This window comes from Schistocerca gregaria, chromosome 1, assembly GCF_023897955.1.
Source record: "Schistocerca gregaria isolate iqSchGreg1 chromosome 1, iqSchGreg1.2, whole genome shotgun sequence".
NCBI lineage: Eukaryota > Metazoa > Arthropoda > Insecta > Orthoptera > Acrididae > Schistocerca > Schistocerca gregaria.
The window spans coordinates 112,527,666-112,599,754 of NC_064920.1; the positions used below are offsets into that span (position 1 = coordinate 112,527,666).

At 43.6% G+C, this 72,089-nt stretch overlaps 1 protein-coding gene and 1 non-coding gene across 2 annotated transcripts; one reads left to right on the forward strand and one right to left on the reverse strand.

Annotated features, from left to right (window-relative positions):
- Positions 1-4,984: 4,984 nt before the first annotated feature.
- Positions 4,985-56,258, forward strand: LOC126281580 (prostate-specific antigen-like). The gene is made up of 5 exons (XM_049981058.1): positions 4,985-5,070; positions 33,498-33,702; positions 40,318-40,613; positions 48,745-48,937; positions 56,208-56,258. Exons 1-5 carry the CDS (start codon positions 4,985-4,987, stop codon positions 56,256-56,258), a joined length of 831 nt encoding a protein of 276 aa, XP_049837015.1.
- Positions 38,187-38,260, reverse strand: Trnat-ugu (transfer RNA threonine (anticodon UGU)). Its single transcript has one exon. It is a non-coding gene; the product is annotated as a tRNA-Thr (tRNA).
- Positions 56,259-72,089: the final 15,831 nt, after the last annotated feature.

A 72,089-nucleotide genomic window follows, 5' to 3' on the forward strand; every position in this document is an offset into this window, starting at 1 on the left:
GCTGCCGAGGTATGGTGAAGGCGATGAGAGTTGGAAAAATGACGAGAGGAGACAGTGTAAGAGAGAGAGGAGATAAGGTGGCAGTGAGGTATACAGTAAATCTATGGGAGGGAAGGAGGTAGTGAAAGAGAGGGTGTTTCCGTAAGAGCGTGCAAAAATATGACAGGACGTAGAGAATGCTCCACTGAACAATTTGTGGCAGGGAACCTGGGATCGGAGGGGCCAGCTTAAGGGGATATGGAAGTAAGCTTGTTTTCCACTTTGTCTAGCATTACTCAAAAATGGTGCAAATGGCTCTGAGCACTATGGGACTTAACATCTTAGGTCATCAGTCCCCTAGAACTTAGAACTACTTAAAACCTAACTAACCTAAGGACATCACACACATCCATGCCCGAGGCAGGACTCGAACCTGCGACCGTAGCAGTCGCGCGGTTCCGGACTGAACGTCTAGAACCGCGAGACCACCGCGGCCGGCTCTAGCATTACTGGTTTCCAGCTTATTTACAACTAACATGCATACAAGTTTACACGCACTATGCTGTTCATTTACGTGTACATTCTCTATTTCCTGCACGGAAGCAAAGAGAACGAGCCACATAACCAGGAAGTCATGATGCAGGTTTTGTTAACTCTACTTGTCCATACGGTGGCTCTGTTGTATCGTATTTACATTGTCCCATGACAGAAAATGCTATGAATTAACGACAAAACCATTTATTACACAGTGCTATTCAGAGACAATTATACGATGGAGCAGTACCCGTACGGTATTTCTCGGCCTCTGGATTTAAAGGGGATATCTAAAATCACTTGTGTATGAGACCCCAGTGGATACGGAGATGGAATTAGTTGCCAGAATCGTAGCTGCCTGTGATGTGATTCGAAATACACCAGGGATATTTGTCAGGGTGCATCAGGATCTTGTTCGCCGATGGTTCAAATGGCTCTGAGCACTATGGGAGTTAACTTCTTAGGTCACCAGTCTCCTACCTTAAAAATACATAAACCTAACTATCCTAAGGACATCACACACACCCACATAAGAGGCAGGATTCGAACCTGCGACCGTAGCGGTTGCGTGGTTCCAGACTTTAGCGCCTAGAACCGCTCGGCCACCCCGGCCGGCATTGTTCGCCGATGTCATGCTTGCATTGAGGCCGATGGTCGTCAGTTTCAGCACATTTTGTAAGATACAGAACATATGGTACGTTCATTGTATCAATGATCGTATTTGCAGTGAACTGCAGCTGACGCAAATAAATGAGTACGCAGTAATGTGAATTTATTCCTATTATCTCCTCAAGCTGGCTTCTCCGACCCCAGGTTCCCTACAAGGTGTTCAGAGGAACATCTATGTCCTATTAAATTTTTGCACGCTCTTACGGAAACATCCTGTATAGACAGTGGCAATGAGAGGGAGATACTGAGTATAAAGGGTTAACTACGAAGAGAGATTGGATAAAAGGATTTACAGTGTTCTGTTTTAAAGGAGCGGGAATAAGTTCGTATGAAAAAATCCTTTATGAGAACGGTTGAATGTCAGGAACGTATTCGCCTGTTTTGTGCACAGACAGGAGCATTTTTCCGCTGATAGGATATTACGTTTGGCTCTGTAGAACTGAAAGAAAATGATCTGTTACATGTCTAATCAGTTTCTTCGTTATTATTTAAATGAAGGTCCATTTTTTATATTTCAGCAAATTCTGCATATTTTTGGTGGGGAAACGCTAGTTGTGGTTGGTGCAAGCGGTGAGATTTTCTTGCGTTCTGGGTCGCAGAGTAGCTCTTGGAAATAAGGAGGAATTCAGGGGGAAGTTGTGTTTGAATACACTTTGCGTCGAGCCGGCAAAGGGTTCGGCAATCACGCTTGATGAAAATCACTCCTCAGGTAACGCATCGTGGACTTGATAGCGCGGTGAAATGTTTGCTTTTGGGCAGCCAGTGGAAGCGCGAATACTTCTAACATTCGTTTGTACTTAGTAAAAATATCTGCGCCATCTAGAAGTTAGACTCTGAGAGCTGAATACAAGATCAACATTTTTGTGAACACTGGATGATGTGCAAAGCTGAACTTAAATTTATTTCGGTTGCACGTTTAGAATTTACGCTGTATAGAGTACGAGAATCATCTCGTGAATTCGCGTGTCTCATTATGTTCACTAGCATAATCGGGATTTAAATATTTTGAGCTGGTGACAAGACGTGTTTCCTTAATGGAATTGAAGTCTGGTTATCGCATATCGGTGTTGTTAATATAGCATTTGAGAACTCTGGTGTCATTATAATTACGATTAGAAGCAAGCTTAACTAAATTTGTGATTATTATTATTATTATTATTATTATTATTATTTCATCTTTTAATGGTTTATTGTAGGAACACTTTTCTTAACAATTTCTATGTCTGACTGACTGAATAATTCAATTTAAACCTTTTGGTGTCGTCTACTTCAGTTATTCATTAGAATAAGAATCTTTTTATCATTTAATATTATTATTCAGTTACAACTGCTTTGAAATAATAATTCGAATTTCAAGCTAATGGTTTGATAATTAGGCTGGAACATCGCAGGTACAACTATTTTGCAACGTGTATAGCTGCTGGACGTGAAAGCAGACGTTTACGTCTTGACTCTATGGCAATACCGAGTTTTCAGTTCTAAAGAGAGCCGCGCCTTGCCCAAGTGCTGCACATAGAGGAACTCCGCAAATATCTGTGGATCATATCTTTAATCACTTAACTTTACAATTATCTGAGTGTATCAGTTTGTGGGAATACGTAACGGAATGATCACATAGTCTCAGTAATAGATAAAACAGGTGTCAGACTTCGGTTCAATGGCAGCATACTGGATAGATGCGATCTGTTGACAAATTAAAGTACTTACACATTTCAGAATATTGTAACCCATACAAAATACGAATAACAAGGAATATTTGACAAATACAAAGAATGACAGCACGAGTAGTGTCAGGTTTCTTTGCATCACTGGAGAGCCTGACGAATGTGCTGAAATACCTGAAATGGCAGCCGTTCGAAGAAAGATTTCAATTACCCATCGAAAGTCAACTTCAAAATTTCGAGAACCAGTACTAAATAGGAACACACCGAGGTGATAAAAGTCATGGCATACCTCCTTATACCGTGTCAGACCTCCTTTGGCTCGGCATAGTGCAGCAACTCGACGGTACATGGACTCAGCAAGTCGATGGAAGTCCCCTGCAACAGTATTGATCAATTCTGAGTCTACAGCCATACGTAATTAACGGTAGTTTTTCCGATATACGATCTAGTGTACGGACTGACTTCTCGATTATGTCCCATAAATATTCGATGGGATTCATTTGGGGCGACGTGAGTGTCCAAATCATTCGGTCGAATTGTGCAGGACGTTCTGATATGGCGCAATGCCATCCATAAAAATTCCATCATTGTCTTGCAACATGTGGTCCATGAATGACTGAAAACTGTCTCCAAGCTGCCGTACTTAAGCTTTCCCAGTAAATTATCGGAGCCATCACCAGTTTTCACAGTGTCTTGTTGGCAACTTGGGCCCATGGCTTAGTGGGGTCTGCGCGACACTCGAATCCTATCACCAGCTCTTACAAACTGAAATACGGACTCATGTGAGTAGACCACGATTCTCCGGTCCTCTATGGCCCGAGCGACGTGGTTACGAGCCCAGGAGAGGCGTTGCAGGTGATGTGCTGTGAGCAGGAGCATTAGAGACGGTCGTCTGCTGACATAACCCCATTAACGGTAAATTTTACGGTTCTGTTCTAACGTATACGTTCGTCGTACGACCCCAGTTGATTTCTGCGGTTATTTCACGCAGTGTTGCTTGTCCGTTATTACTGACAACTCTGCGCAAACGCCGCCGCTCTCGATCGTTAAGTGTAAACCATCGGCCATTGCGTTGCCCGTAGTGAGAAGTAACGCCTGAAATTTGGTATTGTTGGCACATCCTAGATAATGTTGATCTTGGGATATATTCAGTTACCTAAAGATTTCCGAAATGGAATGTCCCATGCGTCGAACTTCAACTAGCATTCCGCGTTCAAACTATATTAATTCCCGTCGTGCCACCACAATCATGTCGGAAAACTTTTCACACGAATCACCTGAGTACAAACGAGAGCTCCGACAATGCACTGCTCCATTATACCTTACGTAGGCGATACTGCCGCCATGTGTATACGAGCATATCGCTATCCCGTGAGCGTTGGCATCTCAGTGAATAGTAATATGCTACAGCCCCGAACACATGACTCCCACAGTAACCACACAGAGATTAATCATAGCATTCACAAAGGCATTTAAGCAGTAATTTTTCTCTGACTGCACTACTTGAACGGAATGAGCAGCAACGCTAGTGTCCTATTCACCTCTCAGCTTTAAGTGTAATCAGACACTAGAATTTATCGAACGCAGAAGCGCTAATATGTAGGGAAATATTAGTAAGTATTCTCTGCCACGCACATCACAGTGGTTTTCAGAGTATGGGTGAAGATTATAATTTAAATTTATAGCTATCAACCCAGTTGTGTTACTTCTTTCATACACGCACGCTTGCGCGCTCGCGCGCTCACACACACACACACACACACACACACACACACACACACATTTGTAAACGTCGACTTAAAAAGTAAAATTCAAGTGTTTTACATTGAAAGATCACCCGTACTTCAACTAAAAATGAATATAAGTTTGCATACTCGAAAGAAAGTACGGGCCTATGGGAAACAAACGAAGTTCGAGAGAAGCTGTTTGTTTATACAAGCCGTGGATGTTTCCGTGGTAACCGAGGGGAAGAAACAAATGCAGCCGTAGCTCCCTGACGTACTCGCCTCACCGATCTGTCTGCTTGAGTTTTATATTACGGTTAGTTCATCTCTTCTTCTGAAATGGAAAGTCACACTTGAAAGGAAGGATGCTGATTATCTGTTCGGAATTCATTTCGCAGCTGCTGCGAAGGCGAGATGTCGTCGTTGTGTGTGGTGCTTATCTTAATGGCTTTCGCAGAGAAACTGAATGTGTACGGCGTGGAGCCACCTTATGCTATAAGGTAAGTGCTTCCTCTGGTCAGCTCCAGAGATAAATGACAATTCTCTGTTTACTGATTTCAGTGCGCTGACGTAACACCCGTGCCTGTATGTACGTATAGTGTGTCTAAATGTCAAAGCAGCGAATAATTCAAACGTGTCCCCAATTTAAAGATATCGAAAGGCAGTTTCTTGCTAATAGTAGTACGCAGACGGCCAAGTAATTTTGTTGTATGATTATAATATCAACTGTTGTATCAACAGAGAGCAAGCATTTTAAAAGGGGGTTGTATACGTGTTCTAACGTGATTTTAAATTTTATAAAGTGGTGCGTCTAGTAATTCGAAAAGAGTGTTTATATTTAAACCCTAACTTGGTAAATTACTATGAAGCACATGGCAGGGAGTACACCCATTTGAGTTGTTTAACTGAGTTTCATTTAGTTCCATTCACTTGTCGAACTCGGGAAGAATGGTTACTTAAACACTTCCGTGGGTTCTGTAATTAAGTCTGTCTTGTCTACACAGTTCGTACGGTTCTGATGCTTGGAGACGGCAGTACATTTGGGGATTTGTCACTTCATACTTAGACTCGAAACCTAGCACGTAAACTTTTGTGGGGTACCCCTCAAGCCATTGTGCCAGTTATGGTTTTAGAGCATATAGGAGCGAATGAAGAAACCTGTGACCATTCGTGTTGCCCCCTCTGTACAAGTTCAATGTTTCCTGTTAGTGCTATCTGATATTAGTTACACACACTTCTGCAATTTTCTAACAAGGGGAGGCCACGACGTCTGGATGACAGATTTACATCAAACTTTGTGTAGCTTTAGTAGGCCGTTAAAACCAAATAACGATCAAGTAGTAAACTGCACTATCGGGCAATTCCGGGAAAATCGCAAGAGAAGTTTTGCGTGTCTATTATGTAACTGATGTATCTGTGCGTAGAGGGTTGTCGTAAAAAGTCTTTCTGGTCAAGCGGTTACGGTTACCGTTTTGCTAGAAGGTCGCGGACGAGTCGATGGTTCGAATACCGCCAATATTTATTATTTAATCCATATTTTTTTCATTACTGGTCACATTATTTAATTTATATGATATTTGAGAGACAATATAATGAAAAAAACACGTGCTTTTCCATGAAGTGTTATATGACTCTTTACTATTTGTAATTAAATTTTCAAGGACGAGGGACAGGCTTGGGAAGCCCTAGTCAAACCTAGATAAATAATAATGCGGACGACATTATTCACAGTAGGTAATATAGCAAGTTACAAAGTGCCAGATCACAAGGGTGATGTACAAATACTCGTTGAGTGTGTTCTCGACATCAAACGTTGCAGGATCGTATTTGTCACACAGACACGGGGAACATAAATTGAAACTTCATGCAAATACGCATGTTTTTTTTCATTATGTTACCTCTAAAGTGTCATATGATTGAAACAATATGACCAGTGATGAAAAATTAAATTACTACGTTTCATCGGGAGTCAAACCGTCGCTTCTAACGCCTTTGTCTTACAAAGCTCGAATGTTAACCAGTCGACCGACCACCGTGGATTCTGCTGTAACGCACCTACGCACAGAATCTGATACAGAGAGCATATAATAGACGTGCTAGACGTCTGTCGCGATTTTCTCTTAATTGTCAGAATGGTTCACCTTACTATTCTCACATTATGTTGTTTTAATGGCCTTCTAAATGTGTACAAAGTTTGAAGTAAATCTGTGATCCCAATGTCGTCGCTTCCACTTGCAACGTAAATCGCATGGGCAATCTCCATTCGAGACTGACGCATTTCCGCAACACTCTACCAAGGAACGAAAGTGTGTCAACAACTTTACCAACGAGTGAGCTTGTGTAATCATTGCATACAATACCCTCACAAATTGTTACATCCAGGTGTGTGTATGAGTTGGCTGATTCCAATTGTGACTCACTGATACTGTAGTCATAGCAAATTGATTTTATACGTTTTGTGCAAGACATAGTTTTACATTTCTGACCTTTTAGAACAAATTACTATCAAGACCCCCGTGAATATTTCTGCCAATTTTGATGTAGTATTTACTTTTGGATAACTACATCATCTACAAAAAGGCTGATGTTATTACCAGTATTGTCCAGTAGGTTATTAATATACGATACAAACAGTAAGGGCCCAAATGCACTTCGCTGTGCTAGGCTGCTCCTACATCTGTCGACGTCTTTCAGTCCAAGTAAACACGCTACGTCCTCAGACTAGTTCCAGTTTTGTTAGAGAGCCAGTACGGTCTCAGTTTCCTCAATAAGCGTTGATGTGATACTTAGTCAAATGCTCTTCGGAAGTCAAGGTATATATACTATGTAAACTGAAAGTGGAGGAGTGAGAAAGGAAAGGGAAGGGAAGGAACTAAAGATATCAGCTGTATCGGGATTTCGTGCGGAATCAACGGTAACGAGTGAAAATGTGTGCTGCGCCGGGACTCGAACCCGGGATTTCTCAAATGCAAGGAGCATCTCGGCAGATTCCCCCGTCAACACACATCAAAAATGGTTCAAATGGCTCTGAGCACTATTGGACTTAACATCTGAGGTCATCAGTCCCCTAGAACTTAGAACTACTTAAACCTAACTAACCTAAGGACATCACACACATCCATGCCCGAGTCAGGATTCGAACCTGCGACCGTAGCGGTCACGCGGTTCCAGACTGAAGCGCCTAGAACCGCACCGCCACACCGGCCGGCTCAACACATATCCCCATCCAGTGCCACCTGTCCGCAGTATCCATTCATGTCTTCCATGCTCGCTAATTTTAGATTCCCGCTGGACATCCGACGGTATTATGCTTCCGCAGTAGAGGTAGTTGATTCATGGCCCAGAGAAGCGAATCAGTTATATGAATGCATTCACATACCATGACATACATCATTTACATGATCACGTTGACTCATGCATTTCAGAACATTGCTGTTCGAAAAAGAATCCTAAAAGTGTGCTGAAATTGAGATTAATCAGCAGCAGGCTGCGACGTCATTTTAAACCTTTCGGCTGTTTACTTGTGTACCCTGACGTCTAGCAGGAGATGTGTTATGTGTCGTTTGACTTCTGTCATGCGAAAACTCACTTCCACACGTTTCTTGGGCGCAGACATGTGTACCAGTGAGGATATGTTAGATACGCTTCTTTTACGGGAGAATTTTAGGAAAACGTTGTATCAACGATAGGAGTGATGTATTCTGTCCTCGCATGGCCGACGTGCCACGCTCTTGCGTGTGAATAGTTGAAATGGACCTCCAGGTGAGGCCTGAGAAGAAGACTGCAAACGAAGAAACCGGTCTCATCGCTTCTAACGGTGGCACGAGATTATCGCTAGTAAAATTTTAGTCATCTTGTACTGGACTGACATAAATTTCACATCTTTCACATGTTGTTACGTCAGACACTCCAAGTTCACGATTCGGAAAGTTGTGAGATTTTTTTTCGGTTTTTTCTTCGACACTTACGACACGAAGACAGATTTTCGGCATCAAGAGAAATTTGCTATACTACTCGTTGACTTGACTCCTGACGTATTGGTAATTTTCTTGCTGGATATTTCTAACTGAGCTTCTATTGTGCGTCATTTGTATCAGCATTTTCGCAGATTTCGAAACTATTTGCTATTTAATCTGTGATGTGTATCGGAAAAAGTATTCGATTTTTGTGTTTCGGCGGTAATTATCAGAATTAGTTACCAATCCTTTTTTCTGCAAAGTTCTGAATTGTTTTCCGGTTAGAGTATTACGATCGATTCTGATGGTATTATTGAAGATAGTGCAACCATGGATCGCTAAGTGCCTTTTCACTGCTGAGAAACTAGTATTCGTCTTTTCACATACTTCTACTTAGCGCACTACGGGCCCGCCTTGTGTTTTCAAACGCCTTGTGTTTTATACACGGAAGAGCGATGCCTTCGGGATTTGGTGATGAAGAGACAACAGTTAGAAACCTTTTGAAATTTTGAGCGCTGTCAGGGCTCCTCTCCAAATTCATTGGGAGGAGAGTATTAATTTATTTCAGAGTGGCCGGTTCATTCTAGTAGCTGCACGAACAGTTAGTCATATTTACATCCCAATATACACTCCTGGAAATGGAAAAAAGAACACATAGACACCGGTGTGTCAGACCCACCATACTTGCTACGGACACTGCGAGAGGGCTGTACAAGCAGTGATCACACGCACGGCACAGCGGACACACCAGGAACCGCGGTGTTGGCCGTCGAATGGCGCTAGCTGCGCAGCATTTGTGCACCGCCGCCGTCAGTGTCAGCCAGTTTGCCGTGGCATACGGAGCTCCATCGCAGTCTTTAACACTGGTAGCATGCCGCGACAGCGTGGACGTGAACCGTATGTGCAGTTGACGGCCTTTGAGCGAGGGCGTATAGTGGGCATGCGTGAGGTCGGGTGGACGTACCGCCGAATTGCTCAACACGTGGGGCGTGAGGTCTCCACAGTACGTCGATGTTGTCGCCAGTGGTCGGCGGAAGGTGCACGTGCCCGTCGACCTGGGACCGGACCGCAGCGACGCACGGATGCACGCCAAGACCGTAGGATCCTACGCAGTGCCGTAGGGGACCGCACCGCCACTTCCCAGCAAATTACGGACACTTTTGCTCCTGGGGTATCGGCGAGGACCATTCGCAACCGTCTCCATGAAGCTGGGCTACGGTTCCGCACACCGTTAGGCCGTCTTCCGCTCACGCCCCAATATCGTGCAGCCCGCCTCCAGTGGTGTCGCGACAGGCGTTAATGGATGGACGAATGGAGACGTGTCGTCTTCAGCGATGAGAGTCGCTTCTGCCTTGGTGCCAATGATGGTCGTATGCGTGTTTGGCGCCGTGCAGGTGAGCGCCACAATCAGGACTGCATACGACCGAGGCACACAGGGCCAACACCCGGCATCATGGTGTGGGGAGCGATCTCCTACACTGGTCGTACACCTCTGGTGATCGTCGAGGGGACACTGAATAGTGCACGGTACATCCAAACCGTCATCGAAAACATCGTTCTACCATTCCTAGACCGGCAAGGGAACTTGCTGTTCCAACAGGACAATGCACGTCCGCATGCATCCCATGCCACCCAACGTGCTCTAGACGGTGTAAGTCAACTACCCTGGCCAGCAAGATCTCCGGATCTGTCCCCCATTGAGCATGTTTGGGACTGGATGAAGCGTCGTCTCACGCGGTCTACACGTCCAGCACGAACGCTGGTCCAACTGAGGCGCCAGGTGGAAATGGCATGGCAAGCCGTTCCATAGGACTACATCCAGCATCTCTACGATCGTCTCCATGGGAGAATAGCAGCCTGCATTGCTGGGAAAGGTGGATATACACTGTACTAGTGCCGACATTGTGCATGCTCTGTTGCCTGTGTCTATGTGCCTGTGGTTCTGTCAGTGTGATAATGTGATGTATCTGACCCCAGGAATGTGTCAATAAAATTTCCCCTTCCTGGGACAATGAATTCACGGTGTTCTTATTTCAATTTCCAGGAGTGTATTTTATGAGGTCAATATTTTTTATACATTTTAAATAAGGACCACAGATATAAAGGATGTCACATAACAAAAAGAGTAAATGTGTACAGTTGAAAGTATACGACAGTGGAACCAAAAAGGCTCAATAAACATGGGCTATAAAAAGGCATTTTCTATAGCCACTTCTTTATGTTCGATACCGTGAAACAAATCTCTTCTACTGAAAGCTCACTGCTTTCCATATTTTGAGAGGTGTCCAGGAACGAGGCTCCAAAGGGAATAGGTGGTCGTAGGTCGTAAGGTATGCCTTTTAGAGTCCAATTTTGCACACTCACACACAGGATACACACACACACACACACACACAATATATATATATTCCTTAAATGCATGTCAGCAGTACGATAGTGTCAAATGTACTTGACACATTTTTTTGATTTGGTTTGTAAATATATAATCTCCATTTTTAATTTTATCAATTGTAGCTGTCTTGAGAGTGGTTACTGATGACGTCGCTGTCTGGCTCCCAACAATACACATGTCCAACCGTCCACATGCACCTAGCGCCGCGTCTACCACCAAAATGGCGAGACCCCCTCAGTGCCTGATCGTTTTTATCTGGTTCTTGTGTTTTTACGTCTTCGACTTCCCCGCCCTTCGAAACAGTGCTCATATCGCGTCGAGGCTACGCCATTCGTTCGTAGCGTAGTTCCAGTCTCTGCACACCAACTCAGATTAGATGCAATGAGCCGTTTGTTAGATTCGTTATCACTGAACATGGGTTTCGTTTATGTATCATAAGATATGAAAGAACGAGTCACTGACACAGCATAGTTCTCTGTCAATGGGTTTAATACTGCACTACAAAAAACCTTTCACGTTAGCAAAATTATACACCCTGATTTAACAGCGGAACGAAGACAAGTGAACAAACATCAGCGAGCGAGGAACTCACCGTGGGGTAAGCGGTGGGCGAGCGAACTGCTGTAGATCGTATTCGGTTCGCATTTGCGGCGCTAACAGAACGAAAAGTATTTGTCTGATTCGGTGTCTACTTCTGTTTTCTTGCCATCAGTTGGGTGAGCGATGGAGTGGTAGGAAGAGAATGTAAAGTTTCTCATGGATGGGATAACATGGATATGATAAGTGCTTCTCAGAGCCAAGAGATCCATACCACAAATGCTGAAGGTAAAGAAATATTTTTGAATTAAAGTGCCTTCATTCGAACGTAGAGATTCTACACAGAACGAAACTCGTCTAGCTTGAACGGGGAAACCAGATGGCGCTATGGTTGGCCCGCTGGATGGCGCTGCCATAGGTCAAACGGATATCGACTGCGTTTTTTTTTTTTTTTTTTAAATAGCAACCCCCATTTTTTATTACATACTCGTGTAGTACGTAAAGAAATATGAATGTTTTAGTTGGACCACTATTTTCGCTTTGTGATAGATGAAGCTGTAATAGTCACAAACGTATTACGTTCTTGGTATCACGGAACATTCCGTCAGTGCGGACGGTATTTGCTTCGTGATACATTACCCGTGTTGAAATGGACCGTTTACCAATAGCGGAAAAGGTCGATATCGTGTTGATGTATGGCTATTGTGATCAAAATGCCCAATGGGCGTATGCTACTCGGTATCCTGGACGAAATCATCCAAGTGTCCGGACCGTTCGCCGGCTAGTTACGTTATTTAAGGAAACAGGAAGTGTTCAGCCACATGAGAAACGTCAACCACGACCTGGAACAAATTATGATGCCCAAGTAGGTGTTTTAGCTGCTGTCGCGGCTAATCCACACTTCAGTAGCAGACAAACTGCGCGAGAACCGGGAATCTTAAAATCGTTGGTGTTGAGAATGCTACATCAACATAGATTGCACCCGTACCATATTTCTATGCATCAGGAATTGCATGACGCCGACTTTGAACGTCGTGTACATTTCTGCCACTGGGAACAAGAGAAATTACGGGTCGATGACAGATTTTTTGACCGCGTTCTGTTTAGCGACTAAGCGTCATTCAGCAACAGTGGTAACGTAAACCGGCATAATATGCACTATTGGGCAACGGAAAATCCACAATGGCTGCGACAAGTGGAACATCAGCGATCTTGGCGGGTTAATGTATGGTGCGGCATTATGGGAGGAAGGATAATTGGCCCTCATTTTATCGTGACAATCTAAATGGTGCAATGTGTGCTGATTTCCTACATAATGTTCTACCGATGTTACTACAAGATGTTTCACTGCATGACAGAATGGAGATGTACTTCCAGCTTGTTGGATGTCCAGCACATAGCTCGCGTGCGGTTGAAGTGGTATAGAATAGCATATCTGATGACGGGTGGGTTGGTCGTCTAAGCATGGCCAGCAGGTTCACCGGATCTGACGTCCACGGATTTCTTTCTGTTGGGAAAGTTGAAGAATATTTGCTATCGTTATCCACCGACAACGCCTGACAACATGCGTCAGCGTATTGTCAATGCATGTGTGAACATTACGGAAGGCGAACTACTCGCTGTTACACGTATTGCCAAATGTATTGAGGTTGACGGACATAATTTTGAGCATTTATTGCATTAATGTGGTATTTACAGGTAATCACGCTGTAACAGCATGTGTCGTCAGAAATGATAAGTTCACAAAGGCACATGTATCATCACATTGGAACAACGGAAATAAAATGTTCAAACGTACCTACGCTCTGTATTTTAATTTAAAAAAGTACCTGTTACCAACAGTTCGTCTGAAATTGTGAGCCATATGTTTGTGACTATTACAGCGCCATCTATCACAAAGTGAAAAAGTGGTCCAGCTGAAACATTCATATTTCTTTACCTACTACACGAATATGTAATAAAAATGGGGGTTCATATTTTTAAAAACGCAGTTGATATCCGTTTGACCCATGGCAGCACCATCTAGCGGCCAACCATAGCACTATATGGTTTTCCCCTTCAAGCTACACAAGTTTCATTCTTTGTCGTTTTTTCGTTTGACGCTTATTTCGTGAGATATTTGGCGCGGTGACGATCAATGGACCACGCTGTGTAATGTAGGTGGTTCATAAATGAGAACATATTCACAAAGTGTCTGTCAGAAACAGAATAAACATGTCCCACACAAATTTAGTAACTGTACCGTAAAATTACCATTAAAAAGAAACATTACATGCGCAGGCACCATTATCTAAAGTCAAATAGATTGTGCTTAATATTTTGGGACTTGAAAATGACCAAAGGCCACAGTCCTGATTGTAAAATAGAATAAACGATCTATACGGGCAAATGGCGCAACTTTGATTTAAACAGTGTTTTATGACTGTGGCCCCAAGCTATGGAAGGGTTATGAAGAGAAGTATGATCCGAAGCGGTTTGCCGAAACACGGTAAGGTTTAAATGAGGACGCAAGAGAGATGACTAATTGATTAGATACTTGTACCAGGCAGGAACGATGAGAATAGGCCCAAGATTTGCATTTACTTACTTTCGCTAGAAACGAAAACGCAATAAGTACCCCTCAAAGATAACAAGTGCGAATGTGTACATATTAGGCTGATTAAAATAAAAATTATGCAAAACACCTGGTGATGCCAGTTGCTTACACTCTTACAAAGCTGATTTATCACTGTTATTTTAGTAGTTTTCGTTGGTAAAAAGAGATTTGACCAGAATTACACTATCTGTCCTCGAACAAAGTATGTAGCAGATTTTATTAAGTAGCCTATATGACAATCCAGGTGGATATTTCACACGTAATAAATCATATTTTATTGGTATTATTTCCTTATACGTACTTCAAAAAAATTCTTGAAGTGCTTCCCCTATATTACTGCAGATATCAGAAGCTAACTGCAATATAGTTGCTACTGGAAATGCAAAACAGCCACTAATGAAAATGTCTCTAATTCGTAGTAACCAGAGTGTAAATGGCAGCCCTTCTTTAGGTTTTGTAGGTTGTCTCTTAATCAATGTTCCGCTTTTAAATTTCCTCCTCGGTTGCAGTGAAAACCTAGCGCATAGCATCAACCGCTATACGTGCAAAGTTTCGGAATAACGCTAAGAGAAATCGGTGCTGTGTTTACTGCATGACTTCAACGCATTTCAAGTATGCGTATAAATTCAGGCCCGTAAACTCTTCTTTTCCTATGAAATTTTGCTTACTCCGTCATAAACAGTGTGCTCATTATGCACAACATTTCTTTCTGAATATCAAAGATTAGTATCTTGACTATAACTATATAGTATTCTGTGTGCCAATTGTTAGCGCCAAATATAAAGAAAAAAACAGTGGTCATAGGCTGCGCTTGTTAACTCAACGTATTCTCTTCAATTTCCTCTAGTGCAAACGCTTGTGTTCTCTATGGAATAAACCAGGTTTAACAGATCACTCTACTTGTTTTGCGTGTGGCACAGATAAACGCATACGATCATTAACAGATGCACATACTAACAATAGCTTAAAAATAATACAGGTGTGAGAGATCACGTAAGAAATAAATGCACAGGGGTCACAAAACGACCGTCAGGCTTTTACACATTTCATTGTCCCTTCGGCCACAGTGTGGAAGTAAGATCGCTGATGAGAGTAAGACGATAAAGACCATTCTGCTGTAATATGGTAGATGGCTTGTGAGTTGATACTACAGTGACATTCAACGGAAACTGCCTTTTCCCATTGGTGTAGCAAATCTGCGCATCTACGGTGGTTTCGTTCTTATTCTGTTAGAATTCGTCCAGATTTTTCAGTAGCAGAACGCTGTTTTTTTCCTGTGATACAGGAAATGTCGTAGGCGTCTACTAGCGAGATTATAGCGGGTCACAATACCTCCCAAACCGATGAGCCACTAAGTATCTGCAGCTGAGCTTAACTGCCTTTAAGGTTGGGTACGTGGCTTTGTGTACCGATCGTCAGCTAGATGGCACCATTATCTTAGCGTGTAGGAGGCTGCAGCTTTATCAAATGAGCCCGCTTTGCCCTGTTGTGGCGAGAAGGAGACTGCGCCACTCGCCGTTTGCGCCATAGGAAAACAGCGTTCCGTAATCCGGTTTTTGCGGTCTGAAGCTGTACTGGGAGCAGCAGTCGACTTAAGACTTTCAGCGCAGTATGGGGACAATGTTTTGTCACAGCGAAGTTTTTATAGTCGATTGAATAGCACCAAAGTGGTCGAACGCTCGCGATGGATGAGGGCAGAGCAGGGCGTCCAGTTACAGCGACAACTGATTTCAATGCTGAACAAGTCAGTGCCTTAATCCTGAATAGCAGACGAGTGTTTGTTGATGATGTGGCAAACCACGTGCAGATTAGTCACATGCAGATGTGAAATCGTGCAGAACAGGATCAACTCTCACAAAGTCTGTGCAAGATGGGTCCCAATATAATTCGAGGAGGAGCACGAGTGTAACCGTGCCAAAATCTGCCAGCACCTGCCGGACCATCATGCTGACGAAGGAGAGGCTGTTCCGAAACGAATCGTCACTGGAGACAGCAAACTCAAAGGTGATTTGAGAGGCCCTCGATTCAGCTCCGATCAACAGGTGAAGGAAGTGGTGCACCTGTAGCTTGCTGCACAAGCAAAAGACCTTTTTTTTCAGAGCTATCTGGAAAACGTGTGCAGTGGTGAGCCAAGTGCATTGGAGATCATTTTGGCTAGGTTGAAAAATTATTTAAATGAAAATTCAATCAAAATTCTGTACTGTTGCAACAAATTATAAAAATTTATTTGCAAATAAAACCATGTAAAAAAATAAATGGTTACTTACTGACTTACCCTTATATATGTGATTAACTGTTACCTCAGGTGTAACGATCATTACATGTCGTTATTGCCCATACTAAAGAGTAACATAGAGGGTCAGGGAACTTAAATGGAATCCTTGACAGAAACAGGAGATATTGTTCATGGGGAATTCGGCTGTGCAAATTTAAAAGATCGGAGCAAGATTGTGTTACAATTCCGCTGTATCCAACGTACACTGGCAAGCCACAAAATCACGACCGGTTCTTTAATAGCATGTTGGTTCACCTATGAAACGCAATGACATGCTATTCTGCGTGGTATAGATATGAAAAATCCTCGGTAGGTTTCCGGAGGTACGTGGCAGCATATATTTATATACAGGTCACGCAATTCCCTTCAATTGTGGGCCGCTTATTTGTAGTCGCTGAGCTGCCGGTCGATAGCGTTTTAGAGGTGTTCCATCGGGTTTAGAATGGCGTATTTGGTGGCCAAGACATGAACGTGAGTGTATTATTATCCTCCTCAAAATACTATAGAGAAATTGTGGTCTTGTGGAATATGTTATAAGATGCCGCTCACTGATCGAGAACACATGAGACACGGAAAGACACAGGTGATCCGCAGTATGGTTGACACAGCACACAGCTGTCACACTGCCTTAGATTACTTCCACATGTCCCTTGGATATCCGGATAAATATCCCTCCCCCCGACCTGCATCCGTGACGCGGTACATGTATCGAGTAGTCGTTCGCCTGGAAGATGAGGTACCCAGACACAGCTGTGGGGTTGAACAAGAAACGTGAATCACTAGACCAGTTTATGCGTTCCCATTGATCCGTTGTCCAATCTCGATGATTCGGTACTCTGTGCAGTCGTAATTAACGATGTCACTGAGTCAACGTGATAACTCGCAGGATTCGTTTGCTGACAAGCCTCATGTTCAACAGTGTGCTCTGAACGGTGTGCTCCCACACACTTCCAAACTGCACCAACGTTGTATGCAGTCGTCAGATCTGCCACAGATTGCCGTCTACCTTCCACACCAACATCTACATGTATACTCTGCAAATCACACTTGCGTGCAATCAGGAAGTTTCATCGAACCACCTTCACAGTAATTCTCTATTATTTCAATCTCAAACAGGACGCAGAAAAAAAATCGAACACCTATATCTTTCAGTGCAAGGACTCATTTCCCTTATTGTACTATGATGACCGTTTCTCCCTATGTCGGTCAGCATCAACAAAATATTTTCGCATTTGGAGGAGAAAGATTCTGAAATTTCGTGATAAGATCCCGCCGCAACGGAAAACACCTTTGTTTCAATGATTTTCACTTCAACTCCTGAATCATGCCAGTAGCACTCACTCCCCTATTTTTCGATAGCACAAAAAGTGCTGCTCTTCCTATGTGGTAAGTATCTCACACTGCACAGGAGTACTCCAAAATAGAACGGAAAAACGTATGGTAGGTAGTCTCTTTAGTAGGTCTGTTGCATTTTCTAAGCGTTCTGCTAATAAAATGCAGTCTTTTGTCCGCCCTCTCCACTATTTAGTCGAATCTCCGGCCTTTAGTTTTGACTAATTGTTCGTATAACCGAAGTTTAACGGATTCCTTTTAGCACTCATGTGCGTGACCCTTCACTTTTCGTTACTTGCGATCAATTGCCAATTTTTGCACCATACATTAATGTTTTCTAAATGGTTTTAACATTTGTTTTCACTTTCTGATGACTTTACTAGACGATCAACGACAGCCTCATCCGCACACAACCTAACACGGCTGTTCAGGTTGTCTCCTAAATCGTTTGTATAGAAAAGGAACAGCAAAAGCCTGTAACACCACATTGAGAAACGCCAAAAATCATTTTTGTTTTATTAGACAACTTTCCGCCAATTACTAAGAATGTGTGCTCTCTATAAGGAACTCACGAATCCAGTCACGTAACTGAGACGATAATCTATAAGCACACAATCTGGTTACAAGCAGATTGTTAGGTACAGTATTAAAAGCCTTCTGGAAATCTACTAATACGGAGTCAATTTGAAATCCCTTGTCGATAGTACTGTGCATTTCTTGTGAGAAGGTGCTAATTGTGTTTCACAAGAATGATGTTTTCTAAGTCCGTGTTGACTGCGTGTCAATACAACGTTCTTTGGCGGTAATTCATAACGTTTTGGCATAATATACGTTCCAAACTTATCTTGCATGTCGACGTTAACGATATGGACCTGCAATTTAGGGGATTACTCCTAGTGGTTCAAATGGCTCTGAGCAGTATGGGACTTAACATCGGAGGTCATCAGTCCCCTAGAACTTAGAACTCCTTAAACCTAACTAACCTAAGGACATCACACACATCCATGCCCGAGGCAGGATTCGAACCTGCGACCGTAGCAGTCACGCGGTTCCGGACTGAGCGCCTAGAACCGCTAGACCACCGCTGCCAGCTACTTCTAGTGCCATTATTGAATATTGGCGTGACTTATGCAACTTTCCAGTCTTTGGGTATGGACCCGTCGTCGAGCGAGTGGTTGTATATGATTGTTAAGTATAGGGCTGTTGCGTCAGCATACTCTGAAGGGAACGTAATTGGTATACAGTGTGAGCCGGAAGACTCGCTTTTATTAAGTGATTTAAGTTGTTTCGCTACTGTACGTTACTCGTGTTGGCAGTTGTTGAGGGTGGGCAAGCCTCAGACCTAGACGTTCTTTCATGAGGCGTGACCCTCCAACATCTTGTCGGCCACTCGTACTTCCATCGTACTGCAACCACTTTCGGCTGATGTAACCCCGCGAACAGCAGACCGTCATTGACGTTTCCGAGACGCTCATTCGCAAGCGGTAGCTCATACCAGACTGCTCTTTGTCTAAGTCGCTAACGTCAGGGTATTTTGCTACTTGTCGCACCTGTAATCGCGGGACTGTTTCCCCATTTATCTCTGCTCCGCTTACGTGCTTTCCTTGTCGCATCACATGCTAAGCGGCACTCAGTATCGCTCTGTTAACGTATAATAACAGGAAACGGTATCTTAGCGTATAATAGCAGGAAACTGGTATCACTGCTGAAGTTACAAATTTTGTAATAAGGAAAGGCAAAGGCCTTACTGCAGTGGTAACAAAACGGACAAATGTGTGTGTAATCTTATGGAACTGAACTGCTAAGGTCATCAGTCCTGAAGCTTACACACTACTTAACCTAAATTATCCAAAGGACAAACACACACACCCGTGCCCCAGGGAGGACGCGAACCTCCGCCGGGACCAGCCGCACAGTCCATGACTGCAGCGCCTTCGACCGCTCGGCTAGCAGTGGCAACACCGGTTCCCGTCACATGACCAAAGTTAAGTGCTGTCGACTTGTCTAGTTCCTGGATGGGTCACCGTCAGAGTCTGCCGAGTGTAGCTGGCAAGTGGGGTGAACTCAGCCCTTGTGACGCCAATTGAGCAGCTACTTAACTTAGAAGTAGCGGCACCATCACGAAAACTGATAACAGCCGGGAGAGCGGTGTGCTGACCATATGCCCCTCCGTGTCTGAATCCGGTGACGCCTAAGGGCTGAGGCTGGCACTGAGGCCGGTCGGTACTGCTGGGCCTTCAAGGCCGGTTACGACGGTGTTTGTTACAGGAATCAAGCACCGGTGGGTATCTCTTTCGTCAGTCTGGTACTGCAACGCTCCGTCCTAATGGAACTAGAGGCTGTCTCAGCGAGGGGGGATCAAACTTTATATGTGCTGTTCACACCAAGAATATGCTCCTAGATGTCTGTCTTGAACTGGGCTCGTCTCGAGGGACTAGCCGATCGGTTTAGGGCGCTGCAGTCATGGGCTGTGTGGCTGGCCCCGGCGGAGGTTCGAGTCCTCCCTCAGGCATGGGTGTGTGTGTGTGTGTGTGTGTGTGTGTGTCAAAAATGGTTCAAATGGCTCTGAGCACTATGGGACTCAATTGCTGTGGTCATTAGTCCCCTAGAACTTAGAACTACTTAAACCTAACTAACCTAAGGACATCACACACATCCATGCCCGAGGCAGGATTCGAACCTGCGACCGTAACAGTCGCACGGTTCCGGACTGCGCGCCTAGAACCGCGAGACCACCGCGGCCGGCATGTGTGTGTCCTTAGGATAATTTAGGTTAAGTAGTGTTTAAGGTTAGGGACTGATGACCTTAGCAGTTAAGCCCCATAAGATTTCACACCAATTTTTGAACGTGGCTCAAAATTCACATTATACGATGTGAAGTATTACGTGCCACGCTGGATTCGTATTGGAATGGCGCAAAAAAGTTTTTGTAGCTAATTTTGGTTAACGTTGATGTCCATAAATTACTTTATGTGCATGCCATTACAGCTGTTGGACAGGGTAGCATATCCACTAACAGTCGTTGTCCAACTGTCACTGCATGTCACTTGTACTGACCTCTGAATTAACAACGAGTTAAAACATATTATATACAGCTGAGACATCTTAGCATGTGACTTAGAGCTGTTTGCTGCCTGAACCATTTGAGAGTGTGGCCAGTTAAGCAGCGATTTGTGCTACTTCTGGTCATGCACTACGCGTGAAACTAAGTGGCAAATTGAGCCTCAAAACTGGATAACCTGAACGTAGTCACGAGGAACCCATACAGTGCGATACTTCTGCCTATCATATTGCAGTTTTCGCTGGAGTGGGGAGTCTTCTGACTGGTTCGATGCGGCCCACCACGAATTTCTCTCTTGTCCCAACCTCTTCATCTGTTGCACTCAACGTCCTCAACTATTTGTTGGATACTTCCCAATATCTGACTTCCTACACAGTTTCTACCTTCTACAGTTCCTTTTACTACTGTGGAAGTCATTCTCTGATGTCTTAACACAAGACCTACCATCATGTTCCTTCTTGTCACTGTTTTCCATATGTTGCATTTCTCGACGTTTCCGCTGAGAACCTCCTTATTCCTTACCTCACCAGTCCTCCTAATTTTTAAAATTTTTCCTTAACATCACACGTCATACGATTTCACTCTCTTCTCTCGCGATTTCGCCATACCTACATAGAATGCTGTGTTCAAAAAGCACAATCTCAGAAATTTATTCCACAGATTAAGACCGATTTTTATACTAAGAGACTTGACTTGGTCAGGATTGCACTTTTTGGCTGCGCTGATCTCCTTTTTATTCCTCCTTTCTTGATATATCATGTATTATTTTGCTTGCAATGTAACAGAATTCCTAATATCGTCGACTTCGTGATTCCTAATATTGCTGTTTGTCGCTAATTTCGTTTCTTCTATATCTCATTACTTCCATTTTATTTAGTTTACGCAGTATTCCGTACTCATCAGACTGTGTATTCCATTCATCACGTCCTGTATTATTCTTTCTCACTTTCAGTGTGGAGAGCAATGTCATCAGTGAGTCTTATCATTAATACGCTTTGATCCCTATTTTTGGACTGCTGAATATTTGCTTGGATACCGACAGGGCGTCTTCTATGTCTAAATTGCATAGTAGGGGTGAAAGGTTACGTCCCTACGTTACACCCTTTTTCATCTGAGCACTTTGCTTTTGGTCTTTCACTCTTAAAATTTTCTCTTAGATCTTTTAGATATTATACAGTTTACGTCTTTCTTGGTTACTGAACACGAAACGCTTATGCAAAAACATAGCGGGTCATTCACCATTAACTCTGATCAAGGTGTCAATAATGCACCAAATATCTTTGATGCATTTGTGTGGGACGATAAGCAAATATCAATAAACAAAACAAAACATTCAATATTTTTCTGTTCCTGCACATACTCCCAGAATTTAGACAGAACTTGTCAATTGTCTGATTTTCAGAATTATTCTTACACCTACGTGTACATGAACTTTCATAGCCTGAGAACCACACTCCTAATGTAGCACAGAATAGGGTTCTAGGGTTCATTTCCTATCCATTCGTGTATGTAGCGCGGGAATAGTGCTTCACTCCCTCTGTGCGCTCTGTAATTAGTTCAATGTTGTCTTTTCGGTCTACACTGGAGCGATATTTAGGCGGCTGAAGAGTGTCGCTAGGTCTTCACTTAATTATGGTTATAGAAAATTTGTAAGAAGACTTATACTTAACAGAGGGCGTCTACCCTCAGGCGTCTCACGTGAATCACACAAAAGTTTGACTATTCGTGATGCCCTTCTTAGTAAACATTTAACAAACTTAGATAGTCCTATTTGGTTCAGACTGAATACAACTGAGCAATGTAGCGGGATAGGTCACACAGATAGTTTGTAAGCAGTATCCTTTGTAGGCTGACAGCATTCTCTTAACCTCCTACGAATGAACCGCAGTCTATGAACGAACGTACATCTTAGCATATATGGTCATTCCATTTCATATCCCCAAAGATTGTTACACCCAGACGTTCGCTCGTCGACTGACTAAAGTTCTGGCTCGTTAATATTGTAGTCGTAGGATATTATGTTTTGCGTCTTGCGAAATGTACAGTTTTACGTTTCTCGATGTTTTAAGCAATTTGGCAGTCCTCGTATTGCTCTGAAATTTTATATAGTTCTGTCCGGATACTTTAAGCAGGTTTTTTTCCAGAAAATTCTTCATTATAGATAACTGTACGACCTGCAAAATGCCTGAGCTCATAATTAACACAGAGTGGTTAAAAATGAGTGGGACAAAAGAAAGTACTCCTGTGATTACAGCAATGACTTTATTTCAGAAGTACACACATAGACTGAAAGGTTACCTCTCACAGTTAACGTTTATAGCAATGAAACAGTGGAAAATCGCCGTTGTTTTTCGTCAGTGATGTTAGTATTCAGAATAGTGGCATCCGCAATAATCACTGTTCAAAGACATTTTCGGTCCGAGCTTACTGAAGTGGCACCACACCCTCCCAACGTTGCTAGATGAGCAAAGCAGTACGAGGCGACATGATACACATGCAAGACGAAAGCCACAGAATGTCCATCCATCGAGACTGAAGTAGTGGAAAACATACGTACCATCAACGAAAGAAAACTCAGTAAATCCACAATTCCTTCCAGCGGAGAACTGAATGGGGCGTACTCAGCAATGTGACGTTGTGTATCACATGCGTTTGCAGTTCAGGGCTTACAGACTTAAATTGTTGCTGGTCTTAAAACAAGCCGATAAACCAAAACGGAGAAAATAATGCATTTATTTTCAATTTTGGGTGGAGGTTGATGGTTTCGCGTACAGACTTGAGTCCTCTGACGAAGCCACATTTCACTTACAAGGCAAAGCGAAGAAGCATAACATGAGAATGTAGGGTACAGAAAACGCAAATGGCTCTCTGAAACAGGAACGTGATTCTCCAAACTTATTCTCTTCTGAGTAATAGGCAACCACAGAGTCTTTGCTCCTTTCTTCTTATTAGAATCTATTGTTACAGGCATAACCTGCCATGAAATGAGCAAAAGAAAAAGGCAGTGTGAGAAAAGAGAGAGACACTCTGGCAGCGGAACATAGTTGCCAGTGACAGAACAGTGTTGGGAAAAGAGTGAAGGAGATAGTGGTAGTGGGAAAGAAACAAAGAAAAGGAGAAAATGGAAGTGGGAGAGAGCCAGTGATAGTAAGAGACAGCGTCTGTAACAGAGTCAAGGAGGAAGAGAGAAATGTGACACTGAGAAGAGACAGAGTGAATGAATGAATGAGATAGTAGCAGTAAGAGAGAGCAAGATGGAGACAGCGCCATTGAAAGGAGGCAGAACGAAGGAAACTATGGTTGTGAGACAGCAGACAGTGATAGAAAGACACAAACAAACAAAGACAACGAGTTGGGCTGAATGTGTGAGTGAGAATGGGTAAGTGGGAGTGGATGGGTATGGACAATGTACAGCGATGGCCTGTTGGGTGTGAGCAAGTTACAGTTAGAGGAGCTTGTTGGAGTGAGATGTGAGTAGCGTGTTAAACAGAGCATGAATACGTTCTCACGCCACAATATTTGGGAAGACGTTTAAAGGTGATAAGGAAGATAGAATGAGGCAGCTGGTACACTACTTTTGAAACAGCAGCATATTCACTTTTTTTCTGATGCGAGCATTTTGCTGCTGGTAATGAATATGAACCTAAAATTAGAGAAATTTTAGCTCATACTTAGACTTGCTAAGAGTTGTTCTTCCCAAGGCTAGAACACTGAAACCTTGAATTGGTTTGGGGGAAGGGAGGGGGTAGTGACAATAATATTTAACGCACACTTTCATATGGTAGAGGGTGACGCAGTTAAGGACACGCGTAGCGAATTTTCTAATGTACGAAAGTTATTTTTAAGCTTTATGGATGCCGAATGTGATACCAGTATTTCCTTAAATGAAACTACAGCCTTCTTCCAGCGAACAGGAAAGAACACTGAATAAGGAGCAGGCCGCTGTGACCGAGCAACTCTAGACGCTTCAGTCCGGAACCGCGCTGCTGCTACGGTCGCAGGTTCGAATCCTGTCTCGGGCATGGTTGTGTGTGATGTCCTTAGGTTAGTTAGGTTTAAGTAGTTCTAAATCTAGGGAACTGATGACCTGAGATGTTAAGTGAGCGGTTGTCAACGTGGAGCAAAAGCGTACTGGTCGTCAGACAAAGAAACCTTCGCCATACGGTTGCCGTGCGTGCGGTGTAGCAGTCCTGTTGAATGTGGCTGCACCTACAATTTGACGCGAGTCCCTCCTAGCCTACCGCACAACGCAGCAGTCATCTACTGGTGTAGTTGAGCGTGGTTGACCAGCTCGTCTCCTTCGGGCACCAGTGCCTCTGCTACGGAACGCTCCTGACGCACCTCGAACAGTGGTGTCACCGGTACCAAACTCCTGGGCTACACCCGGCACACTTCGCCCTTGTTCCAGTTTTCTGATTATTTTGTTCCGTGTGAAGTTGTGCAAATGTTGTCTCTGGGCCGTGCTGTGATGAAGATCATCACCGCAGTGCGCTCTAACTGTTTGCTGATTAACGATGAGTGTGTTTTTCCGTTCTTTCGGCTGCCTCGTGTCGGGACGGCAGCTCCATTTAGCGCTATAGTCCTGCTGACCTATCGCCATGTCACTTCAAACCTTTTGCGCACGATCTGGAGTAATTAATATGCTACTTTACTTTATCTAGAAGTGTATTTACTCGTTCTGGATGTATCTGTGTATTTGTCCCTCTATACAGGCGTTAAAAAAATGGCTCTAAACACTATGGGGCTTAACATCTAAGGTCATCAGTCCCCTAGACTTAGGTTAGTTAAGTTTAAGTAGTTTCTAAGGACATCACACACATCCATGCCCAAGGCAGGATTCGAACCTGCGACCGTAACAGGCGCGCAGATCCAAACTGAAGCCCCTAAACCACTCGGCCACAAGGCCGACCGTTCAGAAAAACAGAGGGCGTAAATTCGAGTACCGAGTGGTTATTTTTAAAGTGGAGCTACTCACGGAGGTATAATATGAGCTGTAATTATCGTATGGCAGCAAAATTTTGTATATATGCTCATGTGTTAATGTGGAATCGATGGAAGATGAAAAAAGTTCCAGTTTTGGCCACCAGGTACAAATGTGGTGCCGTACACTATTTCTATAACGGTATGACATCCACGCTGTCATTTGACAACAATTAATGTGAGTGAACAGTGTGGCTAACTCGCTGTTAGCGAACCATTTGCGCGAACGGCAGCAGTTGTAGTGCTGCATTCATAATCGCAGACTGAAAGGTCTGAGAAAGGTCCGATGTCACTAAATGGTTAAAGAAGAAGGTAATGAAATTGGAAACAACAAGTGAGCTTGGTGAGGCACCTTGGAGAGGAAGGCATTCTATCCCGGTGGAAGTAATTGACGAAATTACTATTGTTGTACGTGAGAATTCAGCAAGTGTCCAGAACGGTGCTAGTGCTCGTCAACGAGAACTATCCATCCCATGGTCGGCTGCATACAAAGTTTAGCGATCTAGTTTATACCGGTACCCGTACAAGATCGAGATGGCGCAGAAATGAAAACATGTGGTCCACAGCAACGTTCTGAAATTGCTCTTCGGCATCTGGCACGGATCGAAGTTGATGGCAAGTGGCCGGGTAATATTCTATGGAGTGACGAGCGACATTTTACACTAAGGGAGCAGGGGATACACAGAAGTGCCGAATATCGGGTTGTGTTAAGCAGCCTGTTGTGCACGAAGAGCCACCGCAGTCGCCGTATTGTGACTGTACGGTGTGGATTCCCGAGCACCTTTGTTGTCGGTCCATTCTTATTTGAAGAGAATACACCCAGAAGGTGCGTCAGGTGAACCGTTACGGCTGCCTGTTATCGAGACGTTCTTGTGCACCGTGTGATTCCTGCGTTGGCGAACAGCAGCTGTGTGGAATCACCGATTTCATGCAAGACGGGGCAACACCTGATGTCGCTCGCTCAGGGAAAGATCTCCTTAATCCATCTTTCCACGAACGTGTTATCTCCAGAGTTTTTCTAGATTCATGGCCTGCAACATCACCTAAGCTTCATCCATGCAATGTTTGGCTCTGGCGATATCTAAAAACAACGTGTTTACCAGGGACACGTTCGGTCTCTTCCTGATCTGAAGCCGGTATTCAGATCCGGCCGAAGTGGCCGTACGGTTCTAGGCGCTGCAGTTTGGAACCGCGAGACCGCTATTGTCGCGGGTTCGAATCCTGCAGCCGGCCGCGGTGGTCTAGCGGTTCTAGGTGCGCAGTCCGGAACCACGCGACTGCTGCGGTCGCAGGTTCGAATCCTGCCTCGGGCATGGATGTGTGTGATGTCCTTAGGTTAGTTAGGTGTAATTAGTTCTATGTTCTAGGGCACTAATGACCTCAGAAGTTGAGTCCCATAGTGCTCAGAGCCATTTGAAACAGTACGCAGAAATGGTGCTAGCAACTGTTCATCGATTCGTTTTGTGGATGCGTCATGTCGTTGTCGTCTCCAGTGTTCATAATGAACAAATTATGTAACCGGCAGTTAATAATAAAATTCGTCAGTATGCCCTCTCACTTCTTTGATCTTTTCTGCCCATGTCCCGTTTCAAATCCACTATATATGGAAACATTTTTTTGTGTCTGTCTTGCATTCACAACACAACATTTGCGCCTGGTACCTAGCATTGGAAGTAATTCTTTCCGATTGCAAATCGGTTGCGCATTAACGCGTAAGCGTATCTACCAAGTTCTTCTGCTTCATCACAGTTACAGTCCACACTGGGCTCTGTTGGTAGCTGCACTTTAATTATAACCACCGAAATGTACTCCTCCTGCGTAGACAGTAATGTTGTTCATTATTAGGACGTGTGTCCGGAAATGCTTGATTCTAAATTATGGTCTTCAAAATAATGATATTCACCGGAACTTTTTTATCACTCCAGACCACAACTGCGAACCCAAGCATTTCCGAACACATTTTGTTATGAATGTTTTACTGCCTGCATATGGGGAATAAACACCTGAAACTGTCCCATCTATTTTGGAATACCCTTCATGTCTTCCGAAAAGACCATAAAGAAAGGTAAAAAAGCCTAAGTTGGAGGTCATACAGATCTTTGCAAACAGTTGCTCTTCCCACGTACTATTCACAATTACAACGGGCTTGTGGTGTATAGTTGCAGATGTATACAGAATATATGCTCATTGTGGTTCGGCTTGCTATCCTGACAGATTGACGTTTAGCTACCGAATGCAACGCAGAGAAGGAAAAGCGAGTTTAGGGTTTAACGTCCCGTCAACATCGAGGTGATTAGAGACGAAGGACAAGCTTGGAATGTTTCAGGGATAGGGGAGGAAATCAGGCATATTCTTTCAAATGAATCAACCCTGCGATTTAGAGAAATTGCGGAAAACCTGAATCCAGGTAGCCGTAGGTGGTCTGAACTATCGTCTTCCAGAATGCGAGTCCAATAGGATAACCACTGCCCCACCTCGCTCATTACGCAGAACAAGGAGGCTGCATGGAGCAGGGTTCTCACGTTTTGCCCGTTAGTGTTTTAAAGTCACGTGACTGCGTGATACGGGGTCGGCAAGGCAATACAAGCACTATAATGCTCGTACACTGTTCGTAGAACTCTTCTGGCCTAGTTAGCGACTGATGTGTTCATGGGCGCTACGTGTTGCCAGCTGGGTGCTGTCGGCAAAGACCGTACAGTCGGTTGGTGCACGGCACAACATTGACAAGGGAACCAGCAGAGCTGTTAGTCGCGGATTTTGATGAGTCTTAGGTATGTTGTAGAGGAACCCCTGAGTACCTGGCTATCGGCTTCTCATGTGACGACCCTCGTTCCCGAGATAATTGATGTCGAAGTTTTGTGGGTACCTCCTACACCCGTAACGTTAGTCATGTTTCGACCAAGCGAGCGTAGTGCAGCAGCTAAAGTTCGCCGCTGTCTTGTTGGCGGCACGGGTTCAAGTCGTACGCGTATCATTAAATAATATACGCCAAGCAAGATTTGTTCAGAAACAGCCATTTTCGCGGTCGTACCTCCATTAATTAATCAATCACTACAGCACACATTCTGCAAATGTGTTTTCCGTTTGCAGTTAGTACCTGAAATTCTAAATATCTGGATAGCTCGAAGGAATTCACAACGATGGACGAAGAATTAGCGGCAATGGAAAGATCCCACATAGAGATCAAAGTACTCACCCAAATTTTAACCTCCACTGCGTAATTAATACCGAACAATTCCAATTCCAGTTCCAATCGACGTATAATAGACGTTTGCAGAACAAGGAGCGAAACCGGTTTATGTCGACAAAAAAGATTTCACCTTCTTTTGTCATTCCTTCACGAAACAATGCACTATATTCTGCGTCAGGAAAGATATCCCCATACGTTTTATTAAGCATGCAAGAACCATCGAGAGTGGACGATTTGACTCAGAAATTAATAAATGTAATTGTGACGTGCATGAAATTAGCGAATTTCGCGAAAGTACTGTGCGAAGGGTTTTTAAAAATCTCTCGTTTTTCCGTACGTGGCACAAGAAAAATTTCTTTATGTTACTGATTCGTGGGTAGAGCATACTGATGAGGTAATTAGTGATGACATCTTTGTAGAAGCAACGGAAGCATGCACTTGCACTGTAAAAATTTCCCCACCCGAATTTACTTCGCTTTAATAACTCCTGATGTTTACTTTTACAGGCGGGCTAAAATTTTCATAACATGGGCTTTCTACTTGCTAAAGACACATAGAGAAATCGTTTCGAGGGAAGAGCCCATAATAGTACATTCTTTAATTCAGCAGCTAGCTTGTAAACCTGCATTCACGGGAATGATCATATACGCAGTGGTTCGAAGAGAGAACGATGTTTTGGAATTCAAACGAATTGCATTGTCCGGTGTAGGTTAGGAAAAATCCGTGTGCCTGCAAGACAGTAGCTTTCATGCTCTACTAATTTGCGTTTTGGTTGCTTCTAAGACAAAATATCCGTTCTATCACAACAAACGATGCAAGCAATAGCGAATAAGTCGATTATGTAATCTATTCTGTAACAAATGGAACACACATATTAAGACAGTCTACTGTAATGGTTGATTTATTAATCGAACTACTGCGGCAAAAACGACTATTTCGGAAAAAATTTGTTTGACATATATTATGTAATTACTATATCCTGTACGCTGAGACTGAAACAAAGAAGGTATACGGGAAAAATTTGAAACCGTACTGACAGCATGGCAGTTGTTAACGTTAACCGTGGTGCTGCGCTCACTGGGTTGAAAGGTAACTGACGTTAAGATACAGGAGGTACGGGTAAAATATCCACAACGGTTTTTGTGGAAACTAGAAGTGGCATGAAAATTCGCTAGGGACCAGTCCCTCTACAATGTACCTAAGAATCATTAACATCCTTGATTAAGAGATGTGATGGTACGCTGAATACGTTGGCTGATGAGTTTTATGATGTACTCATGGCACAATTTAGACCTTACAGAGAGAGTTATACGTAAATAGAAAGTATCAGTGCGTTAGTAAAGGGTTTGCTTCACTAGACGCGGCATCCACCGCACTTAGCATACATTTCCAGAGATGGAAAAGTAACCTGCTTCCCCTTCCCTTCACTATCGTTTCGAAAACAAGAGACGTTAGAAGAGAAATGTTTATTGTTGCACGCCGTACGCGTTTCCCCGGCAGCACATCGGAAGGGACGTTTGTATCGCAAGCTCTTGCAGTGGCAGCTCCGGCAGTCAAGTCTGCCTCGACTTGGTTAGTTGGAAGTGGCGCTTACGTAAGTGACGGTCAAAGGGAGTTACGCTGATTATCTGCTCGGAATGTTTTCGGCAGCAACGCCGACGGCTGTGTGTGTTTGTGGCATGTTATTACATTGACAACTTTCCACGAGCGGATGCAGCTTTTCTGTAAGGTAAGTGAATCACCTGGACAACTGCGGTGACGCTCTCAATTATGTGCAACTACTTCTGAGAGTCAAGCTATTTCGGTTGGTAATAATTGTATTTGGAGGAAATAACCCCCAGAAATATACATACTGTTACATATGTGGAAAGATGGGTGGGCAAAGATTCGAGTGGAGGAGGGGCGTTAGGAATTTAAAAAATAACTTCATTTGGACATTAAACCAAAACGATTCTCTAAGCAATGTCAATACGTTCGCAAATGCATGTGTTTCAAGGGATGTGAAGTGAAATTATGATGCTGGATACCCATCAAAACCGTGATGCTCCATCCAGATCATTTTCGCTTGTCCACAAGTTTCTACAGCTACATTTACATCTAAATGTACATGGCTACTCTGCAAATCACATTTAAGTGCATGGCAGAGGGTTAATCTAACCACCTTCACAATAACTCTCTATTATTCCTCTCTCGAACAGCGCTCGGAAGAAACAAACACCTATATCTTTCCGCACGAGCTCTAATTTCCCTTATTTTATCATGGTGATCGTTTCTCCCTACGTAGGTCGACGTCAACAAAATATTTTCGTATTCGGAGGAGAAATTTGGTGACCGGAATTTCGTGAGAAGATTCCGTCACAACGAAAAAACGCCTTTTTTTTTTACCGATGTCCAGCCCAAATCCTGTATCATTTCAGTGACACTCTCTCCCATATTTTGCAATGATACAAAACGTGCTATCCTTCTTTTAACTTTTTCCATTTATCCTATCGGTCCTGTCTGGCAAGGATCCCACATCGCGCAACAGTATTCTAAAAGAGGACGGACATGCGTAGTGTAGGCAGTCTCCTTAGTAGATCTGTTACATTTTTTACGTGTTCTGCCAAGAAAACACAGTCTTTGGTTAGTCTTCCCCACAAAATTTTCTATGTGTTTGCTCAAAGTTGGCTCATTACACTCTTCATAGGTGGCCCATGGTATCAGGAGGCTCCCTCTGACGAAGTACCGCAAATCTAAACTGCTCAGTGGTGTTCTTGTCAGTTGACAGTGCAGAACATCCTATTCGGTTGAATGAATCTCCTTGGAGTAAGTGTTCACACAGTGGGAAAGAGCGGTTGCTCATTCCGGAGTGAAAGATGGACGTATCACCGAAATATTGACTGTAGGAACTATAGTAGCAGTCTCCTGTCTCGATACTGCAAACTCGCTAATTACCCCCGATCACTGAACCATCTGCATATGACAGCAACCCAAAACAAAAGCGGCCCTGCTGTCTGAGAAATTCGTCGGGCTGAATATTTGCACTGGTAGCCTACTTCTCCGACTCCACCCCTTTCTACGACGATCACCAGACGCCTGGCAAAACCTCCCCTAGTCTGTGAAGAGAACCCGACACTACTGAGTCAAGCTCCATTCCAGGTGTTCTCTTGGTCACCTTCTTCGACTGCCACGCTGCTGAGGGTTCCGCTCTTGTTCGTAATTAACTCCTAGCTCCCGAACTGATAGTGTGGAGAAGTTATGCGGTGTCTGGATGAACATAAACCTCCCAGAGGCCTCCAAAAAGGTAGTGCGCAATTATGTGACGTTCTCTGTAGCTAGTTTGTAGATAGCGAACATAACCTAGGGTTGTTGACCTCGCTCGATCACTACGAGGCAGATGTTCAATCTGTTGTGTCTCACAAAAGCAGTTGAATATTCACATGTCGTAGCTGGCGAGTATATCAATTTTACGGGCAACTTCTGCTAGAGTAGCAATGAGCCTAAACTTGACCCAACGCCTGGTGGCTGCTGCTTCAGTGAGGTATTTCTGTAATTTTTCCTCTGTATCCCCTCAAAAACGAAACAAAAATTCGGAGTAGTTATTAAATTCATGGAGAAGAAATAAAAACTCTGAGGTTCGCCGATGACATTGTAATTCCGTCAGAGGCAGCAAAGGACTTGGAAGAGCAGTTGATCGGAATGGATAGTGTCTTGAAAGGAGGATATAAGACGAACATCAACAGAAGCAAAGCGAGGATAATGGAATGTAGTGGAATTAAATCGGGTGATGCTGTGGGAATTAGATTAGGAAATGAGACACTTAAAGTAGTAAAGGAGTTTTGCTAGTCGGGGAGCAAAATAACTGATGATGGTCGAAGTAGAGAGGATATAAAATGTAGACTGGCAATGGCAATGAAAACGTTTCTGAAGAAGAGAAATTTGTTAACATCGAGTATAGATTTAAGTGTGTGGAAGTCATTTCTGAAAGTATTTGTATGGAGTGTAGCCATGTATGGAAGTGAAACATGGACGATAAATAGTTTGGACAAGAAGAGAATAGAAGCTTTAGAAATGTGGTGCTACAGAAGAATGCTGAAGATTAGATGGGTAGATCACATAGTGAGGAAGTATTGAATAGGATTGTGGATAAGAGGAATTTGTGGCACAACATGACCAGAAGAAGGGATCGGTTGGTAGGACATGTGTTGAGGCGCAAGGGATCACCAGTTTAGCATTGGAGGGGAGCGTGGAGGATAAAAATCGTAGAGGGAGACCAAGAGAAGCAGATTCAGAAAGATGTAGGTTGCGGCAGATACTGGGAGATGAAGAAGCTTGCACAGGATAGAGTAGCATGGAGAGCTGCATCAAACCAGTCTCAGGACTGAAGACCACAACAACAACATCCCCTCGAATTTGTTTATAGACTGAGTCCCCCTCCAGCCATCCAGTGGCACCCCTCTCGGCCCCCATCTCCGCCCTTTCACCCAAAATTCCAAATGAAATTCGTAGAATGAATTTTCTCGGTGGAAGTGATGTTACGGTGTGCTGCAGTCTGGTTTCTAAACTGTTGACGTGAAAGCCACACCGAATGACTGCAGTGAGTGCTGAGGCGTCCTGGTGTGCCGACAGTGGCGGCAGTCGGCTGGTGGGCGGCCAGCTGGAGAACCTGCCCTTCATGGTGCTGCTGGCGGTGCGCCGGGTCGGGGTCTGCAGCGGCTCGCTGGTCTCCATGCAGTGGGTGGTCACGGCGGCACACTGCATTGAGCACTCGCGCCGCTCCGACATCCGGCTGAAGGCCGGTTACCGCGAGCCCACGGACGACGACGAACAACAGGTGCGTGGTCGCTACGCTACCGTACTACTGGCTGTATATGGGACGCGTCAGTTCAGCAACACAAATGTACTACCTGTCAATGGGAGGGCAGGGTCACAGCAGTGTGTCATCAAAATAGTGCGAGTGCAAATACTGTGAACGAACCAAAGAAGCTGTTGAATCTACTCTCCGTACAAGAGTTACTTTGAATCCTGCTCTTGACTCGCTAGTAATTACAGCTTGTTGCAGTTCGCTTCGCGAGTGTTCACGGTATTTGAAGTGATTTGTCAAGTACACTACTGGCCATTAAAATTGCTACACCACGAAGATGACGTGCTACAGACGCTAAATTGAACCGACAGGAAGAAGATGCTGTGATATGCGAATGATTAGCTTTTCAGAACATTCACATAAGGCTGGTGCCGATGGCGACACCTACAACGTGCTGACGTGAGGAAAGTTTCCAAACGATTTCGCATACACAAACAGGAGTTGACCGACGTTGCCTGGTGAAACGTTGTTGTGATGCCTCCTGTAAGGAGGAGAAATTCGTACCATCACGTTTCACACTTTGATAAAGGTCGGATTGTAGCCTATCACGATTGCGGTTTATCGTATCGCGACATTGCTGCTCGCATTAGTCGAGATCCAATCACTGTTGGCACAATATGGAATCGGTGGGTCAGGAGAGTAATACGGAACACCGTCCTGGACCCCAACGGCCTCGTATCACTAGCAGTCGAGATGACAGGCATCTTATCCGCATGGCTGTAACGGATCGTGCAGCCATGTCTCGTTCCATGAGTCAACAGATGGGGACGTTTGCAAGACAACAACCATCTGCACGAACAGTTCGACGACGTTTGCAGCAGAATGGACTACAAGCTGGGAGACCATGGCTGCGGTTACCCTTGACGCTGCATCACAGACAGGAGCGCCTGCAATGGTGTACTCAACGACGAACGGGGGTGCGCGAATGGCAAAACGTCATTTTTTCGGATTTATCCAGGTTCTGTTCACAGCATCATGATGGTCGCGTCAGTGTTTGGCGAAATCGCGGTGAACGCAGATTGGTAGTGTTAATCCGTAATCGCCATACCAGTGTATGACCTGGCGTGATGGTATGGGATGCCATTGCTTACACGTCTCGGTCACCTCTTGTTCGCATTGACGGCACATTTAACAGTGGACGATACATATGAGATGTGTTACGACCCGTGGCTCTACCCTTCATTCGATCCCTGTGAAACCCTACATTTCAGCAGGACCGCATGTTGCAGTTCCTGTATGGGCCTTCCTGGATACGGAAAATATTCGACTGCTGCCCTGGCTAGCACATTCTCCAGATCTCTCACCAATTGAAAACGTCTGGTCAATGGTGGCCGAGCAACTGGCTCGTCACAATATGCCAGTCAGTACTCTTGATGAACTGTGGTATCGTGTTGAAGCTGCATGGGCAGCTGTACCTGTACACGCCATCCAAGCTCTGTTTGACTCAATGCCCAGGCGTCTCAAGGCCGTTTTTACGGCCAGAGGTGTTTGTTCTGGTTACTGATTCCTCAGGATATATGCACCCAAATTGCGTGAAAATGTAATCACATGTCAGTTCCAGTATAATATATTTGTCCAATGAATACCCGCTTATCATCTGCATGTCTTCTTGGTGTAGCAATTTTAGTGGCCAGTAGTGTACTTTGCGAACACGCGCTCACGAGAATACGGAGGACGCTAAGGCGTTAAGATTTTGGATGCACGTTGGCAAAACCACTACCGTAAGTTATGAGAAGTTCCGGGACTTTTGGAGGGCATTACCTGCTCATACTACAAGTAATCAAGCGGCACAGTTCCTGTTTAGCAGATCGAGAAGAGATAGGAAATTAAGACTGTTGCTGAAGACATCTATATCTACATACATACTCTGCAAGCTAGCATATGGTACGGGGCGAGAGGTACCTTGTACCACTACTAATCTTTCCTTTCTCTGTTTCACTCGCAGATAGAATGAAGGGAAAACGACTGTCCATATGCCTCCCTAAGAGGCCTAATTGCTTCAATCTTATGTTCGTGGTTCTTGTGCGAATTGTACGCTGGCGGCAAGAGAATCGTTTTGCAGTCAGCTTCAAGTGCGCTTTCCGTAAATTACGTCAATAACATATCGCGAAAAAGAACGTCATCTTCCTTCCACGGATTCCCATTTGAGTTAACGAAGCATTTCCTTAATACTTGTGTCTTTATCGAACCTAACGGTAACAGTTGTGGCAGCGCTACAGCGTCTGGTAATCACGGATTGCTGTTGGTTGACATGTGTAACCGTACTGCTCTGCTTGGACTTCAGAGCATATCAACTTTAATATGTATTTTTGTTAGAAGAACGGGTCAGTTTTTAATATCATTATACAGCAATTTTATGTTTATGTTAGTGTACAATGTATTCAATTAGATGTGTACGTTTCTCCATATCTACATCTATATCCAACAAACCACTATGAAACAGCTTTTTCCCGGTCCATTAAACTATGGAGTGCAGGATGAATGGTTATTTCAGTGCCACTGTGAATATAGTTATTCTAATATTGTCCTCACAATAACTGCGAGAGTGATACATAAGGGGTTGTAGAATATTCCTGTTGTCATCATTTAACGCCGATTCTTGAAACATTGTAGGTAGAATTTCATGCCATTACTTTTTCGAGGGACCGCCAGTTCAGTTTCTTCAGCATTTCTGTGACGCTCTCCCACGGATCACATAAACCTGTGACCATTCGTGCTGCCCTTTCCCGTATTCAGTCAATACCGCCCGTTAGACCTACTTCGTACGGATGCCACACGTCTGAGCAGTATTGTAGGGTGGGTCACACGGCTGGCTTGCAAGCAATATTCTTTGCAGACTGAGTGCATTTCCCCAGTATTCTACCAATAAATCTAAGTCTGTTTTACACACAACTGAGCCTAAGAGCTCATTCCGTTTCACATCCCTACAAACTGTTACACTTACGTATATGCATGATTAACTGCTACCAATTGTGGCTCGTTGATATCATAGTTATACAATACTACGCTCTTTTAGTTTTTTTTTACGTTTTTGAACATTGAAAGCAAGTTACCAATATTTGCACCACTTTGAAATCTTTTCAAGATCTGACAATACTTATGCAGCTTCTTTCATCGTAGATAACTGGATCACATGCAAAAATCTATCAGTGTTATCCGTGAGGTCATTAATATACAACGTGAACAGCAGGGGTCCCAAAACACTTCCCTGAGCCACAATCGAAGTTACTTCTAGGCATTCTGTTGATGGCTCTCCATCGAAGACAACTTGCTGTGTCCTACCTACCAAAAATTTCTCTATCCAGGCACAAATTTGGCTTGATACGCCATACGTCCATATTTTTAATAGTAAACGTAGATACGGCACAGAGTCAAATGCATTTCAGAAGTCGAGAAATAATACATCTACTTGACACCCTTGATTCAAAGCTTTCAGCATGTCACGTGAGAGAAGTGTGTACTGGATTTTACATGCTCGATGTTTCCGGAATCGATGATGGTGTGCATAGAGGTGGTCATTCTGTTCGAGATAGCTCATCATGTTTAAGTTCAGAATATGTTGTAAGACTCTACAACGAATCGATACCACGGATGTTGGACGATAGTTTTCTAAATCACTTCTACCAGTCTTCTTGCAGATGACGGGCTAATTCAACTGCAAATTCAGTATAGAATCTAACAGAGATTCCATCTGACCCTGGAGCTTTTAACGACTTCAGCTGTTGCTCAGCACCACGAAAATATTTTTCTCTATTCCTTTCGGTGGTACGAGGAACTCGCCTGGGTTTTTCATTGTAAAATAACATTTCAGAACAGAGCTAAGTATTTCTGCTTTTTCTTTGCCACCCTCAATTTCAGTTCCTGCATGCAAGTCCAAAGGAACTTTGCATCGTAATCACAATAAGACAGGCACTGTAATATCGTATTTATCTGCTGAAGCCGGGCAAGCGATTTTCAATTACAACATCTGACGTGTACGGGAGTATACATAATGGATGTTCGAGAACAGGTCGTAGACGCATGGTTGACGACGTATGGGGCTTTGGAACTGGCCGTGACTCCCGGTCCGGTACAAATTTTCACGGTCGTCAATCCATTCTACAGCTGAAGATAGTCCTCATTCGCAATTGCGAATACATTTAATGTATTTCATAACGGCTGTACTCGCTGCAGTGCCTGGACGTTTGGACATTTCAGGTTCTACCTTCTCACGCGATTCCTGTCCCAGGAAGCGTGGGATGTGTCACCATCCGTCCACCCTACTGCTGGTGGCGTGTCAGTGGTTTGTACATGAGTCCTGTACACAATAGACAGGGAGTAAGGAGGACTCAGGGTCCCCCTCTCTCACCAGAATTTCATACTTGACGATAGACGCTTTTGAAATTACAATGAAATCCAGAGCTTTAGCTGCTTACAGGCGTTGATAAATATCAACGGGGACAGTTGAAAAATTGTGCCCCGACCGGGACTCGAACCCGGGATTTCCTGCTTACATGGCAGACGCTCTATCCAACTGAGCCATCGAGGACACAGATGATAGTGTGACTGCAGGGACTTATCTGTGCACTCTCCCTGTGATACCGGCATTTCCAACTTACTGTCCACACATAACATTTGTAGTGCCCCGGCCCCCTATACTCATAACTCGTGGCAGTCAATCTACCGCCGACCGAAGTGGCCGAGTGGTTCTAGGCGCTTCAGTCTGGAACCGCGCGATCGCTACAGTCGCAGATTCGAATCCTGCCTCGGGCATGGATATGTGTTATGTCCTTAGCTTAATTAGGTTTAAGTAGTTCGAAGTTCTAGGGGACTGATGACCTCAGATGTTAAGTCCCATAGTGCTCAGAGCCATTTAAACCAAATGAAGTGAATCTACCGATTCCCGTAAGAGTTCGGGCAATGTGAGTCCATGCGCACTGAAGAAGATCATTGGCCGGTATGCCTTATCTATATGAAGATGGTATCTGTTCTTTCAGACAAGCCCGAAAGAACAGATACCATCTTCATATAGAGACAGTTTTGTCCTTGGAATATTTACGTGCTCACTGTGCGCTCAGGACTGAAACGAGGGACTTGACGCCATCGACGGGTATGCAAGAGACACTGCCCAACATATATGTGTGACACTTCATCAGATTTTCACTGTGGTTTCCACTTCGCACCAGATCCCTCTCATAAACGCTCCTTTACGGTGACCGTGTTTTGCAGCACTGGCAGAATAATTGAATTTGATTTCAGATGGTTCAAATGGCTCTGAGCACTATGGGACTTAACTACTGAGGTCACCAGTTCCCTAGAACTTAGAACTACTTAAAGCCAACTAACCTAAGGACATCACACACATCCATGCCCGAGGTAGGATTCGAAATTGCGACAGTAGTGGTCACGCGGTTCCAGACTGTAGCGCCTAGAACCGCACGGCCACTCCGGCCGGCAGTTGAATTTGATTTCACATTTGTGGAATGCAAGCCGATCGCCTGTCTCATCTCCTCTTGCAGTGTTAATGAATGTGTGGCTCAGTCGCCAACTTTCAGTCATTGTGCCGATGGAGAGTTACGGGATTAAATAGTTGCCAGATATTTCGAAGACCGAGAGAGAGAGTTAATTCTTAAGAAGACGAGAAGTAATTTCAGTGACAGGAGAGCGACACTGCTTTCCATTTAATCTTAATGCAAAAATGGATAATACGATTGAGGTGTCACCGCCAGACACCACACTTGCTAGGTGGTAGCCTTCAAATCGGCCGCGGTCGGTAGTATACGTCGGACCCGCGTGTCGTCACTATCAGTGATTGCAGACCGAGCGCCGCCACACGGCAGGTGTAGTCTAGAGAGACTCCCTAGCACTCGCCCATTTGTACCGCCAACTTTGCTAGCGATGGTTCACTGACAACTTACGCTCTCATTTGCAGAGACGGCAGTTTAGCATAGTCTTCAGCTACGTCATTTGCTACGACCTAGGAAGGCGCCATATTCAGTTACCATTCTCAACAGATTGTATTGTGAATCATGTACCGTCAGGAGCGACGTTCGTCATTAATGGATTAAAATTAAGTATCAAACTAATTATGTCCGCTTTCTGAATTCTCATTCCTCGTCATGTTCCAGACCTCACGTCAGTATAGTTCTTCCCTCCTCACGCCAGCCTGCGTGAGCTAAAACTCGTGCTTTTCGGCCTTCTCTAGTAACACGGTGTTGGCCCTTCTGCCAATACAACAATGATTGTCATAGGTATTGGAGTATTCATTCTTTTTGTTGGTCCCACAATTGTGTTTATGAATAAAGGGGCTATTGAATTTATCATTGTTTGTCTTTGACCTCTTCATTTATCTTAAGTTGTAGGGGCGAGGTTTGTGTCCAGGGAGATATTAGGTATCAGGACAAAATCTTAACCAAGACGTTACATACATACCGCTAGTCAGAGTGAGCTATTTGTTTTGAGATTTCCTAACTTTAAGAGCTGTGCCTAGGACCTTTCAACTTCGCTCACAATCATTTACAGGTTAGTTCTTAAAGAGGAGAGCTGCCCACAGTTAGTTTTGGAAGGTTAAGGTAGCACTACACCTCGAGCTTTTGCGACTTCCAGCAGTGGGAGCAGGAGCGCGAATGCAGCGAGCTCGCGCTCTTCCCGTCACACGTGCGGCTGCTGTTCGACATGGGACTGGTCAGGTCGCAGTACCCCTTCCGCGAGTCTCTGCTGGTGAATTCTCTGCCGCTGGGCCGAAACTGGCGCTTCCCGCGCCGGGGGGAGCTCTGCATGGCCGCCGGGTGGCAGCGCGCGAACGTCACCGCCGGCAGCACGCTCTACCTGCTGCGATACGTCCTGGTGCACGTGCTCAACAGCCGCCTCTGCCAGCGCCACTACGGCGTGCGTCTCCACAGGTACTGGCAAAGCGTCACAATCACATTACTTACAAATATCAGTTACACATAGTTTATGTGTAGCGTTCAGCGCTAGTCTGAGGACCTTTTCTGTGAAAATACACTGTTGTTGTAGTTGTTGTGGTCTTCAGTCCTGAGACTGGTTTGATGCAGCTCTCCATACTACTCTATCCTGTGCAAGCCTCTTCATCTCCCAGTACTTACTGCAAACTACGTCCTTCTGAATCTGCTTAGTGTATTCATCTCTTGCTCTCCCTCTACGATTTTTACCCTCCACACTGCCCTGCAATGCTAACTTTGTGATCCCTTGGTGCCTCAGAACATGTCCTACCAACCGTTCCCTTCTTCTTGTCAAGTTGTGCCACAAACTCCTCTTCTCCCCAATTCTATTCAGTACCTCATCATTAGATTTGTGATCTACCCATCTAATCTTCAGCATTCTTCTGTAGCACCACATTTCGAAAGCTTCTATTCTCTTCTTGTCCAAACTATTTATCGTCCATGTTTCACTTCCATACATAGCTACACTCCATACAAATACTTTCAGAAACGACTTCCTGATACTGAAATCTATACTTGATGTTAACAAATTTCTCTTCTTCAGAAACGCTTTTCTTGCCATTGCCAGTCTACATTTTATATCCTCTCTACTTCGACCATCATCAGTTATTTTGCTCCCCAGATAGCAAAACTCCGTTAATACTTTAAGTGTCTCATTTCCTAATCTAATTCCCTCAGCATCACCCGACTTAATTCGACCACATTCCATTATCCTCGTTTTGCTTTTGTTGATGTTCTTCTTATATCCTCCTTTCAAGACACTGTCCATTCCATTCAACTGCTCTTCCAAGTCCTTTGCTGTCTCTGACAGAATTAGAATGTCATGGGCGAACCTCAAAGTTTTTATTTCTTCTCCATGGACTTTAATACCTACTCCGAATTTTTCTTTTGTTTCCTTTACACTAAAATAAATAAATAATAAATGGATAAAATAAAAAAGACGTACCACGAAGGGGTTATTTGAACGGAATGTAAATCGGTAGACGTGATGTACACTCACAGACAAACAGATGATTAGCAATGGATGTTTTATTCAAGATAAGAGCTCCAAAAATTTGCCAATAACGCACTGGTTCACATCTGGCCATTATGCAAGTAGTTATTCCGCTTGGCATTTATTGGGAGAGTTGTTCGATGTGCTCCTGAAGGATAACGTGCCAAATTCTCTCTAATTGGCTCGTTAGATCCTCTAGATCCCAAGACGGTTGTAGGGCCATGCCCATGTTGCTCCAAACTTTCTCATCTGGGCAGAGATCCACCGACCTTGGTGGCCAAGGTAGCGTTTGGAGGAGCAGTAGAAACGCTCGCAGTATGCGGACTGGCATTATCTTCCTGAAATGTAAGCCCACGATGTCTTGCCATGAAAGGCGACACAATGGGACGCAGAATATGAGTACTGTGGGTGACAGCAAGAGGGGTCCTGCTGTGAGAAAAAGTGGCACCCCACACCGTTAGTCCTGATTATCGGTCAGCATGGCAGGCGACAATCTTGTTGGTATCCCGTCTGGGTGTGTGCAGACACATCTTCGGCCAGGAATCTCATTGACTGGAGTGGAATCGTCTTCAGTGATGAGTCCCGCTTCGAATCGAACTCCGATGAGCAGCAGGACCCGTTTGGGTAGTCATCTGCGCCGCCCTTACAGTACAGCGGTGCGTCGACCATATTCTACGCTCCGTTTTGTTGGTATTCATGGCAAACCATCCTGGACTTACATTTCAGCAAGATAATGCCCGACCGCACACGGCGGGATTACTGCTTCTCTTTGTGTTTGCCAAACACAGCCTTCGTGAGCAAGCTCGCCGGATATCTCCCCAGTTGAGAATATTTGGAGCATTACGGGCATGGCTCTCCAACGAGCTCGTGATTCTGGCGACCTAACACGCCACTTCGACAGAATTGGGCGCGATATTCCTCAGGAAGACATCCAACAACTCTGTCAATCAATACCAAGCCGAATAACTGCTTGTATAAGGGCCATATCTGGACGAAATGGTTACCGAATTGCTCAATTTGTGAAGCTCTTTCTCTTCAATAAATCATCCAATTTTTCTGACGTTGTAATCATTTGTGTGTGTGGACAGGCACATCACGTCTGATTTCCGTTTCATTCGTATAATTCCTTGTTGGTTCGTCGTTTTTTTCAGGGATGATGTTTAAGGGTAAATGTATAAAATTGACGTAAGGGACACTGGCCAGGAAACGACAGTTCTGTACTACTTTGCGTTAACTTTTCATGAAATGTTTAAATATTAGCCTTTAAAAATTGAAATAGTCAGTCAGGTTCACCAAAAAAGAATTAAAACGCCCAGTAACAGTATCCACAAAACAAGCACCATTTTCCCAATGTTTTAGACTGTGTTGTGTAAATTATTTATTGGAGTATAAAGTGCTCCGTGCGCCTCCTCGACTAATGAAAATGTGGCGCGCCTGCTCGAGGGTTAATTAAATCTGATAAAATGAAGTCAGTTTCAATTTTAATCCTACTTGCGCAGTGACAAGTCTATTTTTTGTTTGTTTTTCTGACAGACTGTATTAACGAGAAACCGTTGGTGTTCTGAGAAAATTTTCACTAATATTTGGCCTGTGTCATTTTTTGTATTGTATCACAAGTTTCCTTCTGAATGATCGTCCTCATTTTACAACGTTACTTACTGTCAGTCGGTAGTCACTATAAATCATCGTACTGGCGCCGATGTTTTTCGGTATCGGCTGGCGGAACACTGCTCAGTATTTACAGCAGAGCTCTTCGCCTTGTATCAGGCCACGCAGTACATCTGGTGACACAGGGTTGTCAATTGGGTCATCTGCTCTGTTTCTCCCAGTACCCTTCAAAGACTCTGTGTGCTGTACACTGTCCATCCCTTAGTGCAACGGGTCCAGGAAAGGTGTCACTTGCTCACTCTTGATGGAGCCACTGTGGTGTTTATGTCGATACCTGGTCACGTCGGTCTAACAGGAAACGAAGCCGCTGACACTGCCGCCAAGGCTGCAGTTCTCGTACCTCAGCCCTGTAGTTCTTACATTCCCTCCGATGATCTCTGCGTTGCCGTCTGTCAGCAGGTGGTGTCACTTTGGCATCACCACTGGTTCCTCCCTTAATGGGAATAAGCTCCGGGCTATTAAGCCCCTCTCACCGACTTGCATGTCCTCCTCTTGGCTCTCTTATCGCGAAGACATCTTTTAACTAGGTTGCGTGTTGGGCACTGTCTTTTTGGCCATCGCCATTTGTTAACTGGTTCTTCGCCACCATGTCGTGCACACTCTGCTCGGCTATTGACGGTCCTCACTTTTTTTTTTTTTTTTTTTAGCAACTTACATTCTTGTTTGTTTCTGCCGTCTGCGTTATCGGCCGTTTCAACGAACTACACGCGGACTGTCGACCGCTTTTTACTTTTTATTCGTCTTACCAGTATGGCGAAGGCCATTTAGTTTTTAGTTCTGGACCTCCGTTTCTCTATGGCGTATTTTATTTTTATTTTTTATTCGTCTTACCAGTATGGCGAAGGCCATTTAGTTTTTAGTTCTGGACCTCCGTTTCTCTATGGCGTATTTTATAGACCTGTTTTTAGCTGTCTTCTGTTCCGTCATTTGGGATTGACGTGTAGTCGTTTTTAATTCATCTTTGTTTTCGTCTTCTACAGTTTTGACGTGGGTGCTTATGACAAAACAAAAGAAACAAAAGATCTCTTTGTAAACTCTAACGCCTCTCGACCACAATGTGACAATGATGGTGCACAGGTTTTATAATGCTCCCTCCGCTTTTTTCGAAGCCTCCTTGGATTTAGGGTATGGAGGATGCTCTTCCTCTCTACTACCACCGGGAGTCCGCATCCTTCAACTTTCGTAAAACTTTCTCGACAACTTGAGGTACAGCACCGCCTTGGCTCCGCCCCCGTACCTGCCTGCTCCGCTTTGTTAGCTTCCCAAGGATGGAACCCCTTCTCTCGTTTATCGTCGGGCATTTGCTGCCCTATGCGAACAAATGAAGGATGCCACATTTATTTACACTGACGGGTCAGAAACATCATTTGGTGGTTGGAGTGCCTATATTGTTGGCAACACCCCTAATCGATTTCGGCTCCCGACCAGTGTTCGTTTTTTACTGCGGAGCTTCACGCTGTTCTCCAGGCTGTCCATACGCCGTTCTCCAGGCTGTCCAATATATCCGTCACCATCAGCGGACACAGTATATTATATGCTGAGATTCGCTCAGCTCTCTCCTCAGTCTCCAAGCTCTCTACCCTGTCCACCCTCTGGTCCACCGGATTCAGGACTGCCTCCACTTGCTCCACTTGGGGGGGGCGTGTCTGTGGCGTTCATCTGGATCCCAGGACACGTTGGTATCCGTGGAAACGAGGCGGCCGATATAGCGACCAAGGCTGCAGTCTCTCTACCTCAGCCTGCTGTTCGCATGGTTCCCCTCACCGACCTACAGAGTGTTTTATGTCGTCGTGTTGCTCTTTTATGGCACGCCCATTGGTCTACAATACCCAATAGTAAATCGCTGGAGGTGAAAGCTCTTACCTGTGCTTGGACCTCTTCCTCCCGACATCATCGTCGGGAGGAGGTAATTTTAACTAGACTACGGATAGGACACTGTCTTTTTAGCCATCGACGTCTTTTAAGTGGCGATCCTCCCCCGCTTTGTCCCCATTGCTCTCAACTGTGGACGGTGAGACACCTTTTACTTGAGTGCCCCTATTTTACTCCGTTACACGCTCTTCTACAGCTGTCGCCTGATATATCTTCCATTTTAGCAGATGACACGCGCTCGGCCGATCGCGTCCTCGAGTTTATTAGTGTCAGTGAGATGACGTCGGTCATTTGAAACTCTTTTTGGGGGAACCACCTCCCCCCCCCGTCCCCTCTTCTATAATGTTTTCTAAGCTTTCATTCTGTTTTTTAGTTTGCCCACTTTTTGAGTTTCGCTCCCATTGCTGCTGATTCCATATTTTTTTTTTTTTACCTTTCCCTAAGCCACAGATCGGTCGCTAATGACCGTAGCAGTTTTGCGCCCTAAAACAAAACAAAAAAAAAGAGATACACCTGTGAGAGGGGGCACAAAAGACGTGGAAAGAAGAGAAGGCATTTTTGCAGACAGTGACCACATAGGCAACTAGAAGCGTTATTGTCTGGATTGCTAAGTATAGATAGAAAGGACCGGTACATATCGACACGATCAGTGACAAGCAGTACCCTAGAGGAACCTATCAGAGGGGCGTGAGTAGATTTATGACTCGACAGGACATGGAGATTACACATTTGGAAAAAGTAAGTATGTTCTAGAAAGGAACATTTTTGGCTGCCGGGTATTCCTTTTGTTTGGCTTATCAGGGTGTCACACAACACGGACGAAAGTTACTAACAAATAATTCGAATGGTGATACGAAGGGACTTATAGAAACATTTGCTAAGCTTTGAGGCAAGATACTCCTTTGTGACACACTAGGCCTTCTAGGCCTCAGGTAAAGCATACCAGCATCTGACGGTAGTTCACTGAAGACACTGGTCTAAGGTTAGGCAAAGACAGCCAGAGACATTGCCAGTAGGTGTCAGTAGTAGCCTAGCTGAGCACTGCCGCAGCCACCGCCCGCACGCGCCGCCTGCTGACGTCAGTCGCAAACACATGGTACCACAGCAGCCCATGACTACCACACCCGTGACTACTGACCGACCGCCGTGTGATGATGACAGGCACCAAAATTCTGCAGAAACACTCCGTCTGCCAGTAGTTTGTTCGTCTGAAAGTCATAACTAACACACAGGTAAGTGACCCTGAGACAATTATTAACTCAATGCTATATTCTTGTTTTTTATCTGTATGTGTCATGGAAATATGTGAATTGCTTGAGAGAAACATACTAAGTAACATTCAAACATTCCAAGGAAAGTAGATAAAGTTTTAGTATTACTAACTTCAAAATTTATCGCACTCTTAACTACTTTCCTGCGTCTGGCGTAGCTAATCGTTTTCTATGATATTAACTGCAAAAGCCGAAACCAAATGCGTTACTTATCATTAGTAAAGGTATGTAATAAATCCATTACCATGTAAATTAATTTACAGAGTAAATGTAACAAATTTCTTTCAACAACTTCCATGTTTTTCGGGGAACAGCTTTCGTTTATTTTTAAATAAGTCTTGCTACTCTACCTGGAAGGCTGTCTATAGCTGTAATACAATGCTTAACTTTCTTGTTTGCATTGAAGCTATATAAAAATTTTATGTCTGTCCTGTTCCTATCTATAGAAACGTATATCCTGCTTGTGAACATATTTTTCTGCATGTGTAAAACTCAACACACGTTTTCTATCTTGAGTGATTCCTAATATGAAAACGAGGCTTTCTGCAAATTGTATTAGGCAGAAAGAAACGTATTTTGTTGCACAGTTAATGCTGTTAAGTCTTGTACGAACCAAGACATTGAAACAAAAACCATTTTTAAATGGCATGCGGTACTCCTTTTACCGGCATTGGAAAGAAGAGCCTAGTGATACGGCGGTTCTTGGTATCAAAACATTTCAGAAAAGTACCGGAGAAGTGTTTCATAACTGAGGAACGAGACGGCAGGAATTCGCTGCTGTGGTGTAAATATTGACCAACGGGGCTCCCGTACAAGGTTCCACAGTCTTTCTTGATTCAGTTCTTACAAGTGTCGCAAATCTCTGTGTCCTTTATTCCCATTTCTTCCAGATCCCTTTGTTCCACTGCGTCCAACATATGTTGGTTCCACATGTGGTTGGGGGCTGTGCCCATAATGCTCCAAACATATCCCATTGGGAGACATCTGGCGACGTGGATGACTATGGTAGGATTTGGAAAGCACGAAGATAAGCAGTGGAAACTGTCCCATAGTACAGGCAGGTATTATCTTGCTGGAATGTTAGCCCAGGATGGCTTGCCATAAAGGGCACCAAAACGAAGCGCAGAAGACCATCGATGTACCGATGTGCTGTATGTGTGCCGCAGATGAAAACTTGAGATCTTACTATGGAGAGAAATGGCTCCGTAGACCATCACTCCTGGTTCTAGGGCTGTATAGTGGGTAACAGGTTGGAATCCCACCGCTGTCTTGGGGTGTCTCCAGACACGTCTACAGTCTGGAACACCATTGACTGGAGTATAACTTTCTTCAGTGATGAGTTACACTTCGAAGTGAGCTCTGACGAACAACGAAGAGTTGTCTGGAGATGACCCAGACAGTGGTGGGATGCCAACTTCACTGTCGCCCGCCATACTGCTTGACAACCTGGACTGATAGTCTTGGGTGCCCTTCTTTTCACAGTAGGAGACCTTTGGTTTTCAACCTCGACACCGTTACAGCACAGCTGTACGTCGACCATATTCTACATTACGGTTTGTTGCCGTTCATGGTAAGCCATGCTGGGTTTTCATTTTAGCGATGTAATTCCCGTCCGCACAGGGCGAGAGTTTGCTACTACTTCACTTCGAGGTTGCCAAACCCAACATTGGTCATCAAGATCGCCGGATCTTTCCCCAATTGAGAACGTTTGCAGCTTAGGGGTTCTGACCACCTAACGCACCACCTGGACAGAATTGGGCATGATGTCCCACAGGAGGACATCCAACAACTGTATCAATCAAGACAGGCTGAACAGCTGCTTGCATAATGGTCAGAGGCGGACCAATGCGTTTTTGAATTGTTCAGTTTGTGGAGGTCCCTCTCTTGAGTAAATCAACAGATTTTTTTCTTAAATGTTAGTCATTTGTTTGTCTATACATATATAAATCACATGTACCGAGTTCCATCCCATTCTACTAATTCGTACGTGATGCGTCGTTTGATGTGTTAGAGTGTGTCATCTAATGTGTTAGCCTCGCCTAGTCCGTTCCAAATATGTGTCCGAAGAACAAGCTCCTTCTGTTCTTGATCATTGCTGAAAGCCTCGTTGCGATATCTTCCACAAATTGTGATACAGGAGGGCTGCTATGTCTAGCGCGACTCGGCCAGTGTAATCGATCCACAGGTTCGACTACATCCTTGCCGTGTCAAGCTGGATATAGAGCGTGTGCCGAACGCCTTGCTGGCACCTCTCGTGTGTCTGCAGGGGCATGCTGTGCGCCAGGGCAGAGGAGGGCAAGTCGCTGTGCTTCGGCGACGGCGGCGCGCCGCTGGTGTGTCGCGGTCTGCTGCTCGGCGTCTCCAAGGCGCTGGTCGACGCCGACCCATCGAGAGACGAGCTGCTCAAGAGCCCGGAGCAGCTGCAGCAGGTCGCCTGCGGCGGAAACCGCACCTTCATGGTGAGTCCCCACCCGTCTCAATCACTCTGTAAGCTAATGCACACCACATGGAAGAGCTCACTTGCTACCAATGCTAGTCAGTCAGTCACAGTCATCTTCGTCAAATGTAGATAGCGTAAATGATTGACTGAATCTGCATCAGTGTCGGTTAGACCGTCAGCGAGAGCGCACTGATAGTTCCTGTTACTAATAAGGCGAGTATACCATTCGCTTGTTACATATTTTTACGAGCTTAAAACAGGAGCGACTTATTTTCAGTTACCTGGGTAGTTAATAGATTATTTCTGTAAACTCTTGTGTGTTTACCTAGGCACAACCTTTTATTTCAGTAACAGTGCGGTGAACAGTACCGCAGTTGCTATCGACCCTCGTATCGTACAGGCTTTTGTTTGTTTGGCTAGAACAGCTCAGTCTCGGTTAGACCGTCAGGGAGAGACCACCTCGAATTCCTGCTGTTAATAAGGCGAGTACACCGCTCGTTTGTTGCATATTTCTACAATCTTCAAACAGGAGCGACTGCAGTAATGGATAGGAACTGTGATTGTTGTGTACAGACGCGAGTTGAGTTGGCGACCCTTCGCTCACAGCTCCAGGCTGCTTTGGCTTCCGTCACACAGCTTGAAGCTGCTGCCAAGGGGCGCCACTGTGGGGGATCGAACGCGGGGATGCGAGGGACGTCGAGCATGTCCCACGCGTCCTCTGATCGGTCCACTGCTGTGGCTGCCCCGGGTACTGCCTGCACTGAGGTTGACCCCTCACCCGTGGTCGAGTGGGAGATCATTCCAAAGTCTGGCAGGCAGCTAAAAAACATTCCAAGGGCCCAATCCTACGTAGGGCCTCCACGGTAGTTTGATGAACAGATTTCGTGCGTTATCCGTGGCTGACGATGACTCTGAGCCGGATGCAGTCGTCCACATTGTTCCAAAGGAAGCTTTTCGGCATGCTAGGTCTGGGCACTCACAGACGGTGGGTTTGCTGGTAGTTGGGAGCTCCAAAGCTAGGCTCGTCATGGGACCCCTTAGGAACATGGCTGCCAAGGAGGGGAAGGAAGCCAGGATGCACTCCGTCTGCATTCCGGCGGGAGTCATTTGGGATGAGCAAAGGGTGCTTCCGGATGCCATGAAGAGTACAGAGTACCGCTAAGAGCAGGTGGTTGCTCATGTCGGTACCAATGACGTGTGTCGCTTTGGATCTGAGCAGATTCTGTCTGGTTTCAGGCGGCTAGCGGAAATGCTAAAAACTGTCAGTCTTGCTTCCGAGATTAAGGGTGAGCTGACCATCTGCTGCATCGTCGATAGAACCGACTGTGATCCTTTGGTGCAGAGCCGAGTGGAGGGTCTGAATCAGAGGCTCAGGCGCTTCTGTGACCGTGTAGGCTGCAGATTCCTTGACTTGGGCCATCGAGTGGTGGGGTTTCGGGTTCCGCTTAATAGGTCAGGAGTCCACTACACACAGGAGGCGGCTACACGGGTAGCACGGGTTGTGTGGAAGGGACTTCGCGCTTTTTTAGGTTAGAGGGTCTCAGGGAACCACAGAAGGGACGTGTGTCTAAAAGTGGGCAGGTAAAACACAGTAAGGTAGTTGTAGAAACGATTGGTATTGTAGTTGTAAATTGTCGTAGCTGTGTTGGGAAAGAAGCAGAGCTTCAGGCCCTAATAGAAAGCACTGAAGCTCAAATAGTTATAGGTACAGAGAGATGGCTAAATCCGCAAGTAAGTTCAGCCGAAATTTTTTCAAACGATCTAACAGTGTTTAGAAAGGATAGATAATATACAGTTAATGGTGGAGGATGTATTGCTGTCAGAGGTAGTTTGCCTTGTAGCGAAATTGAAGTAGATAGTTCGTGTGAAATAGTACGGGTAGAGGTTATACCTGACAATAGGACTAAACTATTAATTGGATCGTTTTACCAAACACCCGGACATAAGGTATTGTTGCTGAACAGTTCAAAGAAAACTTGAGTCTCATTTCGAATAAGTACCCCGCTCATACAATTATAGTCGGTAGTGACTTTAATCTACCCTCGATATGCTGGAAAAATTATACGTTTAAAGCCGGCGGCAGGCATAAAACATCTTCCAAAGTTGTACTGGATGGATTCTCAGAAAATTATTTTGAACAATTAGTTCATGAGCCTACTCGAAGCGAAAATGGTTGCGGAAGCACACTTGACCTCTTAGCAACAAATAATCCTGGACAAAAAGTGAGTATTTTGACGAATACAGGGATTAGCGACAACAAGCAGTTGCTGCTAGGCTGAATACCGTAACACCTGCAACCACCAAACACTAATGCAAAGTATATCTATTTCAAAAATCCGATAAAAATGATCTTAACGCCGTTTTAAGACAGAGTCCTCACTCCTTCCGATCTTATCATGTAAGTGTAGAAAAGTTGTGGAATGTTTTCAAAGAGATAGTATCGACAGCAATTGAAAGATATATACCACATAAATTAATAAGTGATAGTTCTGATCCCCCATCGTACACAAAACGGGTCGGATCGTTTTTGCAGAAGCAACGAAAAAAGCATGCCAAATTTAAAATAACGCAAAATCCCCAAGATTAGCATAGTTTTACAGAAGTTCGAAATTTGACGCGTGCGTAAGTGTGAGATACTTTTAATAATTTCCACAATGAAATTCTGTCTCGAAATCTGGCAGAAAACCCAAAGAGATTCTGGTCATACATAAAGCACGCCAGTGGAAAGACGCTATCAATACCTTCACTGCGCGATAACAACGGTGAAATCACTGATGACAGTGCCACTAAAGCAGAGTTATTAAACACGATTTTCCGAAGCTCCTTCACCAAAGAAGACGAAGTAAATATTCCTGAATTCCAATCAAGAACAAATGCCAAAATGAGAAACATAGAAGTAGATATTCTCGGTGTAAGGAAGCAGCTTAAATCACTTAATAAAGGCTCGCAGAAAGATCCATACCTAAAGACTGGGAAATTTCTCAAGTCACACCAATACCCAAAAAGGAAAGTAGGAGTAATCCGCTGAATTACAGACCTATATCACTAACGTCGATTTGCAGTAGGGTTTTGAAACATATACTGTATTCGAACATTATGAAGTACCTCGAAGAAAACGATTTATTGACACATAGTTAGCACGGTCTCAGAAAATATCGTTATTGTGAAACACAACTAGCTCTTTATACTCATGAAGTAATAAGTGCTATCAAAAGGGGATGTCAAATTGATTCCATATTTTTAGACTTCCAGAAGGCTTTCGATACCGTTCCTCACAAGCGTCTTCTAACCAAACAGCGGGCCCTGGAGTATCGCCTCAGTTGTGCGACGGGATTCGTGATTTCCTGTCAAAAGGTCTCATTTGGTAGTAATAGACGAAAAGTCATCGTTTAAAACAGAAGTATATCATCCGTTCCCTAGGGAATTATTATAGGCCCTCTTTTGTTCCTATCTATATTAATGACAAAGGAGACAATCTGAGTAGCCGTCTTAGATTGTTTGCAGATGATGCTGTCATTTACCGTCTTGTAAAGTCATCAGATGGCCTAAACGACTTGCAAAGTGATTTAGATAAGATATCTGTATGGTGCGAAAAGTAGCAATTGACCCTGAATAAGGAAAAGTGTGAAGTTATTCAAATGAGTACTAAAAGAAATCAGCTAAATTTCGATTATGCGATAAGTCACACAAATCTGAAGGCTCTAAATTCAACTAAATACTTAGGGGCTACAATTACTAATAACCTAAATTGTAACGATCACGTAGATAAGTTTGGGGGTAGAGCAAACCAAAGACTGCGATTCATTGGCAGAACACTTAGAAGGTGCAACAGGTCTACTAAAGAGTAGAGTCTGCTTACACCACTCTTGTCCGCCCTATTCTGGAGTATTGCTGTGCGGTGTGGGATCCGCATCAGGTGGGACTGAGGGATGACATCGAAAAAGTACAAAGAAGGGCAGCTCGTTTTGTATTATCGCGAAATAGGGGAGATAGTGTCTCAGACAAGATTCGTGAATTGGAGTGGCAATCATTAAACTAAGGCGTTTTCGTTGCGATGGGACCTTCTCATGAAATTCCAGTCACCAGTTTTCTCGTCCAATTGCGAAAACATTCTGTTGGTACCCACATACATAGGGAGATCATCACGATAAAATAAGAGAAATCACGTGCCGTTCGAAAGTGGAACGGTAGAGAGACAGCTTGAAGGTGGTTCACTGAACTCTCTGCCAAGGACTTTATTGTGAACAGCAAAGTAATGACGTAGACGTAGACATAGATGTACACTCTCACCTACATCTACATCTTTATCTTTACACTGAAAGCTACTTTATATTTTTGGACATCTACGTTTATATGTACATTTATACTCTTCATGCTATCTCATACTGCATCTACATCTACAACTTCATATTAATCTTCATTTTCATATTATCTTAATCTTCATTTCACATATACGTCCACATATGCAAGCTACATTACAGTTCCTCTACATTTAATTAGGTCGCTGGAGAGTGTTGACTGCACATGTGCACACACATATCACCTAATTTGTGTAAATTACGGGGGGGGGGGGGGGGAGGCAATGAGCTCCGACGTCACATTGAATTACATCCCAGATATATTCGATTGGATCCAGACCTGGCGATTTGGGCAGCCAGTACATCAGTTGGAACTTGCCTCTGTGTTTCTCGAACCACTCCATCACACTCTTGGTCTTGTGACATGGCACACTATCTCGTTGAAAAATGCCAGTGCCGTCAGGAAACCCGATTGTCATGAAGGGGTGTACGTGGTCTTCAACCAGTGTACGATGCTCCTTGGCCGCCATACTACCTTGCACGAGCTCCACTGGCCCAATGGCTGACCACCTGAATGTTCCCCAGAGCATGATGGAGCCGCTGCCAGCTTGTCTCTGTCCCGCAGTACAGGTGTCAATAAGCTGTCCCCTGGAAGATGACAGGTTTGTACTCCCACTTCGACATGATGAAGAAGGTGTCGGGATTCATCAGACCAAGCAACGCTTTGCCACTGCACCAACGTCCAGTGCCGATGGTCACATGCCCATTTCAATCGTAATTGCCGGTGTCGTGGTGTTATCGTTGGCACATGCATGGGTCGTCGTCTCTGGAGGCCTGGCGTTTGTAATCTTCGGTGCACTGTGTGAACAGAAATACTTGTACTGTGTCCAGCCTCAAATTCTGTTGGTTTCACCTTGAAGATACTCACCACAACGTCCCTCGAACACTCGACAAGTCGTGCAGTTTCTGAAATGCTTGTGCCGAACTTCCGGGTCATCACACTCTGGCCTCAGTCAAACTCAGATAGATTCCGCGTCTTCCTCATTCTGCACACGGACAGCACTCTCTCTGATACTATAAGCACTACATGCACCGTGCGTATGTCTGAGTAGCAGTCGCTCGTCACCAGGTGGCTCTGCCATCGCCTGGACGGATTTATATCGATAGTAGTTCGGTGGTCAGTACGTTCTGAGTGATCGGTGTACATGTCTGTGTCTACATCTACATTCACTTCTACGTCTGTGTCTACCTTCTACAAGCTGCCTTACATTGCATCTACATCTGCATCCAATTCTATAACTACACCTGTAGCTGCACGGACATTTATATCTTCATCTGTACCCTGTAATCTACCTTTGCATGTACATCTACATCAGTGCTTTAGTAGTTGCTTTGAAGTACACCTTCATGTACATTTTCATCTTTATCATATTATTCATCACACATACACTCTGCGATCCCCTACTATGTGTCGCGGAGGAAACATTCTGTACCGCCGTCATTTTCCACACGCTTCCCTGTTTGCGATGCGTATGCAGCTGTAACCACTGTCGGTAACTATCTGTATGAGCTCTTAACAGTGTAGGAAAATTAGACTTTTACTGGCCAATAAAAATACACAAGCTGGAAACAATTTTTACTAACTTTAGGTACCCCAGATAAATGTTAAATGAGTATGCAACGATTTCTGGCTTGTGATAAGCTTTTGAGGACCGAAAAACTACGAAATTTTTCGACTTTTTTCAGTTCTTCGCTTTTAAATCGAAAACGATACACCCTACCGAAAATTACTGAAATACCGGGAAAAAACAGTAAAATTTCGCTGCGAATGACCTACTTAAATGTTAAAATCGGTTCAGCAGGTTAGCCACAATCTATAGTCAGAGATTGGCAATTTTTGTCAACTTAGCGGTAAAGTTGTAGAGCATCAAATTCTAACCAAAAAGAGCTTCCTAAATTTTAAAATTCAATCACTCCTTTGCAAATACAAATAAAAACTTGAAAGTATTCGTAGCGCTAAATTTCTGCTAAGACTCTTTTGTTAAATGAAGTTATATTCTGTCCTCAACTCATCCACATTCGTCCAAGTATTTATATTTAAGGGCAATTTAATTAGGTACCTACGAACGTAAGAAGTTAGCTCTATGTGTTAAAATTAACTGTCACGGCAGTCGAAGATGATAATAAGCGAATTTACAAATAAACAAAGGATATGAAACGTTTTATTAATGGAAAAATACTGCAAATTACAATATAAAATTGATGAGGGACACATTTTTACGAACATTTTTGAGGCGATTCCATTAGAGTACAGTTCACATTTTGACATTTCTCTGTGTTTCTAGGACGATGATCCCGGGGAAGGAAAATCCAGTCCTTTGCCTTCTTGTGGCATGGGATCTAGCTCGAATTCCTCTTCCACGATGTCAATCTCATTGTCGATATGCGTCGAATCAAGGAAGATGTCTTCTTTTAGAGAGTTAAAATATAAAATCCCCTTGCAGTTATTGCATATAGCCGAGCACTTTACTGACGCTTTCTTGCAGAAACAATCTGTTTGGCATCAAATCTTACGCGTGTGGAATAGTGTGATGAGCAGTTCGTGGGATATGGGCGGTTGGGTAGTTGCACTGCCAGATCTGAATTTGCAAGCAGACCGTTACGGAGTTCTGACGCACGGTGGCTTCGGTGGGAGGCAAACATACCAAACTGAAGTTATTGTATCTCTATACACCTCTCTGGTACAGTAGCAGACGAATTTTATTGAAATGTTGAAAGCTGCCACCCGTGTATAAACACGCAAAGAACTTAACTTGTGCCTCACCGACCTTATCAGGAGTGGCGTAAAATTCGATTTTACTATATCTAGGAAATGTAGATTTGGTGTCACAGCCATTGAAAACATAAAGAAATAACGCATGTTTTTGACTTCTTGAGAAAGCTCAAAACTGTTGCCAGTGTAAATGAATATTTCGTGGTTCCCTTTTCCAGGTTTCAAAAGGAAGCTATTGGTGCCGGGCTCTTTACGCTGACAACTATTAGCTATGTTGTCAGTTAGTAGCACCAAGAAATTAATATTTTCACAACATTGGACGTTGCCTGCCTGTCTCGATTTTTGGATGACTTATCCAACAATCAGGGGGTTTGTGTCCTCAGTGGACTGTTTGACTCTTCACCACATACTTTTCCCGCCAACCCTGAGATAAGATGTGTATAGTTAAGCACGTTTATTAAGAAACAATATTTTGGCACAGTTGATGACATTCTCTAATCAAATAACACATAAGCGGATGACATAGCGAGGGTTCTTCTGGCACGTTCAGCAGATTTTGTGCTTTTTTCAGCTCTCTCCTCAGCGTATCCATCAATCACTGTAGTATAATTGTAGTGTTCTTGAAGATAGTATATGTACTTTATAAGGATGGAGGAAACCATTTCATCAGTATGCCAGGCAAGTCGGTGTAAGGCGAACCCGGCGTAGGACAAAGTCCGAATTGCTTGTGATTTTAACACTGGCTGGGTTGAACAGTTTAGAAAGATTTGCATCTCTTGTCTTGTACATTATTTCGTCCTCATTAAAATGAGTTAATGTATATGGGGTTAGTTTTGAGAGGAGGTATGACTCGAGGTATTGTGGTGACTCCATATGGAAAGCGACTGACAGGGAGGGAGCAGTCCAACATTCATCTTGACTGTTCACTTCACGTCTCGTAGGGATACTACTCGGTTCTTCCTCGGGAAATGGACTTCCTTAAAGGTTTACCCTTGCATATTTTGAAAAATGAACACAAAACACTATAAATTACCTACTTCAATAATTAAAGTAGTAAATAGAGCTAACTACCTAGGTAGATAGGTCTCAAACTAAATTACCCTTAAATTTAAATATTTGGACGAATTAGTATGATTAGTGTATCAGAAGTAATTTCATTTCACAAGAAAATATGATGAGGAACCAGTGCTAGGTATACTCTCACGTTCTTATCCGTATCTCTGCAAAGGAGTGAATGGATTTCAAAATTTACGAGCCCTTTTTTACGACGAATTTGATGCTCTACAACTTCCACCTATGAAACTTTTGACTTGATGTAGCCGTTTCTTGAGTCAAGGACGTTGGAACATGAGCATAAATCACTTTTCCACCAAGATGGTAAAAATTGCCGAATATACGAGCATCACTTATGGCTAAGGATAAACCGATTTCAACTTTTAAGTAGCTCATTATAGGCTAAACTGTATTCTCTTCCATTTAGTTTTTTTTGGATGTATCGGTTTGGAGTTATAAGCGACAAACTAAAAAAAATGTGGTTTTTCGGGCATAAGAAGTGTAGCGCAAGCCAGAAATCGTGGCACACTCTTAACTCCTATATGGAATGCCTAACGCCAATTAAAAATATTTCCATCTTGTTCATATTTATTGCTCAACGCGACCTTTTTCTGGTTAAATTTTTTGTGCTATATGTCTGGTTTCCTAGTCGTGGAGAAGCCACGAGAAGCATTTGGCAGGAAATAATATGTTGCCCAACACTTCACAGAGCGTGCAATTTTGGTTATTGTGCACTTGCAAACCGGCCTCGTCCTGCTGTTGATTGTTACATCCACCCCATCTCTTCCATTAATCATAGATTTTAAGTGACCCTAATTAATGAAAAATAGCTAAGAAGCTAACAAGTGACATACAGTCAATAAATCTGAACTCCTGTGTGAATCTTCCAATGAATAACAGTGATAATTTCGTCAACACACAGAAATCAGTTGCAAACGGAGACTTATATTTGACTTTAACCTCTAAGTCCACATGGGAAATGCTATTCCTTTTACTAAAGAAGATACGTTTGGCTAGATACAGGCGGGCTGTGAGAGGAGGAAGAGGCCATCATTTCTCCAATTGAGGTCAAATGTTAAGCAAGGTTTAACGATGAGGACATTAAAAAGAAGTTACAATTCATTATCACACTTGACACAAACATCCATGTGCCACCATATCATTCACCAATGATACTCCTTTTGTAAAACGTTTGTGAGTTATACCTAACACGACACAATATCAGTCCAGATATGCCAACAGACCCTTTAACTCCTCACCGAACGCCCACACTGTCCATCACACTGCACAGCATATAAATCCGAATCATACTTGAGGATATGTCACTCACGGTGACATTAGTCCAAATAAAAAAAAAAAGGTAGTGCTTTTGCCGAAAATGGTGAGAGGTAGGCATGAAGCCTGTAAAAGAAGGAGGAGGCGATTATTTCTCCAGTTTAGGAGAAAAACAGGCAAGTTGAAGCGGAGGACGCTAAAGCGGGTACTCGGACTCAATACTGTCAGATCCCGTTAAAAGTGATGCATGCTACAATGAAGAGATGTCCCCAGGAAGCCGAAATAAGAGTAGAACCTTATTACACAGTACCTTAAGCAAATACTGCTGAGACACCTTCTGAATTAATAGAAGTAAAGATGGTCTTGACATGAAGATAAGAGTATAACACAAACGTAATAACTGTTCCTACATCTCGAAGCAGAGTTTACTTTCTGTCCTAGTAGAGTAACACCGGCGGATGTCAGAGTCCGTATACTCCATGGACGAAGCACCTCGGAGGGTTGGAAGTGGTATGTGAAGACGTAAGGTCTGACAAACGTGGGGCGTGGGAACAACTTACTCTGTCAGCTCTTAACCCAGAGAACAGTAACTGTCAACATCCAGTATCAAATGACTGGAGAGCGGCTGGACTGCATCCTGTGAGGCCGACCAACAGGAAGATGCGCGGAAATCGTGCCAGTGTGAAGAGGCTCGAGGTGGCGAGCTAGTGCCAGAGGTAACATCACTATATCTGGCGGATTTGGTGCACCCTGACACAGCAAAGGCTGCTGCAGACTGCGCCTAGAGATGGCGGAAACTGCGGTACAGAGCTGTGTTGTTGGTGGCTCGTTCCAAAGGCGCCAGCACACTTCTCTTTCCTGCGAAGGAGAGATGGTGGAGCTATCCCAATTTATTACCACAGTGGACATAAACTTTCGCTTGTCACAATGTGCTGCACAATCCATATTCCTCTAGTACAAAAGTTCTGAGTGATAAACAGGAATTCAGCTCAGGAATGTCAGAATTTTCCATAACTTAAACCCACCTGACAGCCCCAACCTTTCTTCACACCGCAATTCACAACAAGGTTCAAGGTACCTTAGAAGACACCTTGTAAGACACATTCGAATTTGACTTATCCTCCGAATTCAGTTCGAAGAAGCTATTGTTATTGCCGAAGAAATCTATATAGTGAGATGAAGGAGGGCTGTAAGGGGAGAAGAACGTCAAAGTTTCACCAACTAAAAAGATATCATAAGCTATGTTTGACGCTTAAGATGTTAATAAAGGTATCAGAGCTTTACATTGCAGTGGAAACATTTTTCACCACGTGCTGCACTATTCATGTTACACTTATAAATTATTTCTGAGACATAAACACGTGTCTTGAGACGTTGCATTATCAGCCCTGGAATCTCACAGTTCTGCAAACCTTCACCCCATCTGAATTCACAAAAAGCCCACCGCGACATGCGTCACACCAAAACGAATGATACTTGAGTAGATATCATTCTCATTGACATTTCAACCAATAATTTGGGATCGGAGAAGCTGATGTTATTGCCGATGAATATTCACTCTTGAGAGGAAGGAAAGCTGCAATGGGAGAAGGAGGCCAAAATTTCTCCAATAAAGGAGAAACATCAAGCTTGCTTTATCGTTGAGGTGTTATTTACCGTATGCCAATTTAACATCACAGCAGACACAAATTTTCAGTAGTAACCCCGTGCTCCATGCGATACTCCTCTTGTAAAATAGATTTGAGTCACCAGTTCCAATCCTAACATTTCCGCACTGGCCGCATTATATACTTTTGTTTTCTGAACCAAAACAGGCAAGAACTATTGTTCAAACGAATCTTATGAAAGAACATTTATTATACAATTTAATTAATTAAATATAATATTAGTGGGGTCTTTGGCTTTTTGTGACTTATCTAACTGAGTCAGTGTTGATGTCAGCTGAAGTTGTTGCTATATGCAAACAGTTTTCCAGATGAACATCAGTAATTCGTTTTCTCATTTGTGATCTGATGTAATTCATGAGGCTAAAAATATTTTCACACACGTGAATGTTTTCAACTGATAAAATCATTTTAGAGCATGTTTGTAAAACGCTGGATATTTCTTCTTGTCCAAATATGTTTTATAGACCTCTTCCAAACCAACGTGATTAAATTTCTCTTTCAACTGTGCATCACAATGCTTTTCTCAGTCTTCCATTTTCAAATGTCATAGAAAATGGCGTAGAAAATACATAAACAAGCAGACAATACATAAACAAGCAGACGATGTTAAGTCATGGAATGGTTTTTCGAATTAGTATTTCAAGACAGATATCAAAGAAGCGCTTTTAATCACTGCCGCCTGACTGACGTCCGATTTCTTTGATGTGTAGGAAAAAGTGTGAAGTTTTTGTTCGTAACTGTTGTTCCCAAAGCCAAAGTTTCATTTGGACTGCGGAAATAAGATCATGCATGACTTCAATGAGCTGATCCTTTCCTTGGAGGCGAGTATTAAAAAAAAGATTGTATTTCTTGTATCAAATAAAACACTCTTTTCAAAATTATTTTCGATCGGGTAAGCAACCCTACTTCTGTATAATAAGAAATGTTCTCTGAATCCAAAAACTTCAGGAATTCTTGGAACTGACGGCGATTCAATCATTTTGACTTGATAATGCAGTGAGAGTATAACATCGACGAATTGCCAACTTTGCGAGCCTCATTTTCACTCAGTTGAACCAAACCATCGTGTTTCCCAGCCATTGCTGGAGCGCCATCCGTTGTTAGCCGCGATAGGTTGTTAAGTTTTAACGAAAAATGACTTAATGGCAAAATAACTGCTTTCAACAAATCTTATGACTTCGTGGTATTCTTAAGTGGCTACGCTGCCGCTAATTCTTCTGTTTTATTAAAATGGCTATCAACACCTCTACCACCACGTGGATGGCATCCGCGACATCTGCGCATTCATCCAAAACTAGAGAATAAACTATAAACTCAGATGCACGATTTGTTAAACTATCTTTAATTTGTCTTCCAATGTCGTCCACAAGTGTAGTAGTAGTTTGACGAGACAGGCTGATCCTTGAGAAATCCTTTTTATTTTCTGGACAGACAGAGGTAATATCCGGCGTTCTCCAAGGAAGTGTTATAGGCCCTCCATTGTTCTTGATCTATATTAACGACATAGGAGACAATATGAGTAGCCGTCTTAGATTGTTTGCAGATGATGCTGTCATTTACCGTCTCGTCAAGTCAACAGATGATCAAAGGGACTTGCAAAATGATTTAGATAAGATATATGTATGGTGTGAAAAGTGGCAGTTGGCCCTGAATAAAGAAAAGTATGAAGCAATTCACATGAGTACTAAAAGGAATCAGATAAATTTCGATTAATTTCAACTAAATACTTGTTGTTGTTGTGGTCTTCAGTCCAGAGAATGGTTTGATGCAGCTCTCCATGCTACTCCACCCTGTGCAAGCTTCTTCATCTCCCAGTACGTACTGCAGCCTACATCCTTCTGAATCTGCTTAGAGTATTCATCTCTTGGTCTCCCTCTGCAACTTTTACCCTCCACGCTGCCCTCCGATACTAAATTGCTGATCCCTTGATGCCTCAGAACATGTCCTACCAACCGATCCCTTCTTCTAGTCAAGTTGTGCCACAAACTCCTCTTTCCCCAATTCTATTCAATACCTCCTCATTAGTTATGTGATCTACCCATCTAATCTTATTAAATACTTAGGGATTACATTTTCAAATAACCTAAGTTGGAACGACCACATAGATAATATTGTGGATAGGGCAAACCAAAGACTGCAATTCATTGGCAGAACATTTAGAAGGTGCAACAGGTCTACTAAAGAGAGTGCTTGCACCCCGCTTGTCCGCCATATTCTGGAGTATTGCTGTGCGGTGTGGTATCTGCATCAGGTGTGACTAACGAAGGGCAGCTCGTTCTGTATTATCACGAAATAGGAGAGATAGTGTCACAGACATGATACGTGAATTGGGGTGGCAATCATTAAAACAAAGGCGTTTTTCGTTGCGACGGGATCTTCTCATGAAATCTCAGTCACCAGTTTTCTCCTCTGATTGCGGAAACATTCTGTTGGCACCCACCTACATAGGGAGCAATGATCATCACGATAAAATAACAGAAATCAGGGCTTGCACTCGTTTTTCCCGAGTGCCGTTCGAGAGTGGAACGGTAGAGAGGCAGCTTGAAGGTGGTTCATTGAACCCTCTGCCAGGTACTTTATTGTGAATAACAGAGTAACCACGTAGAGGTAGATGTAGATGGAGATGTAGACACACAATTTCTACAACACTCTTGGCATTCCTTAACCATTTCGTCATCTGAATGTGACTTTGATTCTTTCCTTTTCAAGTATCAGAGCTACTGCATAGCTCGCTTTCACATAGCATGATGACCCTGAATTCGTCCTTGTAAATACCTGCCGTTGAACAGGAAGTCTTCTTTTTAAGTCGTGTGCCTGGCGTTGTCGAAATTGTTTCTTGTTTCTATCAAACATAACTGCATATGTAGTCTCGTAATGCCGTTTGATGTTGTATTCGTTAGGAACCGAGAGAGATTAATTGCATATCAGACATATGGGTTTTGTTTTATGTTCCACGAAAAAAAAAAAATTGCTCACAGTCCACTTGTCGCGAAAAGTTCTCAACTCCGCTGTCGCTTTCCTCTTCTTAGGTTCTATATACTCACTAGCTGCCATATCAAGTTTACGCCATGAGGCCACACGGTAATTGGAGTTTGGTAATTTTTATATAAACAGGGTGGTCCATTGATAGTGACCGGGCCAAATATCTCACGAAAGAAGTATCAAACAGAAAAACTACAAAGAACGAAACTCGTCTACCTTGAAGGGGGAAACCAGATGGTGATATCGTTGTCCCGCTAGATGGCGCTGCCAAAGGTCAAACGGATATCAACTGCGTTTTTTAAATAGGAACCCCCATTCTTTATTATTCGTGGAGTACGTAAAGATATATGAATGTTTTAGTTGGACCACTTTTTTCGCTTCGTGACAGATGGCGCTGTAATAGTCACAAACGTATAAGTACGTGGTATCACGCAACATTCCGCCAGTGCGGACGGTATTTGCTTCGTGATACATTACCCGTGTTAAAATGGACCGTTTACCAATTGCGGAAAAGATCAATATCGTGGCTATTGTGATCAAAATGCCCAATGGGAGAGTGCTATGTATGTTGCTCGCTATCCTGGACATCATCCAAGTGTCCGGACCGTTCGCTGGATAGTTACGTCATTCATGGTAACAGGAAGTGTTCAGCCACATGTGAAACGTCAACCACGACCTGCAACAAATGATGATGGCCAAGTAGGTGTTTTAGCTGCTGTCGCGGCTAATCCACACATCAGTAGCACGCAAATTGCGCGAGAATCGGGAATCTCAACGTCGATGTTGAGAATCCTACAACAACATCGATTGAACCCGTACCAAATTTCTATGCACCAGGAATTGCATGGCGACGACTCTGAAAGTAGTGTACAGTTTTTCCACTGTGCACAAGAGGAATTACGGAACGATGACGGATTTTTTGCACGCGTTATATTTAGCGACGAAGCGTCATTCACCAACAGCGGTAGCGTAAACCGGCATTATATGCACTATTGGGAAATGGAAAATCCACGATGGCTGCGACAAGTGGAACATCAGGGACCTTGGCGGGTTAATGTATGGTGCGGCATTATGGGAGGAAGGATAACTGGTCCCATTTTATCGATGGCAATCTAAATGGTACAATGTATGCTGATTTCTTACGCAATCCTCTACCGATGTTACTAAAGATGTTTTACTGCATGACAGAATGGCGATGTACTTCCAGCTTGATGGATGTCCAGCACATACCTCGCGTGCGGTTGAAGTGGGACTGAACAGCATATTTCATGACAGGTGGATTGGTCTTCGAGGCACCATACCATGGCCCGCACATTCACCGGGTCTGACGTCCTCGGATTTCTTTCTGTGGGGAAATTTGAAGGATATTTGATATCGTGATCCACAGTCAACGCCTGACAACATGCGTCAGCGCATTGTCGATGCATGTGCGAACATTACGGAAGGCGAACTACTCGCTGTTGAGAGGAATGTCGTTACAAGTATTGCCAAATCCACTGAGGTTGACGGACATCATATTGAGCATTTATTGCATTAACGTGGTATTTACAGGTATTCACGCTGAACAGCATGCGTTCTCAGAAATGCTAAGTTAACAAATGTACATGTATCGCATTGGAACAACCGAAATAAAATGTTCAAACGTACTTACGTTCTGTATTTTAATTTAAAAAAGTACCTGTTACCAACTGTTCGTCTAAAATTGTGAGCCATATGTTTGTGACTATTACAGAACCATCTATCACAAAGCGAAAAAGTGGTCGAACTACAACATTAATATTTCTTTACCTACTACACGAATATGAATAAAAATGGGGGTTCCTATTTAAAACAAAAAAAAAAAAAACGCTGTTGATATCCGTTGACCAATGGCAGCGCCATCTATCGGGCCACCCATAGCGCCATCTGGTTTCCCCCTCAAGCTAGACAAGTTTCGTTCTTTCTAGTTTTTTCCATTTGACGCTTATTTCGTGAGATATTTGGCCCGGTCACGATCAATGGACCAAAGTCAGATATCAGTGGCCTAATGTAGTTTGATGTAACTCTCGAAAATTCCGTACGAAATCATTTTTGAAGTTCCCCGAAGTTGTTTAACACAGTAAAGCAAGTTGACTGTTTTGATGGGCTGTGTGGCTCTGTGATAGGATGCCCGACTGCCACATGGGAGGCCCTCGGTTCCCAGCTGTGGTAAATTTATAAACATACCTTCACGATCCATAGGCATTTCCGTAAAGTATAGGGTACATGAAGACGGAAAAAGTAATTTTTTATGTTTTGATTTTTGTATATATAAAGGATCTGTGATGATTGCTTTACATCTGCAATAATAACTGGGTTTCTGTGTGTGGTAAGTAATTAAAAATAAGAAGACGAGCAATTTTCATAAAAATGAAAATTAAACTTGTGCTAATGAGCATATTTTTGTATGTAGTAGGTATTAGAACAGAGCGAAAAAAAAAACTGAGAGACTAATGACCGGGTCTAGATTCGAACCAGCATTCCAACCATTACGTATCTGGCGCTGCCTTTTTTGTCCAATGTTTGTGTATTTCACGCTTCACGGAAACTTGCAGAGCACGGGATTCTGTTTAAAAATATGCACCTATGTTTCAAAACAGAACTCATCATCACAGCGGAGCTAAACTGCCCATCGAGTTATCGGTCTTTCATTTAAATATTATAGGCGCTAGGAAAACTTTATACTCTGTTCACTCGAGAATTTTTGGGGGTACTATTAAAGCGCTTTAGGAAACCGATATTTTAGTTTTGAACGTAATGTATGATAAATATAAAAAACTACTTATGCTTCACTTAACCTAGCAGCGTTATTTTAAAATTTCGACCCCCCATGTAAACATCTATCGTTATGATTGTTTCTTAAATCTATTATACATTTCAAGTTGGTAACGTCATTAATTGTTGTAAAACAGAGAGAAAGAAAGGTGACTGAAGTTTCACGAGAAGTGACCTTCCTGCCTTTCTAATGAGGAATCCTTAACGTCATCAGTAAAAGCACATTGTTACAATTAAGTATTATTTAATTTTTTACTAATAAGATGAAAAGGATTGTCTGAGGCAGAACCCATTACAAATGTCGATTGGTGTACCTGCTGAGCATAAATGAAAACTTAAAATAAATGTAAGCGTACTAAAATTATTGACAAGCACACAGATTAATTCAAAAAAGATAAACGCTGGCTTTTCTTACCTGAAGCAATGATAGGTCTATCGTGCACCATGAATACATCTGAAGGTCCGTAGCTTTATGGCCGGCAGTGTTGTGAGTTTTCAGTAAAATTAAATATGGATTGACCTGGCTACGCCATATACTCCCCTCACCCGCACAGCGCAACATACGAAACCGGTTGCGAAATTCGTACTGCTGCTTCTCATTGTTGGTTGCATATTGGCGAGGCGAAATATATTTTCTTCAAGACGGCGCGCCATCTCATCAAAATAACTCCAACATAGTGAATTTTTTCAATACAGACGAAAATCCAACAATAGTTGAATCAATGAACTGAGATACTGGTATTGTAATTGGATATGATACGAAAGAAGCTTGATGAAGTGCTCTTTTGGGGTTTTTATGTGAAATAACATATCTCTTTGATACGAAACGCCTCCGTGAGCAAAATATTAGCGAACCATTAGAACCAAAATTCAACATTACTCCGTACGTGACAGAATGCCAATGGTGTTTAATAGATTTCACATCCTATGTCATAAGAGTTTCACCAACGTATTTAGATCGGAAAAAATATTGCTATTTCCGTAAAAGGCTCATCTGGTGCGAGGAGGACGTCGACCAGGAGGAAATACAGTTCTCCTGTAAACGAATAAATGTTGAGTTAGGTTCTACGCTTAGTCTTTAAGGAACGGTATTCAATTTTATTACTACAGCGGACGCAAAGTTTAATTAGTCACTTGGAAGAATAAAACTCATTAACAGAAAACTGAACTTTACAGATCACATGGAAGAATGGCGATTAGTGTTTGAATGTTGCTATTTTCATCGAACGTCTTTTTCTAGAGAGGAAGGAAGCTGTAAACGCACGAGGAAGCCCACAATTTACTCAATTAACAGAGAACGTTAAGCTAGGTTCCTGCTCACAAGGCAAAAAAGAGATGTTCAATTATAATTTGAAAGACGACAATTAATTTTTTGCCTCAACAAGACTCTGCGATGCATATACGCCATGTTAAATATTTCAGAAACATAAATAGTACTACGTACTCTTACTTGTAACAGTCATTTTTTGCGACAACCGGAAGGTTCAAGATGCTTGCAACCGACGATCAAATCTACATCCCACAAAGAACAACTGCTAATAATGTTTTACGAGATATATTTTGCAATGGCATATGTTTTCAAAAACCGAGTTCTGACAGGTGGCAAATCTAGCAATACCTGCAGAAAGCTCTTTCGATTGGACGAAGGAGGGCTGTAAGCGGAGGAGGAAGCCCACATATCTCTAAGTAGTGGAGAAATGTTAAGCTAGGTTCTATGCTCACAGTGCTAAAGAGAGATGTTCCATTTTACCTTGAAAGCCTATGACTAATGAAAGGTAGCATTTATTTTCTGCGGTGTAAATACGCTTTCTTAAGTATTTCTAAAACATAAACAGTACTACGTTCTTTTTCTTTTATCTGTCATTCATTGCCACAATTTTCGGAATCTTCGAGATGCTTTGAACCGACGATCAACTCTACATTCCACAAGGATCAAATGCGAATATTGTTGTACGAGATGAAATTTGCAATGGCATATGTTTTCAAAAAACGAGTTCTGATTGGTGGCAAATGTAGCTATTCCCGCAGAAGCCTCACTCGTTTGGAGGATGAAGGGCTGTAAGCGGAGGAGGAGGCCCACATTTCTCCAAGTACTGGAGAAATGTTAAGCTAGGTTCTATGTTCACACTGCTAAAGAGAGATGTTCCACTTTAATTTGAAAGCCGACGATTAATTATACGCCATAACAAGCTTCTGAGATGTAAATACGCATTCAGAAGTTTTTCTGAAACAGACATAGTGCTAAATCTTTTTTTTTTTTTTGTATCAGTCATTCATTGCCACAACTTTCGGAATCTTCAAAATGCTTGGAACCGACGATCAACTGTACATGTAACAAGGATCAAATGCGCATGTCGTTTTACGAGATGCAATTTGCAATGGTATATGTTTTTAGAAAAAGGATTTCTGATAGGTGGCAAATGTAGCATTTCCTGCAGAAGGCCCACTCGGTTGGAGGAAGGAGGTCTGTAAGCGGAGGAATAGGCCCACACTTCTCCAAGTAGTGGAGAAATGTTAAGCTAGATTTTATGTTCACAGGGCTAAAGAAAGTTGTACCATTTTAAATTGAAAGCCGACAATCAATCATACGCCTCATCAGACTATGCGATGTAAAAACGCATTCTTAAATTTTTCTAAAACAGAAATAGTGCTGCGTTCTTTTTCTTGTATCAGTCATTCACTGCCACAACATTCGGAATCTTGAAGATGCTTGGAACCGACGATCAACTCTACATCTAACAAGGATCAAATGCGATTGTCGATTTACGAGATGCAATTTGCAATGGCATATGTTTTTAAAAAAAGGATTTCTGTAAGATGGTAAATGTAGAATTTCCTGCACAAGGCTCAATCGGTTGGAGGCAGGAGGGCTGTAAGTGGAGGAGCAAGCCCACATTTCTCCAAGTAGTGGAGAAATGTTAAGCTAGGTTCTGTGTTCACAGGGCTAAAGAGAGATGTTCCACTTTAATTTGAAAGCCGACGATTAGTTAAATTTCCTCACAAAGCCTCTGCGATGTAAATACGCAGTCTTAAGTTTTTCTGAATCAGGGATAGTACTACGTTCTTTTTCTTGTATCAGTCATTCATTGCCAAACCTTTTGGAATCTTCAAGATGCTTGGAACCGAGAATCACCTCTACTTCTAACAAGGATCAAATGCGAATGATGTTTATGAGATACATTTTGCAATGGCATATGGTTTTAAAAAAAGGATTTCTGGTGAATGGCAAATGTAGCAATTCCTGAAGAAAGCTCACTGGGGAGGAGGAAGGAGGGCTGTAAGCGGAGGAGGAGGCCCACATTTCCTCAAGTAGTCGAGAAATGTTAAGCTAGGTTCCATGATCACAGGGTTAAAGAGAGATATTCCATTTTAACTTGAAAGCCGATGATCAATTATACGCCTCATCAAGCCTGTGCGATGTAAATACGCATTCTTAAATTTTTCTGAAACAGAGATAGTACTAGGTTCTTTTTATTGAATCAGTCATTCATTGCCACAGCTTTTGGAATCTTCAAGATGCTTGGAACCGACGATCAACTCTACATCTAACAAGGATCATATGCGAATGTTGATTTACGAGATACAATTTGCATTGGCATATACACTCCTGGAAATTGAAATAAGAACACCGTGAATTCATTGTCCCAGGGAGGGGAAACTTTATTGAAACATTCCTTTGGTCAGATAAATCCCATGATCACACTGACAGAACCACAGGCACATAGACACAGGCAACAGAGCATGCACAATGTCGGCACTAGTACAGTGTATATCCACCTTTCGCAGCAATGCGGGCTGCTATTCTCCCATGGAGACGATTGTAGAGATGCTGGATGTAGTTCTGTGGAACGGCTTGCCATGCCATTTCCACCTGGCGCCTCAATTGGACCAGCGTTCGTGCTGGACGTGCAGACCGCGTGAGACGACGCTTCATCCAGTCCCAAACATGCTCAATGGGGGACAGATCCGGAGATCTTGCTGGCCAGGGTAGTTGACTTACACCCTCTAGAGCATGTTTGTGTGGCACGGAATACATGCGGACGTGCATTGTCCTGTTGGAACAGCAAGTTCCCTTGCAGGTCTAGGAATGGTAGAACGATGGGTTCGATGACGGTTTAGATGTACCGTGCACTATTCAGTGTCCCCTCGACGATCACCAGAGGTGTACGGCCAGTGTAGGAGATCGCTCGTCACACCATGATGCCGGGTGTTGGCCCTGTGTGCCTCGGTCGTATGCAGTACTCATTTTGGTGCTCACCTGCACGGTGCCAAACACGCATACGACCATCATTGGCACCAAGGCAGAAGCGACTCTCATCGCTGAAGACGACACGTCTCCATTCGTCCCTCCATTCACGCCTGTCGCGACACCACTGGAGGTGGGCTGCACGATGTTGGGGCGTGAGCGGAAGACGGCCTAACGGTGTGCGGGACCGTAGCCCAGCTTCATGGAGACGGTTGCGAATTGTCCTCGCCGATACCCCAGGAGCAACAGTGTCCCTAAATTGCTGGGAAGTGGCGGTGCGGTCCCCTCCGGCACTGCGTAGGATCCTACGGTCTTGCCGTGCATCCGTGCGTCGCTGCGGTCCGGTCACAGGTCGACGGGCACGTGCACCTTCCGCCGACCACTGGCGACAACATCGATGTACTGTGGAGACCTTACGCCCCACGTGTAGAGCAATTCGGCGGTACGTCCACCCGGCCTCCCGCATGACCACTATACGCCCTCGCTCAAAGTCCGTCATCTGCACATACGGTTCACGTCCACGCTGTCGCGGCTTGCTACCAGTGTTAAAGACTGCGATGGAGCTCCGTATGCCACGGCAAACTGGCTGCCACTGACGGCGGCGGTGCACAAATGCTGCGCAGCTAGCGCGCTTCGACGGCTAACACCGCGGTTCCTGGTTGTGTCCGCTGTGCCGTGCGTGTGATCATTGCTTGTACAGCCCTCTGGCAGTGTCCGGAGCAAGTATGGTGGGTCTGACACACCGGTGTCAATGTGTTCTTTTTTCCATTTCCAGGAGTGTATTTTTATAAAAAGGATTTGTGATAGGTGGCAAATGTAGCAATTCCTGCAGAAGGACACTCGGTTGGAGGGAGGAGGGCTGTAAGCGGAGGAGGAGGCCCACATTTCTCCAAGTAGTGGAGAAATGTTAAGCTAGGTTCTATGTTCACACTGCTAAAGAGGGACGTTCCACTGTAATTTCAAAGCCGACGATCAATTATACGCCTATTCAAGCCTCTGGAATGTAAATACGCATTCTTAAATTTTTCTGAAACAGAGATATTGTTACGTCCTTTTTCTTGTATCAGTCATTCATTGCCACAACTTTCGGATCTTCAAGATACATGAAAACGACGAGCAACTCTACATCTAACAAGGATAAAATACGAATGTTGTTTTACGAGATACAATTAGCAATGGCATATGTTTTTAAAAGAAGGATTTCTGACAGGTCGCAAATGTAGCAATTCCTGCAGAGGGCTCACTCGTTTGGAGGAAGGAGGGCTGTAAGCGGAGGAGGAGGCCCACATTTCTCCAAGTAGTGGAGAAATGTTAAGCTAGGTTCTATGTTCACACTGCTAAAGAGGGACGTTCCACTGTAATTTCAAAGCCGACCATCAATTATACGCCTATTCAAGCCTCTGGAATGTAAATAAGCATTCTTAAATTTTTCTGAAACAGAGATAGTGACACGTTCTTTTTCTTGTATCAGTCATTCATTGCCACAACTTTCGGATCTTCAAGATACATGAAAACGACGAGCAACTCTACAGCTAACAAGGATAAAAAACAATTGTTGTTTTACGAGATACAATTAGCAATGGCATATGTTTTTAAAAGAAGGATTTCTGACAGGTCGCAAATGTAGCAATTCCTGCAGAGGGCTCACTCGTTTGGAGGAAGGAGGGCTGTAAGCGGAGGAGGAGGCCCACATTACTCCAAGTAGTGGAGAAATGTGAAGCTAGGTTCTATGTTCACACTGCTAAAGAGAGATGTTCCACTTTAATTTGAAAGCCGACGATAAATTATACGCCTAATCAAGCCTCTGAGATGTAAATACGCATTCTTAAATTTTTCTGAAACAGAGATACTGTTACGTTCTTTTTCTTGTATCAGTCATTCACTGCCACAACTTTCGAAATCTTCATGAAGCTTGGAACCTACGATCAACAATACATCTAATGAAGATGAAATACGAATGTTGTTTTACGAGATACATTTTGCAATGGCATGTGTTTTTAAAAAAAGTATTTCTGATAGGTGGCAAATGTAGCAATTCTTGCAGAAGGCTCACCCGGTTGGAGGAAGGAGGGCTGTAAGCGGAG

Bases quoted from the DNA above. Each gene is read 5' to 3' on its own strand.
- LOC126281580 (XM_049981058.1), top strand. From the start codon at position 4,985: ATGTCGTCGTTGTGTGTGGTGCTTATCTTAATGGCTTTCGCAGAGAAA. The intron at 33,703-40,317 runs GTGCGTGGTCGC...TGCGACTTCCAG, and splicing joins CGGACGACGACGAACAACAG to CAGTGGGAGCAGGAGCGCGA. The intron at 48,938-56,207 runs GTGAGTCCCCAC...TCCCTTTTCCAG, and splicing joins GCGGAAACCGCACCTTCATG to GTTTCAAAAGGAAGCTATTG.